The 62,096-nt window shown below is 54.7% G+C and overlaps 1 protein-coding gene across 3 annotated transcripts; it reads right to left on the reverse strand.

Annotated features, from left to right (window-relative positions):
- Positions 1 to 33,504: 33,504 nt before the first annotated feature.
- On the reverse strand, positions 33,505 to 56,795 carry KRT80 (keratin 80). 3 transcript variants are annotated; one of them, XM_002823253.6, is made up of 9 exons: positions 56,107 to 56,795; positions 49,885 to 50,093; positions 45,425 to 45,485; positions 45,035 to 45,130; positions 38,116 to 38,280; positions 37,554 to 37,679; positions 36,707 to 36,927; positions 36,169 to 36,224; positions 33,505 to 36,033 (listed from the first exon to the last, which is right to left on the reverse strand). In XM_002823253.6, exons 1-9 carry the CDS (start codon positions 56,404 to 56,406, stop codon positions 35,909 to 35,911), a joined length of 1,359 nt encoding a protein of 452 aa, XP_002823299.2. In that variant the 5' UTR covers positions 56,407 to 56,795; the 3' UTR covers positions 33,505 to 35,908. The 3 variants fall into 3 exon arrangements, with proteins under 3 accessions (XP_002823299.2, XP_002823300.2, XP_009246026.3); XM_002823254.6 differs by having other exon boundaries at positions 33,505 to 36,068; positions 56,107 to 56,784; XM_009247751.4 differs by lacking the exon at positions 56,107 to 56,795 and having other exon boundaries at positions 45,035 to 45,485; positions 49,885 to 50,204.
- Positions 56,796 to 62,096: the final 5,301 nt, after the last annotated feature.

Raw genomic sequence — 62,096 nt, forward strand, 5'->3', positions numbered from 1 at the left:
CAAGCTCCGCCTCCCAGGTTCACACCATACTCCTGCCTCAGCCTCCCAAGTAGCTGGGACTACAGGCGCCTGCCACCACGGCTGGCTAATTTTTTGTATTTTTAGTAGAGACGGGGTTTCACCATGTTGGCCAGGATGGTCTTGATCTCTTGACCGTGTGATCCACTCGCCTTGGCCTCCCAAAGAGCTAGGATTACAGGCATGAGCCACCTCGCCTGGCCCTTTTTTTTGTATTTTTTTTTAGTAGAGATGGGGTTTCACTGTGTTAGCCAGTATGGTCTCAATCTCCTGACCTCGTGATCTGCCCACCTTGGCCTCCCAAAGTGCTGGGATTACAGGCATGAGCCACCGCGCCCGGCCTGTTCTTTCTTTCTTATTTATTTCTACTTATCTCCTATGATCCATTGTACTTTGCTGAGTCAAGCTGGATGGTGTTCACTGTGCCACTCCTGAGACCCCAGGGCTGGAGTGAAGGTGGAAGAGAAAAGTCTCATCTATACTGCATAGGCGAAAACTGGGAAGTGTGTCTTTAGGAACCCCAAGGTCCCCATTCTCTGGCTCTTTGCTGCCTTTTATTGCCTAATGGCAAATATTCTTCCTCTCTAACAGAACCTGGGCACAGGGGAGGCTGGCAAGGCCCTGGGCTCTGCGTTGATTTCTACTTCTGACCTTGTGGGAAAAGGTTGTCCCCTTTTTTGGGCCTAAGTCTGTCAAGTGTCAGACTGGGGCCGCTGGATCTGACGTCCTCTATGACCCCTTCCAGCTCTGAAAGTTTTAAAGACCTGCAACCACGGAATTTTTCTCCCAGAGATGTTTTCATTTTAAGGACAGTATTAGTCTACTGTGGCTGCTGTACCAAATTCCTACCAACTTGCTGGCTTAAAACAACAGAAATGGAGTCTCTCACAGCTCTGGAGGCCAGGAGTCCCAAATTAAGACGTGTGTACGGCTGTGCTCCTTCTGAGGGCTCTTGGGGAGAACTTTCTGGCCTCCTCCAGCTTCTCATGGCTGCAGGCATTCCTTGGCTTGTGGCTGCATCATTCTGAACTCTGCCTCCATCTTTCTATCACCTTTTCCTTCTCTATGTGTCCATGTCTTCTCTTGTCTTTTAATGACATTTGTCACTGGAGTTAGGTCCTACCCAGAAAACCTAGGATGATCTCGCCTAGAGATCCTTAACTTGATTACATCTGCAAAGACATTTCTATCAGTTAAGGTCAAATTCACAGGTTCTAGGATTGGGTGTATATATATATATTATATTATATATTATAATATATTATATATAATATATAATATAATAATATAATATATAATATATATTATATATTATAATATATAATATATCTATTATGTATATTATATATCTATTATATCTATTATATATATTATATATCTATTATATCTATTATATATATTATATATCTATTATATATATAATAGATTTTTTTAATTTTAATTTTAATTAATTAATTTTTTTTTGAGATGGGGTCTTTCTCTGTCTCTCAGGCTGGAGTGCGGTGGTGTGATCTTGGCTCACTGCAACTTCTGCCTCCCAGGCTCAAACAATTCTCCTGACTCAGCCTCCTGAATAACTGGGATTACTGGTGCCTGACACCACGCCTGGCTAATATTTGTATTTTTAGTAGAGATGGGGTTTCATCATGTTGGCCAGGCTGGTCTCAACCTCCTGACCTCAGGTGATCTGCCCGCCTCAGCCTCCCAAAGTGCTGGGACTACAGGTGTGTGCCACCACATCCAGCCCTTTTTGGAGCCACCATTCAATCCATTATAAGGACCAAAGTTTTGGATCTAAGCAATGCATCTCTCATGGGTGGGGAGAACTTTTTTTGAGTGAGAGGAGAGGGCAAGTGGGCTCCTAAAAATTCCACCTTGTAGAGTGCAGCTTTCCCATCTAGCTGCCTCTGGTCCTTTCAGATCTAAACTTCTAAGGGCGAGGCCTAAGCTTCTCTCCCTGCTTCTCCCCCCAAGGCCCAGTGGATGCTGTGCACACAAAGGTACTCAACGCATGCTGAACTGTCTGCCTCTCTCCGAGGGTGCTCAGTGGGCTGGAGGTAGCGTGGGCTGAGGGACTCAGAAAGATGTTGAGAGAGGACTGTGGGCTGGTGGTGAACGGAGCCAGGCAGGAAAGGGACGGGCACACTTGGATTGGGGCTGGTTAACTCCCATCTGCTCTGGCTGGGGGAGGGCCTGCCGAGTAAAACCCCTTGGCCTGGAGAGACTCACTGGCAGGACAAACCCATGGTGGGACTCCTTTCCCCCACTGCTCACCTCCCCGCACAGGCCCATGGGTCTGCTCACTGGGCAGCTTCAGGGGTTCCCTGCCTCCGGTTGCTCCCTGCTCTGACCACACAGTACACAGCTGCAACACTGACTGGAGCACTCTCCTGCTCAAACACCACCCATGGCTCCCTGCTCTTGCTGGGTCAAGGCTAAACTCCTTCAAGGGCTGCTGTCATGGGGAACTCAGCTACTTCTCCAGCCTGAGAATACAGGATTCCTTTTCTAAAATCCTTCCCCTTCTGGCTGTTCCCCAAACCTCTCCCTGGATCCTCTCCCTCTGAGATTTTCCTGACACTGTTCCCTCCTTCCAGAGTGAGTCTCTTCCTTCCAGCAAATCAAACCCTAGCCATCTCTAAAGGCCCGGCTTTATGCCTTTCCCTCCGAGCAGCCTTTCTGGATGTCCTAAGGTGGAAGTGATCATTTCCCAAGATCTTCCCGAGGAGGAGGTGATCCCCCATGTCTCCCCTATGACGCCTCCCACTTTCTATCTTGTATGTTGCTGTCTATGGGCAGGACTCATTTCCAACACAGAGGTCATGCTCTGTTGGAAGGAGACACGTCCACCTCACTCTTGGATTCCCAGCAGCTCACACAGGGCTTAGCATGTAGTAGGTGTTTACTAATTATTTTTCAAATGAATAAACTACCCCATGCAGCTCTGTACACTGAACTCCAGCAGCTCCACGGGCAGAGTTCTAAGGCTGGAGTTGCATGCAACTTCCTGATCTGCTCTCTGGGCTGATTTGATTCGCTGGTGGGTGGTGCAGAGCCACAAACTGAGCTTTCCCTGTGGGATTCTCCTCCAGGGCTGTTTGTGGTTCCTTGTGGGTGCTCTGTTCAAATGCATGATACAGAGCTGGTCTGAAATGGAAAGTTTGTCTTAAAGAATTAATACACTTTAAACAATATTTCATATCTATAAATATATACAAAGTTTAATAAAATGAATATCTATGTATCCACCACCCAGCTTAAGGAAGAGTGTTGCCAGTATAGTGGGTGGATACCCTCTCCCTTTCAGGGGTCCTGATAAGGTCACTGTTTCAAGTTTGCCTGACACCAGAAACAGGTGCAACTTAGCTGCTCAGGGACTGTATGAGTCCTTCTGCTAAACTACTGGGTTTCAGAACTCTTTTTTTTTTTGGAGCGGAGCCCAGGCTGGAGTGCAGTGGGGCCTGGAGTGCAGTGGGGCGATCTTGGCTCACTGTAACCTCCGTCTCCTGGATTCAAGTGATTCTCCTGCCTTAGCCTCCCAAGTAGCTGGGATTACCAGCATGCACCACCACGCCCGGCGTATTTGTATTTGTAGTAGAGACGGGGGCGGGTCTCACTATGTTGTCCAGGCTGGTCTTGAACTCCTGACCTCAAGTGATCCGCCCGCCTCAGCCTCCCAGAGTGTTGGGATTAGAGGCCTGAGCCACTGCGCCCGGCCGGGTTTCAGAACTCTTAAAGTCACCTACGTTCATACCAAAAAGGAGATGGGATCCTTGAACAAACAACAGAGTTTTAGCGGCACCGCTCTGCAGCAGGCTGTCTTCTGACGAGTAACTTTAGGAAGCAGATCAAGTGTGCAGTTTTGAATGGCACCCCATAGTGGGGAGGTGGATGGCGCTGGGGATTCTGGGTCTCTGCCCCAGGGCCTGGTGCCACTGCACTGAAACTTCTGCAGTGTATGCTTCTGTCCCTAGATGGCACTGCTGTACTGTGCCCCTTCCCACCTGGTTGAGGTGTTCTGGGGAAAAGAGGCATTTTGTATTTTGGAGATGATGGAAGAGAGGAATGCTTTAAACTGAAAAGTGGAACTCTGGCCCAAACTTAAAACCGGCAGAGCTAGGTGCTAATTTCAGCTGGCTGCTCCTCTGAGCGTGGCTCCAGAGTTCACATTCTGATCCACTGTCAGGATCTGCATGACTGGGTTGGTTGCATATGTGAAGTAAACAGAATAACAGAACCCGACCTATCTAGGGCTTTGGGAATAATGAAATAATTTGCTTTATATAAAGTGCTTAGAACAGTGCATATTACATGGTCATTGCTCAATAAAGTTCAATATTATTTTCTGTATTCTTTTTTTTTCTTGAGATGGAGTCTCGCTCTGTAGCCCAGGCTGGAGTGCAGTAGTGTGGTCTTGGCCCACTGCAACCTCTGCCTCTTGGGTTCAAGCGATTCTCCCACCTCAGCCTCCCGACTAGCTGGGATTACAGACGTGTACCACCATGCCTGGCTAATTTTTGTATTTTTAGTAGAGATGGGGTTTCACCATGTTGGCCAGGCTGGTCTCAAACTCCTGACCTCAAGTGATCCACCCACCTAGGCCTCCCAAAGTGCTGGGATTACAGGCGTGAGCCACCGCAACTGGCCTCTTTTCTTTTTTCATTTGCATTGTAGTGATCTATCTGAGAGAGTACCCTCTCTCTCCTGAGGGCAGGGACCATAGCTGGCTGCTGATACCTGTGTCCCAGGGGCCCGGAACAGAGGAAGTGCTTCAGAAGCTAGTTCTCTCTCCACCCTGCCCCTATCACATGGAGGAGGGAGTCGCTGCATTCCGTGTGTCTTGCATGGAGACCAGGCAGGGTCTCCTGCCTGGAGAGAGCTTGATGGGTGGGCAGATTTGCAATCTGAGCTGTTCAAGAATGGAAGGGGCTTCCTGGTGAGGAAGTAAGTTACTGGGCACTGGCAGTGCACAAGCAGAGTGCACTTGCCACACAGGATGCTGCAGAGGAGACCCTGGTTTCAGGCTGGACTGAGCAGTGCTGTCCTATCTGGAGGTCCTCTCTGTGAGTGAAATGCTAATTCACTATTGCAGGAGCTGTCATGCTTCCTGAGGTTGTGAGAGAGATGGGAAGGGGTGGGAAGATCTGAGGGAATCAGGAGGAGAAAGTGCCCTGATTCCAGAGATCAGGAGAAGGTAAGAGGCAGCTCTAGGCCTTTATCCTCCCTGTCAACATGTAGGAGTGGTCGGGCTTCAATATTGGGTGGGGTGTAGGTGTCTGCGAGTGGGCCCTTGACTTTCGCAGGGCCTATGGTCAGCTTCTAGGTGAAAGCTGCCATCCATGGGCCCCTCATCTCCCCATCATTCACCCTGCTCACTCTGTCTTCTTCTGATGGTCTTTGGATTCGTTTGAGTGGCTCCTCTGCCCTCGTGGTTGCCCAGACCAGATGCTTGGGCATCCCCTCCAATGCCTCCACTCCTCCTCCCCACCCCAGTCCAACAGGCCTACTGGGAGACAGAAAAGTGATTTCAAGAAAGTGTTAAGGTGATCTCCTGGCCTCTGCCTTTGCCCCTGCAGCAGAGGTCCTGCTGAATCCTTAATCAGGTCATGTCACTTTGCTACGTGCCCCACTATGCTATGATGTGCATCTTCCGGTCTCAGCAAAGGAAAGCCAGGTCTTAATGTGAGCCTCTGAGGCTCTCAGCCCCCATCTCCCACCGTGCTCTCTCCATCCATCACCCCTCCCACCCTCAACCACGTGGCTGGCTCTCCCACCTCCTTTAGGTCTTCAGAGACATTACCTTCTAGTGAAGCCTTCCCTGACCACACTATTTAAATGTATGATCCCTCCTCCTGCCCCTCCATTCCCCTCTCCTGCGTTATTTCTCTCCATAGCCGCTGCCGCCTAACATACTGTCTTTAAAACTGGCTGCATAATTTGTAGTCTCAATGCAAAATGAAAATGTGGGACTTTCATTTAAAAATCATTAAGAACTCCCAGGCAGCAGAGCGGGACCCTGGGTGGCTGCCTGGGCTGCCTGCCCGCATAGCGGCCCTCTCAGTGTTCTGCTATTTTATGGTCCTTCTTCCTCCCCCAGGAGGTAAGCCCTACTAGAGGAGGGATCTGGGCCTTGTCCACAGTAGTATTTTAGGATCTGCACCATCTAGAATGAAGATTTCTTAAAGTGAGAAAGAAGAGTCACGTTAGAGGTCAGCACAGAGAAGGAGAACCTCACTCAGCCAGGGGGCATGGGAAAAGGCTTCAGTGAGGAAGCACGAGGCAGCCGGGTCTGGAAAGGTGGGTGCAGGGCTGGGGGAAGCCAGTCGGGGGGTCTAGGCAGCCTGTGGGCATGAGTGCAAGCACAGGGGTAAGAGAGTGCAGACCCCTGGGCTCTGCTGCTTCTCCATGGAGCGGTGCTGGGGATTCAGGCGTTACCCTGAAGGGTTGGGGTTGCATGTGCCTTGGTTCCAATCTACCTGTGTGACCTCGGCAGATGACTTAACCTCTCTGACCCTCAGTCTCCTCCTCAGTTGTCCTTATTATAGGGATAATATAGGGAATGGCATAGTCTAGAGCATACACTAAAGTGTTTGGGTACAGTAGTGATAATATCTGGTGTATTTGGTGCCTTTGGTGTCTGGACTGGTGGAAGAGGCTGGAGGTCTGTGTAGCAGGTGTTTGAGGAGTAAGGGGGCTGGGAGACAGTGGATAGGGTAGGCTCAGTGTCAGCCCTGCTTGCTTGAAGGGCTGCCAAGAGGGGACCCTTAGAGGTTAAGGAGATTGGGACCAGGGAATGAGGGAGACTTGTTTTTGAAGGCCTCTAAGATTCTGGCCTAAACGGTGTGGCCTCAGGGCCTGGGGCATGGTGTTTAGAGAGGGAAGAGTCGCTCTTCATCCCTCCTCCTCAGCATCCTGTCACAGACAACTGAGGCTTTGAGGGCTGAGGACTGAGCTGGCCATGGGTGGAGGATGGGTGCTCTCCAGAGCAGAGTTCTCATGCCACGGAGGCAGCGGTGTCTTTGCAGGGAAGCAGAGCACAGCCAGTGCGGGCTTGCTCCTGCTTATAGGGCAGTATTCCTGGGGTGCCGGAATTAACTGGAGGACTTTCTGAGGGACTACATGAGGCCCTGCAGCATGCAGCTGAGGGCCAGGAGCCTCTCTGACTTGGGCATTGATGTCAAAGTGACCTCATGTTCACCCACAGGCTGGTGACCTCCTTAGCACAGTGCCTAGCACATAGTAAGTGCTCAATTAATGGGAGCTGATAGAACTTGTGTCCTCAGTGTGTGTCCTCAGGAGGGCTCTGCAGGGCACTGAGGCCCGGTGGAGAGAGGGTGGGTGGGTAATGACAAGCACAAGGGCAGGAAGGGACCTTAGCAGAGGCTTATTGGCACCAAGCCCATTTTGAGAAGCGAAGACTTGCATGAGCATGGGGCAGAGGCCAGACAGGGGGACAGTGGGCCATAAGGAATCTCCCCGCTTCCCTGCCATGTCCCTTGACTAGCCAGAGCTTCAGACGTGAGTGTCCCCCTCCTGCTGGCCTCCACCAGGACGCTGCTCAGGTCCCTCAGACCCAACATGTCTGAGATGAGCTCTTTAGCCACCTTCCCAGCCCCTTTGTCTCCCCAGCCAGCCAGTCCCAGAAACCTGGGAGTCGCATGAGATACTTTCTTCATCTCTAGCCCCTGGCCCCTCCATCACTGAGCCCGAGGCAACATCTACACTTTGGCCACGCTGCCTGCCTCTGGCCACTGTGTTTTTGCTAGCGTGGTGCCAGGCCTGACCTCCCCTCTTCTCTTCTCCTGGGTCATGCCCTCTAATGTGGGCCTGGGTGCTCAGCAAGGTCTAGAAGCAGTGGGTGGCCAGGGGGCCTGGGGCACGGAGGACTCTTTTTTTCTGGTCTGGGGCTTGGATTGGGTCCTTGTCCCCTGTGTGTCCCACACCTGTCAGCTGGGGGCGCTCCTGCCCCACAGAACCCCAGCATCCCGGCTCCAAGTGGGGGTGGGGAGCCTCTGGAGCCTCTCCCGGCAGCTGGGCCTGCTCAGCCTGCCTGGCAGGTCTGGGTGTGGGTGGTGAAGGCCAGGAGAGGGGTTGGGGAGGAGCACGTCTGTGTGTGGGTGCAGGCCTCGGGGTGTGGGGGTACAGGAGCTGGGTGGGTGTGTGCATGCAGCTTAGCTGTGTGTGTGTGTGTGTGTGTGTGTGTGTGGTGTGGGCAGAGTTCACGGTATGGGTTCTGTGGAGCCTGGGGACCTCACGGTAGGATTCCTTGGACTTAGGTGAAAGGCTGGGCCTGGCCCTGTTTGCCCTCCAGCTCCTTCCCCAGGCCACCCCACCTCATCACCCACTCGAGGCAGATCTTCAGCAGGCTCCTTTGGAGGGCGAGCTTTGAGGTGTAATCCCCACTCTTCACCTTGGTCCATCCCTAAAATGGTTGTAGCCTCAGTGTCCTTGTAAGTACAATGGGGAGAAGGACACCAATGTTGCAGGACTGTTGAAAGGACAGTGGGAAGCACCTAGGGCCTGGCCTCCACACAGTAGCAGGAGGGATGGAGGTGTCACAGCTGTGCCAGGCAATGAGAGCTGCGCCCAGAGAGGCTGTGCCCTCAGGAAGCTGGAAGGCTGGAGGGTGGCAAGGGCCCACCACAAAGCTGTGGGGCAGGGGCGGGAAAGGGCCATCAGACCATGGAGCACAGTGGTCCAGGCTCAGAGAGGGGACGGACGCTCCCCTCGTAGGAAAGACAGGATTTCACCAGGGAGTGCACTGCAGGCTGTGGGCAGCCTAGCAAAACCAGGGAGGTGGAAGCTGTGGGGCCTCCGGACAGCAACAGCGGTCTGGTGTGGTGAGGCTCCGTGGCGGTCAGGCTGCTGGGTGGGATGGCTGAGTGTTGGGGCCTTGACCGTTAGTGAAGAGCCCGTAGTGGAGGGCAGGGCTCTAGGCAGGGAGACCAGCTGGGGTGGGGGTAGGGGCCCGAGTGGTCAGCAGGCAAGAGGGGCCGGGGCCTGGGCCTGGATGGCAGCTGGAAGGGAGAGGTTCACTGGGAGGAGAATCTCCTTTTCCTCTTGGACTGCATTGTAGGGAATCGAGGTTACATGACTAGAAGAACTTCCTGGTGCAGATCTGGGGACGCCCTGGCCCAGGGGCCTGGCCCTTACCCATCCCTGGATCCCCTGCCTCTCCCCAGCTCCCACTGTCCTCAGACACCCCTTGCCCCTGTCTGGGCTTCTGGGGGTGAGCCCCGGCCTGGCCGAGGCCTGCTGCAGGGTGAGAGTTATGTTCCAGCTCCATTGAGTGATAAGTGCCACACTACGACCTCTCTGGGTCTTCCCTGCCCACCACGGTGGGGGCGTGGGGCCCCTGCTCCATGGGCTGCGGCTTCTGACAGTTCAGTGGCAGGCCAAGGGAAGGACCTACCAAGCCCACCTTGGCTTGAAGGCTGAGGGGGTGAGAGAGGGCTGGGCAGGCCTGATGAGTCTGGGGCACCTGGGCCTGCCTGCGAGGGGTCCCTGAAGCCTTGCGACAGTGACTGCAGCAGAAGGACTTCAGGCTGAGGCTGAGGGAGGAGTCCCAGCAGCTTCCTGGGAAGTGGAGGAGGGTGCTGAGCTCAGCTTGTGTGTCCCTGAGTGGCAGGCCTGGGCTTTCTGGGAATGCAGCCTGGGCCTGAGGGCAGCCGAGGGAGGCCAGCCAAGGGCCCTGCACCACCGCCCCCACCCGCTGCCGGCCCCAGTCTGGCTAGGAGAGTGGAGGGTCTCCAATTCAGCCTGCTGGGCCTTTAGAGCAGGGCAGGGGCTGGGGTGCTCTGGGGGGCGGGGCAGGATTGAGGGGTGTGGGGTGAGGGGAGAGCTGAGTCCCCTGGGCGTATTGGAACCCATGCCAGGGGCCTGGGTTTGACTCCCTCCCCTGAGGTGCGCATTCCCAGGGCCTGGGGGAGAGGAGTGGGCTTGGGGCTGTGTGCAGTGGGGCCTTGAGCTGGGGAGGCACAGAAGTGCCTGCTCCGAGCCATCCCCCACCTCTGCAGGACAGGCAGACTGGGGCCTGAGTCTGAATGACCCCATTCAAGTCCTGTCATAAAGCCACTGGTGCTGGGAGGGCGTCTGCTGTTTTTAGTGGGGGACACGTCATGTCCCCAGCCCCTGTCCCTCTGTGTCAGCTCCCAGCCTGGGCGTGCACGGTTGAGTGCAGCAGAGGCTCCTGATGGCTGGACAGTGGGCCTGGGTGGGCGCAATGTGGGCAGTCTGAGCACAAGTGGGGTTTGTGGGCAGCGTGGATGCTGAGGGGCTTAGCGGAGGGTTACTGGAGAGGATAGAGGTATGCGGTGCTCCTGGGCTGTGGAATAGGGAGGATGATTAGAAAGGGCCTGGGAAGGCAAGGCTTGGAGGGCTAGTTAGGTTTTGGAGCAGTGGTAGGGCTGACAATGGAATTTGGGGCACACAGATGATCTGAGAGGGGTGAGGGTCAGAGCTGGGGTTTAGGATGGGATTGGTTTAGGGCTGGGTTGTGAGGATGGAGTAGGGCTTGAGCATAGAGAAGCAAGTAGAGTTTGGGGCACAGTTCAGATTTGGGGTTAGGGTTGGGATTAGTACCATGTCAGATGAAGGGATGGATTCAGGGCTGAGGGTGAGGGCCATTTGCAGTTAGCAATGGGCACAGCTCGGGGTTGGGTGAGGCTGGGTCAGGGCGAGGGCTTCTGGGGTAGGGTCGGGTACGCAGGGCCTGCTGAGAGTGTCTGAGGATCTGCTCGTTCTTTCCTGTGGTGTCCCTGATGGGCTTTTTCTCCCTTTTTACAGGGTTGCTCTCAGCTATGGCCTTGGTTGGAGACCTAGCTGGTGGCCAGACCCCGCCACCCTCTGGGTTTGGACCAGGGCTCCAGGAGGTGGCATCCTGCAGTGGGGCCCCAGACTCTCCAGGGCTGGAGTATCAGCTGAAGCAGGGGCCCCCATTTCACACTGGAAATGGCCTGGGGTTTGGGGCTCCCCCCTGCCGGGGAATCCAGGGTCCCCACCCCTGCCTGCTGCCTGCCCTCCTGCCTCGGTCTCACTCTGGGTCCTTGTCTGGGAACCTTAGCACCTTCTTTGAGCCGCTGGTGGTGTTGGGGCACTTAACAGAGCATGCCCTGGCCCCACTCCTAAATCTCACTCCCAGGTCTAGGCGGGGAGGCTGGGCTGCTCCTCATTGTCTTAAGCAGAGCGGTCACCTGAAGGCCTGGCTGTCTCACCTTGTCATGATTCCTCCACATTTGAGAGTGACCGAGGGGCAGGGAGTCAGGGCTGTGTCCACAGTGTGTCCTCAACCCAGACTGAGCCAGGCCCATGGCTCTCACTGAGGTCCTCTCCTTCTGCCTTGGTTTCCCTCTAAGTCCAGCCCCATGGGGAAGCTGGGCTCCTGGGCCTCAGGCCTGATGCTCCCCGTGCCAGGGCCTGTCCCCTGCTACTGCACTGAGCTGGAGTCGGGGGCTTGGTTGTGGGCTTCTGCTCCTGGTCTCAGCGAGACCTCCAGGCTTCCTTGGGCCCAGCTCCTCATCTCAGCCGGTCGCACCTGGGCAAGCCCAGTCAGTGTGAGGGGCTACTTCGGTTTCCTCACTGCGGCAGGGATTGGGGGTGCTCCTGAGCCCTGGGCTGGGGTGGGTCCGGAGGGGTGGGGGCACCTGGCTGGGCTGGGTGTGCCTGTGTGTGACTCAGGCTGGATGCCCAGGCCCTGAGCTGGTGGCTTTGTTCTCCCACTGGCCGGGTAGGGTGCGTGCTGCAGCCCTGAGTCACCCGGGTGTGGTCGAGCTGCTGGCGGGACACCAGAGACATACACGGCCACGCTCCCAGAGAACCACACACTGGAGCTCAGGACACGGTGCCCTGAGAGCGGAGGGCCCCCCTGGTGTGGGTGCTGTCATTGGTACCTTTCCCTCAGTGGTGCTGTGAGACATTCCCAAGAAGCTCCTTGGTGACTAAGGGCCCTGTGCCCCTGGAGCAAACTCAGCTGTTTGCTGAGAAGGCCTTCCTTCTCTTCGTGGTTACTCCCTGGTTAGGGCCTGGAGGGGGACCTGCAGGCACAGCTGGAGACCCTGAGGCGCACACAGAGCCTTCCCCAGCTGCCTGATAAAGGGCATATATGCAGGTGACCATGTGCCATCTGTCCAAACTGTGCACCCATTGGATCCTTGAAACAGCTCTGAGAGGAAGGGGCATTGTTCCCACTTTACAGATGAGGACACCGGAGTGGCTAATAGTTGTCCAGAGTCACCTGACTAGCATGTGTCCCACCGGAACGCTCCTCCTCAGGTGCTCTGTGTGGCCTGGTCCCAGCTCTTCCTCCACTTCAGTCCAGCTCATCACTAGGACCCCCTCGACACCATCCCTCGCTCAGTCAGGCAGGGGCCTACAGGGCCTGGGGCCAGATTTTCCCATGGGGAATGGTGTCACTGTCCTTCCCAGGCATGGGGCCTGGTGCCCAGGCCCTTCCACTGCCTCTGAGGATGAAGACACAGGGCTCTGCTGGACTCTCTGAAGGGGCCCTGACCTGCTTTCTCTGGGCTAACAGTGGGAGGTCCTGGGGCCCTGAGGGGCAGCTCCCTACTTGGGGGATCCAGGCCTCACTGCCCCCAGGGACAGCGCAGGAAGTGTGTGCATATCTGTGTGTGTGGGATGGGGCAGGAGAGGCAGCTTGGCTTATACTGGGTGTTGGGGGGAAGCAGTGCAGGTTCGGGGAACCTGGGCCCTGAACTGCGTGTGGACAGCCCCCTCCCACAAGGATGAGGATGGGCACATAGGGGCCCTGCGTCCTAGGCCAGGCTTGGGTTCTTGGAGGCCAGCTGGAGCTCGCCTGCTTTTCTCAGGTAGACCAGGGTCTGGTACGGACCCTGTTGCCCCCAGAAAGGCCTAGCCAGGTGCAGTGGGGTGAGCGGGCGGGGTGTGGCCCCAGGAGCTGGCCCCACCCCCTGCACCACCCTGCTTTGTCAGAAGCTGTTTGAGGCAGAGAAGAAAGCACCTTATTAGGTAAGAAATGCCTTCTGCCAGGTGGGGAGAGGGCAGGCCCGCCTCTGCCCTCAGGCCTGCCTGCCCCACCCTGGCAGAACACCAGCTTCTGTGGCATCTCAGTCCTGGGCCGAGCCCAGCAACCCCACACCCCCTTACCCCATGGAGCTCCGGCCGTCCTGCCCCAGACTCAGGTGGAGGCACCTGGCATGGGGAAGCCTGGCCCTCCCACCTGGGAGGCAGAAGGGGCAGCCTCATGAGGGTCACCTTGGGGGCTGTGTGACCTTGGCCAGGTGACCCCTCCTTCCTAAGCCTGAGCTTTCTCTTCTATACAATCAGCGGGTGTGCAAGGCGCCTTGAATTCTCCTGAGGCTTCTTAACCCCATAGGCTGTCCCTCCACTTACAAACACGGGCCCAGGGTGCACCCGTCTCCAAGGGCGTAGTCTCAGTCCCCTTGCTCCAAACCCAGAGCTTGCCTATGGGGCTCCCCCTCTCTGTTCCAGGGAAGCAGGGGCTCCATGGCAGGTCAGTCAGTTCTCCAGGCAGGGCAGCCTGCTTGGCTTGGCTAGTTACGGCAATGGGGCCTTGTAGAGACAGGACCTGAGGAAGCCGGCGCTGCCTCCTTAGACCTGTTTCTCTGCCAGAAATGCCTCCATTTCCAGCTGTCAACTAGAAGCCGACCGTCCCCAAAGCTCCCAGGCCAGGCCTTAGGTACAACGTGTTTTGCATCTTCTGGTGCCCGTTGGAACTTGGCTTTGGAGATAAAAGTCCTGACTCCACATTTCCAAAGTGTTTTTAAGCATTATCTGGTTTGACTCTTGTCTACAGGACACTTTGGCAAGTGAGGCTTCACAGCATGGCCAGTGCTCTCTGCCCTGGACCCCTGGTCAGCACAGTAAAGGAAGGGAGCCTGTCTTGTCTCTGTCGGTCCTGGAGAGATTGGAGCTGGGGGCGTCCTTGGATAATGTCTAGACCAGCCTCCCACTGTGAAGCCCAGATTGGCCTAGAGCCCAGGATCCTGCCCCCTCCTCCTGCCCCCTGTCCTGGCCAGAGGCTGCCTGCTCTCCCTATTCCCTGACTTTCTGGCCCAGCCAGGGGAGACAGGGTTGGGACAGGTTCCAAGCCTCCACCTCATGGAGGATCCCTGCCGTGGGCCTTCCTTCCCTCTGCCTCTGTCCTGTGGAGCCTTCTGGCTTGCCCATTCCTAGCATAGCAATTGCACAGAGGTTTTGCAGGAGGACTGACAAGGCAACTTCTGCTGTGTGAAGAAATCAAGGCAAGACACTTGACCATGGCCGCCGTGCACAGCTGCCCTCTCCCATTCCCAGCCTCCCCTGCATGGAGTAGCCCTCAGAGGCTTTTTGCGCTCCCCTGGCCAAGTGCACAAAGGACCCTTCAATTCCAAGTCCCTGTGGCTGCACCCCCTCCTGAAAGCCCTGGGGCTCAGGGAGTCCCCCAGTATCATGCTAGTTTGGAATCCAGGCAGTCCTAGCAGGAAGTTCTCCCTGTTGCCTGGCTCCAGTCTCTCCTGCTGTGTTTCAAGCCCCTTCTCTTCTTGCCCTGTCCTCTGGAGGGAGCAGACTGCCCAGTGCTCAGCCCACAGTAAGTTGGAGGTCAGAGCTACAGGGGCCCTAGCTCTCTCCTGTTTGTCCCTATCTGTGGGGTTTGGGCAAAGTGAGGCTCCATGCTGAGCTCCCACTGGGGATGCCCTCTGTTCTCCTTCTCCAGCCCACTGGCCTGTCCTGGCTTTCCACACCTCACGCATGCTCTCCTCTCCAGGAAGCACTGCCTGCTGCTCCCCGCCATCTAGTCTTGATTCTGCATCTTAGTCGGTCCCCGCATCCTCTCTGTGTCCCCTGCCAGCCCGTGTCCCCAGTGCCTTCGCCAGTGCCTGACACTAGTTGGTGCTCAATAAGTATTTAAGAGCTTGAACAGTTTCCACAATGGGGAACTCACTACCTCATTATGGCACCAACCATTGTGGGAAGCTCTAATTCTTTGAAAGGTCTTTCTGGCACAGAACTGACACCTACCTCCCATCAACCTCCATTCTGGGGAAGGACACACAGGGTCTCCACCCTCTTCCCAGGCCAGCAGCCCTTCAAACACATGCTGAGAACCATGGTCAGCTGACTCTTCCTGACTTTCCAAATGGAAATTATAGAGTAGACCCTGTAGGTCCAACCCGCTAGGGACTTTGGTTCACAATGCTTTACCTGGGGACATCTGAACACCACGTGTAAACTTAGACTATCTTTTTCTCCTGGGCTGTAGGCTGATACTAGGCCCTGGAGGGGGTTAGAGAGAAGAGGGGACTGCAGGGTCTCTTCAGATCACCACCCCCTCTGGGTCACTGGTGTGGCTTCTTTGGGCCTGGACCAGGATTCATGAGAAGGTTCTAGAAGCCAGGAGGGCCAGGGCATGGGAGGCAGAGGGTGTGGCTTCTCCCAGGGCCTGGGATCAGAGAAGGCCTGAGAACAGAGTTACAGTCTGTGAACAACTGTTAGTGAGCACTTACTGGATACAAAGCCCCATGACCCTGGGAGAGGAGAGCACATTTTAAAGTGAGTTAGCCCAGGCCCGCCCTGAACCCCAGATGCGCAGGTCTGATGTGGGTCTTAGAAATGGGCTCTTCCAACTAATTCAGGGACTGAGGGCCCAGAGAGGGACATGTACTGCCTTGGGCCACACAGCAGTATGTGGTGGCTGGGACTCGAGATGGTGTTCCTTCCCCAGCATCTACTCCCCAAGGAACTGCCTGAGCTCCCTGGGAACTCAGTAGCAGGGAAGGGGAGGCTCTGGCCCAGGGAGCAACAGACTGTGCCCAAGGTTCTGAAGCACAGCTGCCGGTGGCAAGGAGGCCCAGAAAGATCTGCAGAAGCCCGTTCCCAGGAACACGGAGTTACCGACAGGCACCAAGGAGTGTGTGTGTGTGTGCGCGTGCATATATGTGTACATGTGTGGGTAGCAGGGGCTGTGCAGGGTATGTTGTGGGCAGGTTGATGAAATGTGATAAAGCAGGAAGAACAGTGTTGCCCATAGTAAGTACTATGCTGTTATTTTGAGGGGACTTAGCCTAGGTAAGGCAAGGACTGGATGGGTTGCAGGTGGGGGACTCTGGCTGAGTTGTGGGCAGGAGAAGTGGGCGTCAGGGGTAGCAGGACACATGGGCTTGGAGGGGTGCTGGAGATGCTGAGTCAGAAAGAGAAGGAGGTTCCAGCTCTGCCCACCTCCTGGACAAGGGGAGTCCAGAAACTGGAGGCCGCTTCTCCAGCCTGGCTGCCAGCTGTGCAGAGGGCGTGGCTGGTGTGGTCTGTCGGGTGGGGTGGCTCAGAGCCTTGGCAGGTCAGAGAGGGTGGAGGGCGAGGCCTCTGCAAGGCTCTGGCTGTGTCTAGCTCCAAGAGCCCCCGCCATACCTCGGGCACAGGCAGGAAGTGTTTGATGAATGACTGACGGGGGTGGCGGGACGTGAGAGGCTCCCTAGGGTTGGCGGCTGGGTGGACGCCGCGCCGCCTTCACCCGTGGCCTGCTTGGGGCCTGCAGCAGCCCGTGGCAGCCGGCAGGCGGCGGTGCCCGACAGGCTTTGGGAGACTCCCCTTCCCTGCCCCAGGCGGGGCGTCCCGAAGGCGGCGGGGCTCAGATGTGGCGGCGCCTCCAGTGTCCTGTCCGGTCCCGTCCCGTTCCGTCCTGTCCTGTCCGGGCGGCCCCGAGCGGCCTTCCTGCCGGGGCACGTTGGCCTGCGGGCGGGCGGACACCAGGTGTCGGCGCTGCGGGAACAGAGGCTTCTGAGCCCCGCCCAGGGACCTGGCGCCCCACCCTGCCTACCCCACGGACGGGCGCGGCGCGGGCGTGTGGTACGGGAGGGAACCGCCGTGGGAGACAGGCCCCAAGTGCCTGGGTTTGGGGTTCGGGGACCCTCCGCGGGCAGGAACCCAGGGCAGCGTGAGACACACCTGCCCTGTAGGTGGGTGACTGGGGGGCCAGACCCCTAGTCTCAGCTTCATTGGCTTCCTGCCTGTCCTGGCCTGTGCTGGAGTCCTGGTTGGGCCTCAGTTTCCTTATCCGTTAAGAGAGTGATACCTGTAGTCCCAGCTACCTGGGGGGCTCAGACACGAGGATCCTTTGAGCCCAAGAGTTCCACTCCAGCTTGTGCATACTGAGACCCCGTCTCTGAAAAAACGCAAAATCCCAATAAAACAAAACAAAAAAGAAAGTGATGATCCCACTTCGAAGCACTGTAGTGTTGACTAGTAGGTAAGGCTTATGACGTCAGGCACCTCCCTTATCAGACTGGCAGCCCCCCAGGGCAAGGCTTCTCAGTAAGGGGCCTCTTGGGGCCCCAGCTCCATCCCATGGCTGCCCGTGGCTCCCAGGCTAGGCGAGTGGGTGGAAGGTGGGAGACTGAGAAGGAAACACACACTTTGGCCTGTTCTGGTACTGCCTGGCCTGGCCTCCCCTGCCTGGTGTCTCTGAGGGGAAGCTGGGGCCACGAGCAGCCTGGAAGGGGCTGGAGAGTGGCTCACCCCTCAGCCCCTGCTGACCCTGCCCTTGACCCGCAGGGACAGGACAGAGAGGGGAGCGGGAGGCTCATTCCTGGCGTTTGGAGGGAGAGACTGAGGCCGTGAAGGGCAGGCTCTGGCAGCATAGGAGGGTGGTGGGGGGAGGGGAGTACAAACTTCATTTCTGTCTGACAGATGGGTAAACTGAGGCTCAAGTTCCTCCAGCAAGTTAGCGGCAGAAGCAGGACGAAAACCAGGGCCCTTGACTCCCAGTGTAGTGCTCTTTCCCCCTTTCCCTATCTCTACATTTTTTGGATTGGTTTGAAATGGCAAAGAGAGGATGTGGGTCTCAGAATATGTTCAGGGTCCCCTTCCCAAGCCCAGGTCTGGCTGTGGCCATACCAGTGACACTCTCCTGGCCATGGTGTGGGCTTGGAAGTTCCAGAAGGGACCTTGTCTGGGCAATGTAAATCCCACCAACCCTAAGGCTCAGCCCTGGGGGAAGGTCCCCCTCAGCCTGCTCCTTGACAGAGGGCATCAGCTGTTTCCACTGGTATATCCCGTCTTTCCCTTTCTTCTCCACCAGTGGGGCAGTGCCAGGACATGGGCAACGCTCAGAGTGCGAGGGTCACCTGAGTCCTGACCGTCTCCAAAAAATGTGGGGAGGGGTCAGGAGGTCCAGCTCCTGGTTTAAAGTCCTGCTCTGTTGGTCGACAGGCTGTGCGGCTTACAGCAAGGTCCTTCCTCTCTCTGGGCCTCAGTTTCTCCATCTGTAAAATGAGGGGTAGGTGACATTCATGGTTTTAGTATGTCACCCCCTGGAGGATGCCTGTGCTACCCACTATAACCCCAAACCTGAGGTGTGACGTGGCCCTGACCTATTTTGGAGGGAAATAGGAGGGGATGGGCCTACCTGGGCTGTACCAGCTACTTTTTGGCCGGTTTAGTTTTTAGAGGACTAAAGGAAGGGGATCATTGTCTGCTAAGTATGACAGCAATTTCTGCTGTTCCTCCAGGCTCCAATGTGCCCCAACTTCCCCTCAGAGACATCAGGTAGGAGAGGCCAGGCCAGGCAGTACCATAACAGGCACAAGTTTGTGTTTCTCTTCTGCTTGGGGTAAGGTCAGGCAAGGGGAAGGGACCCATATTAGCCTTTTGAGGCTTGATAGGTTGAGTGTTTGGTGTCTGAAAGCTACACTTTCTTTTCTTTTTTGATCGGGTCTCACTCTGTCACCCAGGATGGAGTGCAGTGGCACGATCTCCACTCACTGCAACCTCTGCCTCCCAGGCTCAAGCCATCCTCCCACCTCAGCCTCCTGAGTAGCTGGGACTACAGGCACATGCCACCATGTCTGACTAATTTTTGTATTTTTTGTAGAGATGGCATTTCACCGTGTTGCCCAGGTTGGTCTTGAACTCCTGTGCTCAAAGCCATCCACCTGCCTTGGCCTCCCAAAGTGCTGGGATCACACACAGGCATGAGCTGCTCCCAGCTGAAAGCTACACTGTTTTTTTTTTTGGAGATGGAATCTCACTTTGTCACCCAGGCTGGAGTGCAGTGGTGCGATCGTGGCTCACTGCAGCCCCCACTTCCTGGGTTCAAATGATTCTCCTCCTTCAGCCTCCCAAGTAACCAGGATTACAGGTGTGGGCCAACACACCTGGCCAATTTTTTATATTTTTAGTAGAGATGGAGTTTCACCATGTTGGCCAGGCTGGTCTCGAACTCCTGACCTCAGGTGATCCACCTGCCTCGGCCTCCCAAGGTGCTAGGATTACGGGCGTGAACCACTGCACCCGGCCGGAAAGCTACACTTTTGAAGGTTGACCTCGAAACTACGTGGGGCCATGTGGCTATCCCTGATCCCCTGGAAGGTCTTCAGAGTTAGCTTGTCAGCTTAAGTTGTTCTCCACTCTGAGTACAGGACAGGGAACTCCTCTCCCTCAATGCTCAGGCACTGGGGTGGCCATGGGGGTGGGGGCGGCAGTGGCCTGTCAGGGCAGGGTTTTGCAAGGGGACTTAGCATCCTCGGGAGAGGAGGACACTGGCCGTCTTCCTTTTTCCAGGAGGTCATGGGGAGACTATGTGGTGGGACACCGTGGGCCTCCCTCCACCAGAAACATAGTCTTAGCAGCCACGGGCTTGTAGGGGGATGGAGCTGAGGAGAGGACTGTCAGGCAGGCTGGAGAGCCTCCAGGGGGACCCCAGCGTCCCCCAATCTCAGGGAGCTCCTTAAAGCAGCCACAATCCACTGCAGCAGGGCAAAGCCTGTGGGAGGGCCTGGGGGAAGTAGGACTCCAAGGCCTCCATTTTGTACCCCCAAAGTCTGTAGTCAAGAGGAGGAGGAATGCAGGATTCCCCGCTAGGCCCTGTTCTGACAGGCTGGGGAGGAAGGGTGGGGCTCCCAGGTGAGCCCACGTGCTCCTGATCTCAGGTCGTAGCTAGGCAGCTTTGTAAACAGCAGAAACACAGAGCAGCCTCTGTGTGTGTGTGTGTGTGTGTGTGTGTATGCGTGTGTATGTGTGTGCCCGTGCTGGGGTACTCATGCCCCAGAGGGGACCCTTCTCATTACTTTATAGCCACAGTTATATACAGGTCTGAGGCTGGAGTTCTGCCAGCTAACGCTTGCTGAGCACTTTCTGTGTCGCAGGTCTTCTCCATGTATTGTCTCCTTTAATCTTCCCAACCCTATAGGCAGGCACCCTTATTACCCAGTTTTATAGGTGGGGAAACTGAGGCTCTGAAAGTTGCAGATGCCAAGGGTCACAGAGCAACTGAGTGATAAAGCCAGGCCAGGGTTCAAACTGAGGTCTGTCTGACTTCAGTCCAGTTATACTCCTGGCACCTGTGGATGTGTGTGCATGTGAGCACTGATCAAGGGCTATGTGTACGCACGTGTGCGGATGTGTGCTTTGATGGTGGGCCTGAGTCTGCCTGCGCCTGTTGAGGACACCTGCATGTAGGTGTGGATGTCTCTGCCCAGGGATGGAGGTGTGCGCACAGACGTCCACGTGCACTTACGTTTGCACAATGCACATATGTTGGGTACACATGTATGTGTTGTATGTGTGCACATGTGAACATAAGCATAAGAACATATGCTTGTGCACAGTGTGCCTGCATTTATGAGCAGGTGTGTGCATAGGCTGTGCATACATGTGTTCATATCTGCAGATAGCCATGTCCCCAGGTATATGTGGTCATCTCCAAAGGCTGACCTCACTCCAGTTCACTCAGCCTCTGTCCCCTTCTCAGGCTCCTGACTCAGCACATGTGTGGAATCTATTTGCATGTCAGTCCCACTGAGTTAGTGTCACAGCAGGATGTGTGATGGCCTTGCTAGTGGTACAGGGACTTTGAAGGAGGGGCACTTGGGGAGAGGTAGGATTGGCAGGGATGAGTGTTGAATAGGAAGGTGGTAGATGGGATGAAAGGGATTAAGGCCAGGTGTGGAGGCAGGCCTAGGTGTTTTTCAGCCCCCAGTCAGGGGTAGAGGCCTCACAGGAGCCTGATCCTGCCCCCTGTACTTACCTCTTTCTTATTTTTTATTTTTATTTTTAGATAGAGATGGGGTCTCACTATATTGCCCAGGCTTGTCTCGAACTCCTGAACTCAAGTGATCCTCTCACCTCAGTCTGGAAAAGTGCTGGGATTACAGGTGTGAGCCACCATGCTCAGCCTACCCACCTCTTTCAAGACTCAGCCCCACTACCTAGGGAAACCCAGGCAGGGAGGACATGTTTGTGCCCTGTCCCCATATCTGTGTACCAGGCAATCCTCTGAGGGAATGGAAGGGGGGGTGGGGGACAAGATGGGAATGCTAAACCTCCTCTGAGGTTCACAGGTGTTGGAGAGAAGGGCTAAGGGCAAATTCCAGCCCCAGGAACAGCTCTTTGCACTGTCCCAGACCCCAGGCCATAGGTATCTGGCTCCCCACTGGGCGTGGAGGTGCAGATGAGGCAGTGGTCAGCAGGGGGCGCTCAGAGCCTGCAGATGGTGGGGAGCCATGGAACAAGTAGTTGGGGATGGGAGTGGGGAGGGTAGGGCTGAACCACGGGCACAGACCCACCTGCGGGGAAAGGGTGGAGGAACATGAACCTTGCAACATGAGGGGCAGACTCCCAGAGGGCCAGATATACACATCCTCCCCAGAGGAACAGGCCCTCTCCAACAGACTCACAGACCCTCAGAAGGACAGACACAGGGACAATCCCTCACCCTCTGAGAACATTCTGGGCCCAATGAGCCGGAGGGAGGTGAAAGTGACCACACTGGCCCGCATGTCCCTCTGGAGGCAGGGGGTGCTGGCCCTTGGTGACAGTGAGGAGGGGGAAGGAAGGCAAGGGCTCTAGAGTCAGGCATGCTCAAAGTTTGACTCCAGCGCTGCCTCTTGGGTAACCTGAGCTCTCCTGAATGGGGCAATGTCTGCCAGGTGTCCAGCTCAGGCCTGGACACGCAACATCACCCTAGAGGTTACGAGAGGTTGCTGGAGCCTCCGTCATTGGTATGTCTTCACATTTCTCCAAGCATCTACTAAGTGCCAGGTCCACTGCAAGGCACTGGGGATACGGTGATGATCAAGTCACACTCAGTGGCTCCTGCCACTGCTAGGGAGCTAACATTCTAACGGGGGGAGTATCTTAGGATACTTGGGATACAAAATGATCACTATTCCCCCCATTTGATTATTTGAAGTGGAAATTATGGGACAAAAGGCAGAGACTGGCAGGGAAGGCCCTTTCCTCTTTTATTGCTTATCAAATGCAGGCTGAGAAAAGTCCAGATATTACGGTACTGCTATGGTCCCCTGCCTCTTACTGCAGAGGTCAGATCCAAACCCCCCATCTCGTTCAGTCAAAGCTGAGGTTCAACAGTGGCCCCTGATGCCTAGTGTAGGCTGACCCCCCCACCTCTGCCCTCATCCCTCCTTGCAAGTCCTCAAACATGATAGGCAGGTTCTGCCTCTGGGCCCTTGCCCTTGCGGTTCTGCCTCTGGGCATCTGGCCTTGCTGTTCTCTCTTCCTGGAATGCTCTTCCCCAGGCTTCTGCATGGCTTGTTTCTTCATCTCCTGTTTTTTTTTTTTTTTTGAGATGGAGTCTCACTCTGTCACCCAGGCTGGAGTGTAGTGGTTCAATCTCAGCTCACTGTAACCTCTGTCTCCTGGGTTCAAGTGATTCTCCTGCCTCAGCCTCCCCAGTAGCTGGAACTACAGGCATCTGCCACCACACTCAGCTAATTTTTTTGTACTTTTAGTAGAGACAGGGTTTCACCATGTTGGCCAGGCTGGTCTCGAACTCCTGACCTCAGGTGTTCCACCCGCCTTGGCCTGCCAAAGTGCTGGGATTACAGGCGTGAGACACTGCGCTTGGCCAAAATGTTCCTTTCTTAGTGAGGCTTTTCCTGACCTCCCTATTAATCACCCTACTCTCAACATTCCCTATGCTCTTTCTGCTTAGTTTTCTCCATAGCACTTTTTATAAACATCTAGTCAACTACACCTTTTACATGGATATATTTCTTCCTTGTTTTTTTCTTCCCATGAGAACATAAACTCCATGTGGGCAGGGATTTGGGCAGATTTGTTCACAGCTGTATCCCCAGGGCCTAGAATGTGCCTGGCACATTGTAAGTATCAATAAATATTTGTCAATGCATGTTTGTCAAGTGAATGTTGAGTGCTGGCCTTGCAGTGGCACACCCCTCTTCCTGACGGGGGCTAATGATGGATCGGGGGTTGGGGGAGGCACGATTTAAAGGCTGCAGTTGAGTTGATGCTGGCATAACCTTTTGGGGGCTAGGGGCCTGGGGATGTCATAGTCCCTTTTGTGCTGCTATAACTGAAGACTATAGACTGGGTACTTTATAAACAATAGAAATTTATTTGGCACATGGTTCTGGAGGCTGGGAAGTCCAAGATCACGGGGCTGCATTTTGTGATGGCCTGATGGCTTCTTGCTGCATCATGACATGGCAGAAGGCATCACATGGGATGCAGTGCATGACAGAGAACAAGAGAAGGCCAAACTCATTTTTTTTTTTTTTTTTTTGAGACGGAGTCTTGCTTTGTCGCCCAGGCTGGAGTGCAGTGGCGCAATCTCGGCTCACTGCAAGCTCCACCTCCCAGGTTCACGCCATTCTCCTGCCTCAGCCTCCCAAGTAGCTGGGACTACAGGCGCCCGCCCCCACGCCCGGCTAATTTTTTTGTATTTTTAGTAGAGACAGGGTTTCACTGTGTTAGCCAGGATGGTCTCGATCTCCTGACCTCATGATCCACCCACCTTGGCCTCCCAAAGTGCTGGGATTACAGGTGTGAGCCATCGCACCCAGCCCAAACTCATTTTTATAACAAACCCATTCCTGCAGTAACATAAATTTATTCATGAGGGTAGAGCCCCCATGACCTAATCATCTCTTAAAGTTCCTGCCTCTCAACATGCTGCACTGGGAATTAAGCTCTAATACATGAATTTGTGGGACACACTCAAACCATAGCATTCTACCCCTGGCCCCTAAATTTCATGTCCTTCTCCTATGCAAAATATGTTCTTTCCATCCCAGTGGCCCTGAAAGTCTTAACTTGTTTCAGCATCAACTCAAAAGTCCAAAGTCTAGAGTCTAAATCTAAATCATACATAGACAGACTGAAGTTATCATTCACCCTGGAGCACACTCCCCTCCATCTGTGAGCCTGTGACATAAAAACAAATGATCTACTTCCAAAATACAATGGTGGGACAGGCATAGGACAGACGTTCACATCCCAAAAGGAGAAATAGGCAAGAAGAAAGGGGTAATAGGCCCCAAGCAATTCCAAACCCAGTATGGCAGACAACATTACATCTTTTTTTTTTTTTTTTTTTTTTTGAGACGGAGTCTAGCTCTGTTCCCTATGCTGGAATGCAGTGGTACAATCTCAGCTCACTGCAACCTCCGCCTTCTGGGTTCAAGCGATTCTCCTAGCTCAGCTTCCCAAATAGCTGGGATTACAGGTGTGCACCACCACGCCCAGCTAATTTTTGTATTTTTAGTAGAGACAGGGTATTGCCATGCTGGCCGGGCTGGTCTTGAACTCCTGACCTCAGGTGATCTGCCCACCTTGGCTTCCTAAAGTGCTGGGACTACAGGCATGAGCCACCATGCCCGGCCAGCATTACAACTTAAGACTCCAGGATAATCTTTCACTCCATGTGCTTCCTACACTGAGGGGTTTGGGCCCCCAAAGAGTTGGGCAGCCCAGTTCCCATGGCTTTGCTGAACTCAGCCCATGCAGCAGCTCTCCCAGGCTGGATTGGCACATTGGTAGTCTACAGTTCTGGGGTCTCTGAGGTGGCCTGGCTCCCGTGGCTCCACTAGGCATTCCTGGCAGGAACTCGCTGCGGTGGCTCTGCCCCTGTGAAAAGTCTCTGTCTGGGCCCTCAGGCTGTCAATGACATCATTTGAAATCCAGGTGGAGGCCACCAAGGCCCCACAGTTTTTGCATTCTGCCCACCTGCAGAATTAGCATCACAGGGGTGCCACCAAGGTTTACAGCTTGTATCTTCTGGAGCGGTGGGTCAAACTGCACCTGGGCCTGCTTGAGCCATGGCTGGGGCAGCCAAGGGGCACTGCACTTTAAATCGGGGAGCAGAGTCTTGAGGTGGATAGGGCAGTGAATGCTGATTTCCCTTGGGCAGCTCTCTGGAAACCTTGCCCTCAAGCTCCTTGTTTGCCTTGAAGATCTCTTAAATGCCTTCAGGTTCATTCCCGCATTATCTTGATGAATAGAACCTGGCTTCTTTTTATCCCTATTAATCACTTTAGCAAATGGTCACTTGGCTATATGCTTAGTGCTCTCAACCAAACATGCTTTTTTTATTCTTTTTTTTCTTTTGAGACAGAGTCTCACATTGTCGCCCAGGTTGGAGTACAATGGTGTAATCTCGGCTCACTGCAACCTCCGCCTCCCAGGTTCAAGCGATTCTCCTGCCTCAGCCTCCTGGGTAGCTGGGATTACAGGTGTGTGCCACCACGTCTGGCTAATTTTTTGTATTTTTTTTAAGTAGGGACGAGGTTTCATGGTGTTAGCCAGGATGGTCTCGATCTCCTGACCTCGTGATCTGCCCGCCTCAGCCTCCCAAAGTGTTGGGATTACAGGCATAAGCCACTGCACACGGCTGCTTTTTTATTCTTTAAATGGCCAGGCTGAGAGTTTTCCAAATCTTTATGTTCTGCTTTCTTTGAAATTATAAATTCCATCCTTGAGTCATTCTCTCTTCTCTCACTTTATTGTAAGTGGACAAAAGAAGCCATGCGGCACCGTCGGCACTCTGCTGCTTTGCTGTTGCTCCTGCCGGATATCCTAGGTCATTACTCTAAAGTTCTGCCTTCCATATAGTCCTCGGGCATGGACATAATTTTGCCAGGTTCTTTACAACTGTAGAGAAAGGAAGGACTTTATTTTTCGGTAGGATGGCCTTTACTCTATTTTCCAGTAAGATAGTCTGCTTTTCCCCCAAGACCTCATCAGATTGGCCTTTTCTGTCCAGATTTCTACCAACATTTTGATCATGACCACATAAGCAATCCCTAAGAAGATTTAGGTTCCCTCTACAGCTGTTGTCTTCTTCTGAGCCCTCACTGGAATTGCCCTTAATGCTCCTTTTAGAGCAATTAGGGTTTTTCTTTGCCTGCTCCCCCAAATTCTTCCAGCCTCTATTTGTTACCTGGATCAAAAGCCACTTCCAGATTTCCAGGTATTGATTACGGCAAGAGACCCACTTCCTGGTACCAGTTTCCTGTCTTAGTTTGTTTTGTGGTGTTATAACACAATACTACAGACTGGGTAATTTATCAGCAATTAGAAGTTTATTTGTCTCACAGTCCTGGAGGCTGGGGAGTCCAAGATCAACGGCCTGTGTCTGGGGAAGGCATCACATGGCGAGAGTGTGTGAGACAGCAGGAGAGGGCCAGAACTGCTTTTCTTTTCTTTTCTTTTGTGTGTGTGTGTGTGTGTGTGTGTGACAGAGTCTTACTCTGTCACCAGGCTGGAGTGCAGTGGCATAATCTCAGCTCACTGCAACCTCTGCCTCCCGGTTTCAAGTGATTCTCCTGCCTCAGCCCCCTGAGTAGCTGGGACTACAGGTGCGCACCACCACGCCCAGTTGATCTTTGTATTTTTAGTAAAGACACGGTTTCGCCTTGTTGGTGAGGATGGTCTCGATCTCTTGACCTCACGATCCACCCACCTCAGCCTCCCAAAGTGCTGGGATTACAGGCGTGAGCCACTGTGCTTGGCCCAGACCTGCTTTTCTAACAAACCCACTCCCACATCACATCAATCCATGCATGAGGGCAGAGCCCTAATGACTGAATCACCTCTTAAAGGTCCCACCTCTCAACACGGTTGCACTGGGGATTGTTGTGGGACATAGTCAAACCACAGCGGGGGGCAGGGGTATTCTGGTTCTTTTTTGCTCTTGTTAGGACAGAAGTTGAGTGTTTGGGGGACATCTACCAAACTTACATACCTGAGTTGAGACATGGAGGGGTAGGTTTCTCCCCGTGAAGAAAATTAAATGCCAGGTGCGGTGGCTCATGCCTGTAATTCTAGCACTTTGGGAGGCCGAGGCAGGCGGATCACTTGAGGTCAGGAGTTCGAGATCAGCCTGGCCAACATGGTGAAACCCCATCTCTACTAAAAACACAAAAATTAGCTAGGCCTGGTGGCACGTGCCTGTAATTCCAGCTACTCAGGAGGCTGATACAGAGAATCGCCTGAACCGGCGAGGTGGAGGTTGCAGTGAGCCAAGATCGCACCAATGCACTCCAGCCTTGGTGACAGAGCCAGACTCTATCCCCCAAAAAGAAAGAGAATTAAAACTACAAAAAGGTTGGAAATAACGGAAGGGTGTTTATTGTTTGTGAATAGAGGGGTTCTGGCAGGTGACCTGTGGGTGTTACACATTACCCATCTGGAGCACACATGCAGGCCACCTTCTAAAAGCCCACACTGACTTTGGCTGGCTTGTCAGGACAATTACCCAGTTCGTTAAGTCCCAGCTGTTCCTAATAGAAGGAAAATGTTGTACTCCCTCCAATCTCTGCCTCTCGGCCCAAGAACCAGGCCCCTTGCCTGTGCTCCTGAGTTTGGGTAAGGCCACTTCTTTTAGCTCTAGGGGAGGTATTGTCTGCCGCTGACTAACTTCTACAACACTGCAGCTTTCCTGCTTTGTCCTTGAAGCTTTCAATAGCCACTCTATCATTTCCTCGCATTGAATCCCCTGTGTTTGAAATAGCTAGCTTGGCTTCTCTTTTCCCGACTGGACCCCAACTGATTCACTAGAGAAGAAAGCATCAACTAAAGAGAAAGTAGATTGTGCTGTGTGAAGAGCACAGCACAATAATAATAAGTAAAAATGAAGAGTAGGCTGGGCGCGGTGGCTCATGCCTGTAATCCCAGCACTTTGGGAGGCCGAGGCGGGCGGATCACGAGGTCAGGAGATGGAGACCATCCTGGCTAACACCGTGAAACCCCGTCTCTACTAAAAAATAGAAAAAAATTAGCCGGGCGTAGTGGCGGGCGCCTGTAGTCCCAGCTACTCGGGAGGCTGAGGCAGGAGAATGGCGTGAACCCGGGGGGCGGAGCTTGCAGTGAGCCGAGATCGCGCCACTGCACTCCAGCCTGGGCAAAAGGGCGAGACTCCGTCTCAAAAAAAAAAAAAAAAAAAAAAAAAAAGAAGAGTATTGTGGAGGAAGGAGGGGGCTATCTGAGATGGGCAACAGGGAAGGTCTCTGTGAGGAGGAGACATTTGAGCTGAGACTTGGAAGATGAGGAAGAGCCAGATCTAGGGGTTGGGGGTGAGGATTTCACGTGGGATCAAGGTCCCTGAGGCCTGTGGGCTGTGGCAGCCCTCTCTGTGGAAGGCACTGAGCCTGTACCTGCTGGGGAGGGGAGGCCAGGGCAGGTACAGCTCAGCCCTGGGGGATTCTGAGTTTAAGTCTGAAATTTGAGCCTGAGTGTGTGGGGATCTGAGTTCTGGGTTGAGCTCCTGCCTCAGCTGTCTTCTCTCCTCCCCTCCCTAGGAGAGAGCCAGCAGGGCTCACTCGGGCTCCGAAGGAGCATGGTCTCGTCACGGCCAGCAGAGGGCAGTGGTTGCTGTGGTGCAGGCTGGCAGGGCAGGAGCTGACCTTTCCGGAATGGAATGCTGCCTGAGCAGTCAGCTCCAGAAGGGAAGGGGGCGTTGGGCCACTTTCCTCGCCCTCTTCAGTCCTCAGGTCCCCTGAGACAGGTCTCGGAGCCCTGGCCTCTCTTCTGGGGAAGGGGGCAGGTGAGGCTGGCTGACTGTGTGGACACTTGCCCGATCACTTCAAGTCAAGCCCCCTGGGCCAGGCTGATTCCAACCCGACTAAGGATAAGGGGAAAAGGGGAAAGGCTCTCAAAGTTTAGCGTGCTTACTATTTTGTTATTATTAAGCACTTACCATGTGCCAGGCACTGTATTAAATTCTTTTTCTTTTTTGAGACAGAGTCTCGCTCTGTCAACCAGGCTGGGGTGCAATGGTGCAGTCTTGGTTCACTGCAAACTCCGCCTCCCGGATTCAAGTGAATCTCCTGCCTCAGCCTCCTGAGTAGCTGGGACTACAGGCGCGTGCCACCATGCTTGGCTAATTTTTGTACTTTTAGTAGAGATGGGGTTTCACCATGTTGGCCAGGTTGGTCTTGAACGCCTGACCTCAAGTAATCCGCCCGCCCTCGGCCTCCTAAAGTGCTGGGATTACAGATGTGAGCCACCGCACAGGCCGCTAAATTCTTTTATCATGTATCATCGCTTTAAAGCTTCACAACAAATCTACGAAGCAGACAGACACTGTTTACCTCCTGGAGGCTATCCAAGACCACACAGCTGGAACCAGGGTTTGCTCTACAGACCATGGTCTCAGTGACGATCACTGCTGCCTCCTGGGCAGGGACCACCCGAGGAACTGAGGCGGGTAGGCAGGCTAAACAGAATTTCATGGTATTGGCGTAGAAGGGATCTGTGGGGTCACTCAGTCTAACATCTGTATTTACAGATGAAGGAAACTCCAGAGAGGGATGTGACTTGCCCCGGGTCCCACACAGCACAGGGCTGACCAGAACTGGGGGGACTTGGGCACAACAGGGAGCCCTGGACCAGATCCTGGCTACCCCACATCAGTTCAGAGGCGCTTGAGGGCAAGGACCCCTTTTCACCCTTTATTCCCTCCTTCTGCCCCACTGTGCTGACCACAGGGTGGAGCACAGAGTAGGTGCTCAAAACATCTTCGGCAATGGACCTACCTCTCATCCCTCTGCAGCTGCAGCCCCCGGCCACTTAGGCCTCTGTTCATGTAGCCAGCATTTAGTAAATGCCGACTGCATGCTTGGCGCACTACCGGACTCTGGGGGGCACAGCTGAGTAAGATGCAGTCCCTGCACCAGTTGGCTTACACCTTGTGGGGGCTTCAGGGGTCACTCCACATTACAACGTGTGCTCCCAAGTTTTCCTCATTCTCAACTCAGGTTTCCCCTGCTCCTGTCTGGTAACTCACAGCCCCAGGCTGAAGGCTGAGCAAATCCCTTCCACTTCCCTCCCTTAGGCCGTTTCCACTCCCTTCTTTGCTAGCCCTGTCACCCCTCCTTCCCAGCAGCCTCCTCTCCTCCTCGAGGAAGCCCTCTTTGACTAACTTCCCCAGCTGTTCTGCAGGCCCCAGTGCTGAGCTCTGCCCAGGCGGCTCTGGTTGTGTCTGTCTCTCTGCTTCTGTGTGGGTCTCCCTCATCAGCTCTGGAAGACAAGGACAACGTTCCCCGCCCCTGTCCCAGCCCCCAGCTATTTTCCCTCAGGCCTGAACAGATGGGGAGAAGGGGCAGGAGGGGAGCGTGCAGCCAGCCTGCAGCACACAGGGCCTGCCTTGGGTTCTGGTCCTGGGTCTTTCTTGGAGGTTTCTTTAGATCCACCAGGGCACTGACTTGCCAGTCCTGGCACAAAGCCTCTGAGCTCTCATCTAGGCTGAGCCTGGGGAGTTGGGCTGGGCACCACCTCTTGGGTGCCTGCTTGAACCCACCTACATTTCGTGTTTCAGTCTCTGCCTCACTAACTCTTAGGTTTGATCATTTTTTCTGCCCCTATGGCAGGCAGTCTGCAGGTAAGAAATCGTTCCAGGCAACCACAATGCTTCCTTTCACCTGCCTGGTGACCAAAGTTACAGTGCTTGGCCACTCTGAGTCTCAGCTGATGACAGGAGAAAGAGCCAAACCTGTACAGGGGCTTATTGTTGTAGCCAGAGGAAGGCTGGCACAGTTAGCCAGCGGTTCACTGAACAACTCAGGAGGGCAGGAGTGGGGAGGAGGAGAGAGGAAGCAGTTCTGTATGAGAAGGGGGATCAGACTCTGCACCTTTCGGAAACGGTTTAGGATTTGCTAGCCTGATAGGGGCAGGAGCACTTCCTTGTTTGGGTAGGGAAGCCCTTGTTTCCTCCCATCTGTTCATTCATCCTGCACACACTCACTCTGTTCCTTCAATGTCCAGGCATTGCACCAGCACCTGGGACCCAAAGGTCAAGAAGACATGTCCTCACCTTCGTAGGACTTTTAGGCTAGAGATCTTGGCTGGGGAGGGACATTGCTCATTCATCTTTTCATTCATTTTGCATTTATTGAACACCTATTATGTGGCAGGCACTGTGTAAGGCCTTGGGAAGGCAGTAGGACATGATCTCTGCCCTCAAGGAGTTTAGAGTCTTCTGGGGATAAAGGTCACAAAAGCAGGTGACTGAAGCACTGCTTAAGTACAGGAGTGGGGAGTCAAGGATACAGAGAGAAATGTTGGATGAATTTAATGTCCCCCTAAGTATCCAGAGCAGGGCCAGTCACAGGCTAAGTATGTGTTCAATAAATGTTTGTGAAATGAAGGACCCATGTGTGGATCATAAGTTTCTAAAAACTTATGAATCAAAGAATCAAGTCGTTTTAACTCTACAATAAAAATTCTACAAATGAAAATGACTGGAAGCAGTCAAATGATACTTAGAGCAAAATTTATGGTCTTCAAAGCATCTTATATTAAAAAAGATGATAGAAAATTAAAGCATTTAACTCAAGAAGCTGAAAAACAATAAAAATAATAAACTCAAAGAAAATAGGAAGGAAATAACAAATATGTCATCTAATTCTTTTATTTCTTTCTTTTTAAAAATTTTTTTTGAGATGGGATCTTACTCTGTTGCCCAGGCTGGAGTGCAGCGGGTGCGATTATAGCTCACTGCAGCCTCGAACCCCTGGGCTCAAGCGATCCTTTTACCTCAGCCTCCCAAGTAGCTAGGACTACAGGTGCTTGCCACCACACCTGGCTAATTTTTTTTTTTTTTTTTCCATAGAGACAGGATCTCGTTATGTTGACCAGGCGGTCTCGAACTCCTGGGCTTAAGCAATCTTTCTACCTCGGCCTCCCAAAGTGCTGGGGTTTCAGGTGTAGCCATCACCTCCTGGCCTCATGAAATTCTTGACTATGAAATTCATATTCAAATTCAGAAATTCAAACTCTGATTCAGAAATTAATAAAATGGAAAACAAAGATAAAATGAGAGAGCTGATCTCAGCTCTAGGCCTCTCTTGGACAGGTATGTGGCTTGTCAGTCTCTTCTGAGTTTTGAGAGTGGAGCCTGTCCTTCAGGGTCTTCAGGAGAATGGATAAACTCAAGCCTCTGAACTTTAGCCCAGGGGCCTGACTGTGCTGTGCCCTTAGCCAGCACAAGGTCTATTTGCTTGCATTTGAGTCTCCTGATTAGTTGGTCACCTTTAATCCTTAATGTCTGCTGTAATAATCACACCATCACTAATAATCCTTTACAGTTGTTGAGCTATTATAGTTCAGAGTGCCGGAAGCAATAGATGTGGCTTTCCTGAAATGAATAAACATAGCCACCTCATCAAATGCCCAAGCACCCTGTGAGTTAAGTAGGGAAGGGGTGTGCCCCATTTTACAGATGAGGACAGTGATGCTCTATTTGCCTGAAGTCTCCTTGCTGGTGAGTGGGTGGGCCAGGACACAAATGCTGCCACGTCCCTTCCCGCTATTCCTTTCCTTTGAGACACCTGTTCCTCCTTTGGTCTGTCTCCTGAGTTCCTTTGTGTTCACTTAAAGTCCCCCTTCTTCTAAGCAGCCTGTTCTGATTCCCTCCACAAGCCCTTCTCTTCCCTGACCTTTGATAGCACCCACTTCTGCACGTGGTGACGAAGTCCAGGGTGGCTACCTTGGGTGGATATCTCATCTCTCAGCCTGACTGTAAACTACTTGCAATGGAGGGGTGGACCCCTGTCTTGGAGGAGTCTTAGCACAAGGCTGGGCTTGGAGAAGGTCCTCAATCCTTATGCGTTGACTTGGGATTTGATTTGGCAGGATTGGGCCCGTACCCATCGGAATACATTCTGGGCTGTGTCAATTCCCAGTAGGGCAGAAGTGCTTAAGAAGAAACCCTACCACCACTGGGGAATCCCCAGCATGTGTGCTGGCTAAAGCAGCCTGTGTGGTGCCTGGATATGTCAGGAGGCGCTGGGAACGTAGGTCAACGTTGGTGCAGTCTCAGTGCAGGACAGTGTTTTAGTCAGCCGAGGGGCCTGGCTGTGCTTATAGTGTGTTCTTAAACACACTATAAAGAAATCCCTGGCTGGGTGCGGTGGCTCACACCTGTAATCCCAGTATTTCGGGAGGCCGAGGCGGGCGGATCACTTGAGGTCAGGAGTTCGAGACCAGCCTGACCAACATGGTGAAACCCCATCTCTACTAAAAATACAAAAAATTAGCCGGGGATGGTGGCGGGTGCCTGTAATCCCAGCTACTTGGAAGGCTGAGGCAGGAAAATTGCTTGAACCCAGGAGGCGGAGGTTGCAGTGAGCCGAGATCCAGCCACTGCACTCCAGCCTGGATGACAGAGCAAGATTCTGTCTCACACATACACACACAGATACACACACACACACAGACACACACATACACACACAAAAGAAAGAAATCCCTGAGACTTGGTAATTTATAAAGAAAAGACATTTATTTTGGCTCACAGTTCTGCAGGCTGTACTGGCATGGCACCAACATTTGTTCAGCTTCTGGTGAGGGCCTCAGGAAGCTTACAGTAAAGGCAGAAGGCGAAGGGGGAGCAGGCATATCACATGGCAAGAAAGAGGGGAGACGTCTCAGACTCTTTTAAACAACCACATCTATGTGAATTGAGTGAGAACTCACTCATCACAAAGGAGATGGTGCTGAGCCATTCATGAAGGATCCTTTCTCATGATCCAAATACTTCCCACCAGGCCCTACTTCCAACCCTGGTAATTACATTTCAACATGAGATTTGGAGGGGACGAGCATCAAAACCATATCAGATGGTGAGACAGGAGAACTTTGTGTGTCCCAGCTGCACTGGTCTGAAGATATAACTAAGTCCCTGGACTTTTTCTCCCTTAATTGGAGAATTCCTAATATTCCATGGTCAGCCTGATTGACCAGTGGCTGACCGGTCCTGAGAGGGGAGATAAAAACAGACACACAGCTTTCTCCGTAGACAAATCTCAACACTTTATTCATCCTGTGGCAGCAAGAAGGGGACATGGCCCCAAGATAGCCAATCAGGTGAGGTGGCTGGAGCATGTGTTATCTATCCAGATAGTACATACAGACTGATCATGCAGAAACAGGAAGGGAAGCAATAAGTTAAAAGCCACATAAGTTATGAAAAAATAATATATACTTTATATATCTTGTATCCCCACTGAGGATTTGCTCCCTTGGAAACCAATGAAGAGCCTGAAGAAAAGCACCAATCAGCACCCTCTTTTGGGACTTCGGGGATGAGAATGTCTGAGTTCCCATGGCCAGAGAGTCAGTAACCCTCCAGTGCTCCCCACAGGCCTGGAGGGCCTTGAGGCCTGGGATGGGCCCAGACCTCTGGACAGCATGTCCTGGAAAATGAGATGAATGAATCTAATGCAGTCTAGAAGAGGAGGTGAGGCAAGGGGCAGGGAGGGGAGAGGAGAGAGAAGGAGGGAAGGAAGCTGTGCAGTGGGAGGCTGGTGCCGCTGCGATGCCTCTCAAGCCTCAGCATTGAGAGCCAAGAGGAGGAGATAGCAGTATGCCTGCCAACACTCCTGTCTTCTGGTGGGATGTGGAATTTTCCTCTCTGGTAGAGCCCTTGTAAGGCTGTCATTTGGGCCCCACAGCTGGACCTCAAGGGCTTGGAAGCTCCCAGACTTGCCTGGACTGTGCCTTCTTCTTGGCCTGCTGGAGGCAGGGGGAGTGGGTATGGAGGGAGGAAGGGGAAGGAGTGAGAAGAAAGGAGGAGCTCTAACCCCGTAGGTGTGGGGAGTTCCTGGGCTCCTCCATGAATGCCAAGGAGGGGAGGGCCAGGCTATTTGGCCCAATGGAGAGGAGAACAGAGGCCCTGAGAAGTGAGATTCTTGAGAAGTGGGCCTGGGGCTTCATGGCAGGGGTGGGACCAGGGGTCTCCAGGGCCTGGTGCACCAAAGCCCGGTGTTCAGGCTGGGAACAACCTGGGCTCGGGGCAGAGAGCTCAGATCCAGGCTGGGTAGGACCCCAGCATGGCAGGGAGGTGAAAGGAAGATCTAATGCTCCTGCCCAATCTCAAGCTGCCATCTGGCTTCCACTCCCAGGGAGTTGATTATGGCAAGAACAGCTTCCAGAGAAGCTGCTGGGAGCTGGCTGGGAGCAGCCCGTCCAGTTCTGACTATGGCTTACTGGGAGGGACCCACGGGAGGAGGAAGGGATGCAGGTGTTCGGGCTGATCTCTGGGGCCTAGGCTTAGGTCCCAAACAGCCAGGGCCCCTCCTCCCTTCACTCCCTAATACTGTCAGGTCTCTGGGGAGCCCAAGGAGCACGGGAAAGCCAAGAGGGTCTTCAGCAGCCAGCCTTCCCAGGAATTCCAGATACAGGACAGGGCCCACACCGTCCTCCTCGGCTCCCGCCCATAGGTGGATGAGCCAGTCCCAGTCTCAGTTCTGAGGCAGAGGCAAGGCAAGGCTTGAGATAGGAGTCAAGGTCAAGGATTGGGCAAGAGTCAGAGGGGCCTTGGCAGAGCCCGATGCTGGAGGAGGAGCCTCAGAGGAGCGAGGAGGTGGAGACAAAACTGACCCCTAATTCCGGCTCACCCATCAGGAAAACCTCTGGCCAGAATGTTGGAACAATGGGACTGTGAGATACTGATATGGAGCAGGAGTGGCTCTGAGCAGCTGGTGATGCTCCTCTCCCATCCTGGCAGCCCACAAAACAGCAGTCAGTTTTGAACCCCCCTCTCAGTTCAGTATCAGGTTTTGCCTCTCTTCTCAACCTAGAGGCTCCAAGCTGCTTTCTTGAGTCTAGCTTAAGTCCCTCCTGCTGCAGCGGAGTGCCTTGGGGTTCCTGGGGTCCAGCCGCCTTACTCTGAGACCTCCGACTCCTGCGAGAAGTACTTCTCTGACATTTCGGTAATTTTGATCACGGGGCCTTTGCTGCCCTTCTTCTTTCGGGAGGGGGCCTTGGAGAGGCCTGACCTGGAGGCAGCTACAGGGAACATGAGGGGTAGGGGAGGGAAGGGGCTGGAGGTGTGGGAGCCACTTAAAATGATGCCTTTAGGATCATGATCCCCTACACCCTCACCCTCACCCTACCGTGGGTTCTCGGGGCAAGAGGACTCACCGGTTTTGCACCTGGACTGCACAGCGCTGACCACAGTGGCTGAGGGCGAGTCCATCCTGGGGGTGGGGGCGAGGGGTGGGAGAGGGATATGATGGGATGTGAAGAGAGCCTGTGGCTTAAACTCCCCTGGGGGCTGGCAAGTGGAGGGCAGTTCTTGGTGGTCACTCCCAGCCCTGGGGTTGCCCTGTTGTGTGGCCCGGCTAGCCAACTTGTCCTTCCTGGGCCTCTGTCCCATCTCAGTGGCATAAATGGCTAATAGCACTGAGCACTGAGTTTCGACAGGCATTTGCACGCGTAATCACATGAATCATCCCTGCCACAGGTGAACCATGTTTATGATCAGCCCACTTTCCAGATGGGGAAACAGGATGAAATGAACTGGGCCAAGGTCCCAGTTTGTAAGTGACTGAGCCAAGACTTAAACCCAGGCCTGGCAGGCTCACTGTATCATGTTGGAAAGGAGAACTGACTTTGTGTAGGCCTGGGCCTCCAGCCCTCCTTCCCCTGCAGCGCCTTCCTCACCAGCCCTGGCGCTCACCTGCCCTCCTCGCCCTCCACCAGCTTCCTGTAGGTGGCGATCTCGATGTCCAGGGCCAGCTTGACATTCATCAGCTCCTGGTACTTGCGCAGTTGCTGCGCCATGTCCTGCTTGGCCTGCTGCAGGGCGGCCTCGAGCTGGGCCAGCTTGGTCTTGGCATCCTGGAAGGCCAGCTCACCCTGCTCCTCAGCTGTCTGGATGTTCTCCTCCAGTTTCAGGCACTGCAGCCAGGAGGACAGAGGGAAAGGGCCTGTGAGCAGGGGAAGGAGGAGCGGGCCAGGGCCAGGAGTCATCTCTGTCCTTGGTGAGGGTGGGTGTGGGTGTGGGGAGGGAGGGCTGAGCAATGGCATTTCTGGGTGTGGTAACTGGTTGCCATGCAGCAAGAGGGAGTTCAGTTAGACCTGAAGAGGCACCTTCTCAAGGCCAGAGGAGAGCACCACAAGCCACTAAAGGAGCCTGTCCCGGCTGTCCTTATGGGGCAGCACCTGCCCTGAAGGTTTGTCCTGGCTGGAAGCTGTGACTTAGGCCTCTACTCCCTCCTCTCTGTGTCGTTGGTGGGGGGCTCCCAGGAGGGAGGCAGTGGGCTCTGGGTGTGTGTAGTGTGGGGGCTTTCTAACGTTCCAGTAGCCTTGACCAGATTACAGAGTATTTTTGTATGCAGAGCTCCTCATAACTACTTTAGGAGGCTGTGCTATTATCCCATCTGGCAGATTAGGAAAATGAGGCACAGAGGTGCTAAGCGACCCACCCAGGATCACTCAGTCATGTCTTGCCTGTATTCAGCACACATGACGGTGTGTCTCCCTGCTCTCCTCCCCGCCCCCAGGCGCGCCCCCCAGATACTCACATGGCTCTTGACAGACAGGATCTGGGACCGCAGCTTCTGGATGCGCACATTGAGGTCCGCGATCTCGCTGCGGCTGCTCTGGAGGCTGCTCCCATACTCGGCCGAGCGGGCGGCCTGCTCCTCCAGCTGGAGGTACGTGGAGGTCTCAGTGAGGGGCAGCTCAGTGCCGCTCCCAGCACCTGTTACCTGCCTCTGCTTTTTCTTGCATCCCCCATCCCATCTCCAGCTCTGCAGCCCACCACGCCACGCCAGGCTCCCTCTGCTTCCCCTACCACCTCCCTTTCTGGGTGGTCTCCTCCTGGCTGCCCTAGCTGAGCCCCACGGGCCATGCCCACATCTGGCCTAGCATTGCTGATAACAGCACCACCTTGAACTCCTGGAGGGCACAGACCAGCTTCTGTGGTCTCCCCCCACCCGCCCCGTCCCTGTGCTTCTCCATTCCTCTTTCATAGACTTTCAGGACAGAGAGCTGCAGGCAACCTCAGCCATCACCAGTCCAGCCCTTCCTGCCACCCAGAGAACTGTTCAGGCTGCTTCTCCTGCCCTGTGTGGTCAGCCCCACCTGGCTCCGAGAGTATGCCTCGGCCTCCTCCAGGCTGCGAGCCGCAACGGCGTCATACTGGGCCTTCACCTCCTCCACGATGCCGCTCAGGTCAATGTGGCAGCGGCTGTCCATGCCAACGGTCACCGACACATCCTTCACCTGTGCTGCAAGGTCCTTCAGCTCCTGGCCGGGCACAGATGTGGGGCTCAGGGCTGGTGGGGAGGGCACAAGGACCCTCAGCCCCACACAGTCCCTTTGTCCGTGGGGTGAGTGGAGAGTGGAGCTGTTCCCTTCCTGTCCCTCTGGAGAGATGATGGAAGGCTGAATGCCTCCCTGCCATTTCTCCCCAGCCAGGGGAAGACAGCTCACTGCCCACTGCTCACCCACCCACGGTCCCCCTATCTGAGTGGAGGGCAGGCTGGGACTGTTGGTTCTAAAGGCTACCCCGCAAGCTTCCCCACTGCCTGCCCTCCTGCCCTCTCCTGGGAGGGATAGCCTCCTTCTGGCTGATGGGAAAGGGCCTGAGAAGTCAGGCTCTGGGGCTGTGAGTTGGGCCTCTCTGTTCACCGTTTCATTATTCCTGTGCTGTGGGGTACAGCTCTGCCTCTCCCACTGGCCGAGGAACTCCCTGTGGGCCTGGCAGAGCCGTGTTCATCTCAGGATCTCTGAGCCCCCACGTCAGGGAAAGGAGTGCCTCAGTTCATTTGGTAAATATTGGGAGGGAAGCCAGGGAGTGACAAGGGTGGGGTGGGCTGGAGGCTGACAAACCTGTACTCCCCTCTCCCGGCCCCGCTGAAAGCCAACAGCCTGTGAGGGGCCTGGGCGCAGCCTCCGGCACTCTGACTTCAGGGTCCCCCTGGAGACTCACTGCCCGCTCCCTCTCTAGCCAAGGGACATTGCCTGGATGACCACCATGTTTTCACCGTCTCCTCCTATCCCTGGAGACTTCTGGAAATGGTAAAACCCACCATTCCCTGAGGAATTCCCTACAGGCTGGACTGTGCGCTGAGCGTTTTCCACACATCCTCACCAGGCTGGCACTGCTGCAGCCCCAGAGGAGGAAACTGAGGCACAAAGATGTTGTGGAGACAGCGATGAGTGGCAGGGTGGGTCCCAGAGCCCCTGCTGCTGCTGCTGTGATGCTCCCTTAGCGGATGGAGACAAGGGGCTGACACCTTCTTCATTGTCTTTCTGGCCCCAGACCAGCTTTCTTTCCTGCCCACAGCCTCGCAGCTTTCTAGCCAGAATGCTCAGGGGTGTGTAGGGAGGCAGGTGGGACCAGGGATCTCTAGAGGTTGCAAAGGGCCCTGGGCTGCTTACCCTGGAGATGCTGAAAAGGGTAGGGCCTCCTGTGGGAAGGAGGAGCAAGGGGAGTTGACCGAGCATTGTACTGAGTGAGTCGGTGGCGGGGAGGGAGCCAGGCAGGAGGTGGGTGTTGGGCGCAGACACATCGTGCTCCTTCTGGCATTCACAGTCCACCCTGACCCCTATTTCAATTATCAAATTTCAATCCGCGTTCCCATTTTGCTGACCGCCTTATCATTTTTTAAACGTGTTTGTTTGAATCAGGATCCAAACAAGGCCAGTATACTGCAGTTGGTCCATATGTCTGTAGGTCTCTTGTAATCTCCATTTCTCTCTTTTTTGTTCTTTGCCATTGTTCCTATTGAACACACTGGCTGTCTGCCTTGCAGAGTCCACACAGCTGGGTTTGATTGTTGTACCCTGTGCCAATGTTCAACGTGCTTCTTCCAGCCTCAATATTTCCTGAAAACTGGCCGGTGCACCCAGATGCCTGCTGGGATCCAGGCTCAGCTTTTTAGTTTCTGACTGTGTTCTGACCCTGGTTCCTGACTCTGGGCCCCCTCCTGATCCTCTGTCTCTCTTTCTGCTTGGAGAGTTTGTGCTGAGTCCTCTGGTTTCTGTCTCAGGCGGAGGCTGGACTTCTGAGCTGTAGATGACAGGGATGAGGGGCAGCTAGGGCTGTGTGGGCAGCCGCAAAGGCCTGTCCGGGAACTGACTCTGCCCACCAGCACCTCCTGGTGACAAGGATGGTGGGGTAGTGGCGGGCATTCGGAAGCCCCTCTGGGGGACAGCCTGTCTCTGCCCTGGAGCTGGCAGGACCCTGAGCTCAGTGGCCAGCTGCCCTTGGGTGTCTCCTGCTGGGGGTTTTGGTTGATCTTCAAATGAAAATAGAATCTCTGGGCAAAAGCAGGCTGATGGCCCAACCCGTGCCAGAATAAGACTGATTGTTACCACAGCCCCACCTCTGCTGTCCCAGTCACTAGCCAACATTTCCCATGTGGCACCAGCACTCTGGCTGGGGCTTGGCTGGGGACAGTTTCAGAGCTGCAGCTTTGAGGCTGTTTTGGTTGACACATTGTGCGCATCAGTGGGTGTGGGGGGCCTCAGAGCCCTCCAGTGTGCTTCTACACGAGGGCCTAACTTGGCATTTGTTGTGGCCCCAGGAAAGGCCAGCGCACTGTGAGGACGCACTATAGCAGGACTTCCCAGTCAGGGTGAAAAGACTGGCCAGACATTTTCTGGAAAGAGGCAGGCTAAGCAGGAGCTTGGTAAACAAAAGCAGGAAATGGAGCGTTCAGAACATCCGCAGACCTGTTCAGACATGCAGGCCCCTGCTGGGCTGCAGAGAGTATGACAATTCGGGCTTGTGTGGTGTGGAGGTGCCCCATGGGATGGGCCCCCTGGAGAGCACGTGAGCCTCCAAATGGTTAAGAATTAAGCCGAAGTACAGTTTAGGGTTTCCCTTAGGAGGCTGCTGTGCATGTGAGCACCCTCACTGTGTTCCCCACGTCAGGGTAGATAGTGACTCTTATGGGGTAACAGTGTTGGAGAGTAAAATATAGCGCTAATGGCTCTGGACACTGAATACTATCACTTCTTCTTCTTCTTTTTTTTTTTTTTCTGGGGACGGAGTTTCACTCTTGTTGCCCAGGCTGGAGTGCAATTGTGCAGTCTTGGCTCACTGCAACCTCTGCCTCCTGGGTTCAAGCAATTCTCCTGCCTCAGCCTCCCAAGTAGCTGGGATTATAGGCATGCGCCACCTCGCCCAGCTAATTTTGTATTTTTAGTAGAGATGGGGTTTTACCATGTTGGTCAGGCTGGTCTCGAACTCCTGACCTCAGGTGATCCGCCCGCTTCGGCCTCCCAAAGTGTTGGGATTACAGGCGTGAGCCACTGTGCCCGGCCAATCACTTCTTATTAGTTGAGTAACCCTGGTCAAGTTTTTAAATGTGTCTAAGCCTTGGTTTTCTCATCTGTAAAATGGATCTAATTATAGAGCTGAAAACAGATAATGTTTATTGAATGCTTACCATGTGTCAGTTACTGTTGTAAGTATTTTAGGATATGTTAACAAAACAAATCCTCACAACAGCCCAGTGAGGTAGATGCTATTATTGTCCCCATTTTATAGATGGGGAAATTGAGGCATATAGAGATAAAATAGCCTGCTCCAGTTCCCACAGTTACTGAACCAGGATTCAAATCCAAGCTGTTCAAAATCTGTGCTCTCTTAATCATTATCCCTACTTCATAGAGTTGTCCTGAGGATTAACTGAGATTAAGTCTGGAAAACACTTAGCACAGAGTCTGGAATATATTAGGTGCTCACTAAACAGTAGTTAAGGATTCTGTATTATGGTAATTGGTAACAGTGATAAAGCTGGGACAAAGTGTTCAGGGGCAGAGCAGCCTATTCTTGGGGCAGCCTCCATGCAAAAGTTTAGGCAGCACTGGCTTTTCTCTGCAGGGATGGGCCTCCCTCCAGGTGTGCCTGGCTGCAGGGGGTTGTCAGCAGATTCCACAGCTAATTTCCCTGGAGCCAGAGTGTAGGGGTGGGGTAGGTGGCATTCCAACTGGATGCAGCCAGGCCCCAAACACACTTGGGAGCTGGACTGTGTCTCAGAAACTGCGGGGGACCCTTCCAGCCTGTGCCCCCAGAGGAGAGAGGCAGAGGGTTTGCAGTAGATGAGGCCTGAGCAGATCATGGCCATGAGCTCCTGCTCAGTTGGCTTGGAAGGGCTTTTCAGAATGTATCTTGGCCATGTGTGTGTGTGTGTGTGTGTGTGTGCGCGCGTGTGTGTATGTGCACACATACATGTGTTTTGGAGAGACGAGAGGGCTGTTTTCTGGGACACAGGGGTGAGCCTATATTTCTGATCTGGTGTCTGCTCCAAAGCTGAAACTAGAGTATCGGGGCCTCCTGGGCCACTCGTTTTCTGCCAGGTTTTTCTTCCACCTGAGGCAGGTGTGGCTGGCACAGTCTTTACTCAGAGCTTCTCTGTCCAATGAGGTAGATGTTGAAATAATTATATTTTGGATATATTTGGCTAAATAAAATATATTATTAAAATTATTTTTTTCTGTTATTTTAAAATGTGGCAACTAGAAAACTTAAAATTACATATGCAGTTCACATTGTATTTCTATCAGACAGCACTGACTTAAGACACCCTCTGGTGTGGGGAATATTTTTGGCAAAGAGTCAGCATTGCCCTCTTAGCCTGCAGCAGTGTATGGAGAGAAAGGCAAACCTCCAATATCAACCCCATCTTGTTCTTTCCCAAAGTAATAATAACGGCTGTGGTGCCCTGGCCCCTACTGCCTTCACTGCAGGCCCTTCTCCATGGCAGGCTCAGGATAGTACAACCACACCTGAAACCCACTGTGTGCTGCCCCGCCCCAGTGCGCACCGGAGGCTGCCTGTCACACTCAGAATGAGGTCCAAGTTGTGAGCCAACCCTGTGAGGAGCTCTCTGACCCAAAGCTCCCACCCTGCCCCGTGTGCTCTGACCAGAGGCTTCTTTCTTTTTCTTTAATCGCCAGGCTCCCTCCTGCCTTAGGGGCTTTGCATAGCAATTCTGTGCCATCTGCAGTCTCCACTGGGCTGGATCTCTGCCACTCTTAGGGAGGGTACCGCCCCTGAGAGGCCCTGCCCATGGGCTCTGAGGCTTTCCCCTCCCTCCAGCTCCAGCGCAGCACCCGGTTTCTTTGCATCCCAGAATCTGTCACCCTGTGAAGCCATCTTGTCCAGATATTTGCTGACTTGCTTATGACTTCTCTCAGCTAAGTCATGCCGTCCTTGAGAGAAGGGACCTTGCCCAGGCTGTGGTATCAGTGCCTGGCACTTAGTAGGCATGCAATAAACATTTGTTAAATGAATGAGTGGGCTGAGTCCTCCTCACAGCCCTATGAGGCTGGTCCTGTTACTCTCTCCATGCTACAGATAAGGACACTAAGGCACAGAGACGAGAAAAAACTTGCCTAAAGTTACAGAAATAGTGAAAAAAAAGGCCAAGTTGGGATTGGGGCCCAAGGACTGCAAAATCCAAAGGGAACCCACAGGCCTGGCTACTGGGGCAGGGGCCAAGAAGTGTTGTGGGGTGCGACTGGGCAATGCTCAGGAATATCACTTGTTATGCCCAGCCTTCTTCCAGTTATGTCTCTACAGCTGCAGAGTCTGCATCCTGGCTTAAAGATTGAGCTCTGAGCTTGCCGAGACATCACTGAGCAGGTGGAGAAAACCCTGGGCTTGGGTTTCAGAATCTGCACTCCACCTAGGCTTGGCAGAATCTGCACTCACCCATGGGCTCAGCCTCTTAGAGGCGGTACGAGTGGGTGGAGGCCCAAGGGTGGCAGAGATCCAGCCCAGTGGAGATGGGAGATGGCCCTGCTGATGCCTGCCTGGGCTGCACTAGCCCACAATGAGTTTGGGCAGAGGAGCCCTTAGCCCAGTTCCCACCCAGCCAGTGGGCATGGTGCCGTGGTCAGCCCCACAGCACTTGGCCTGGCTGTGGGGGGATTTGCTAGGGCCAGGAAGCTTTTCAGGGCCGTGGGGAGAGCGGACTGCCTGGGAGGGCTGCCTTCCTGCTGCTCCCAAGGGTTTGCTGTTTTCTCTGCTATGCTACATCTCATGGCCACAAACAAGACTCAGTTCCACGGAGGCCCCAGCTGGCAGCTGGGACTGCTGGAAGGGAGTATGGGCCATGAGGCCCGGTCTTCCTTTCCACAGGATGCAGCCATGAAGCTGCGGTCAGCAGATCATAGGGCCATTTTAGCAGAATCTGTAAGTTGTGGTGGTGACTTTGATCTTGGCCTTGACCTTGGCTGCACTGCCATAGCTTGGCGCCAGCAGTGTGCAGCACTTAGGCAGGCAAGCCCTGTTATCCCCAACCTCTGTGGGATAACCTCTGTGGAAGGGACTTCAGCTCAGGAGTGTCACCCCTGAACCTCCCCACCCCTGAAAGAAGCAGTGTGGAGAGGAGGACACATACCCTGAAGGGTGCCTAGGAGTCAGCAGCTGTCATGGAGGAGTGGTGTCCAGAAGCCAGTGGCCATGCCCATCTAATGGCTGCGCTGATGCATGCTATGCTGTTATGGGCCCTTGTACACTAGGCCCCACTGAGGACTTGGGAAACAAATGCGAATGTTTCCTCTGTCTCCATTTACTAGGTCATTAGCCAAAAATGGGGAAGAGGGAAAGGCAGGCCTATCAGAACTATCACTGTGGGTGCTGTGGTTTAGGCTGCAGGAATTAGGGAGAGATCAGTTCAATCAGAATGCTCGTTCCAGACCCCTGGGTTCCATGCCACTGAGGTCAGCCTCCTGACCCTTGTCCGAGGTACCTGGTGCCCCGCATGCCCTCAGTACTCTAGCACATAAAGATACAGTTCTTCCAGAAACAGTGGCCTTTGGGGAACCAGCCCATGCTCCATGAGATGAATGGCCAGGGGTCGTGCAGGGTTATTGACACCATCACAGGAAGGGGTTTAGGAAATTATTATGCTGGAGCTGGAAATCGTAAGTGACTGTTGGAGGTTCCATGCCGCACTGGATGGCTGTGCTTCCCCTGTGTCCTTTACCCATGGACCAGCCAGCTCTGGGCTTGGCAGGACACTGGCCCCATCTCACTCACCTGCTCATAGATGGTTTTCATCAACTCCACGAAGCTCTGCAGGCTTTTTAACTTGGTTTCCAGTTCAGTCCGACGAAGACACTCTGCATCCAGGTCCTGGGGTTGGGAGCAGTGGTGAGCGGTGGGAGAGGGAATGGAGGGTCCCAGGGCAGGAGTGGGCTGGGGGGCTGCCTCCTGGGTGAGAGTGGGGGTGATTCCAGAGGAGATCTGGCTCAGAGCCTCGAAAAAGGAGCTGGATGGGGATGCGGGTATCTCCCTGTCTGTCTGTTGGTCCTGGGACTTAAACCTCTGAGGGCTTTGATTGGGCATAAAGGAGAGTAGGATATCTGGAGGGAAAGAGGGCCCAGGGCCCATGAGGAAGGAGCCCCTGGGGCAGGCTGGGCAGGCTACCTTCTTCAGCTGGACAAAGGTGAACTCCATGTCTGTGCGCTTGGAGATCTCATCCTCATACCTGGGAGGGAGAGAGGGGTTGCTCAGCTGGATGTGGTGGGGGCTTGTGCCTGGTGAACTCCCCTTGGTTGGGGCTCAGGGCCTGTGCTATCCCACTTGGGGTCTCTTTGCCAATTAAAGAAAAGCAGCCCATTCTTCTCCCTCTTGCATCTTCTATGACACATCCTCTCTCTCTCCCCCCGACCTCCTGGCATTGGCTCCGCATTCCTCTCTCCCTCCTGATGACACAGTCCTCTCCCAGCGGCTTCTGCCCTTTCCTGGATCTGCTCCACACCCACTCCCCTCCAGGAGGCCTCCCTGCTTGTGCAGCCCCTCACCCTGGCAGTTTGTCCCCTCATCTTTACCTGACCTCCTTCCCTGACAATCTCAGGTTCACTCAAGTCCGCTGGGAGCATCTTGCTCACACCTCACCTCTCCCACCTCCATGCCTTCCCTGCAGCCCCAGCCACCACCCCTCTGCTTTGCGAGCCAGTAGGACACCATCCCATTGCATTCCCTCCAAAGGGAGGCTGGAAAGAGTGTGAACTTTGCTGTCAGATGGACCCTCAGTGTGTTTTTGGGCAAGTTGCATCACCCGTCCTCCCTTGGCTTCCTGCCTGTAAGGGGTAGGCGTGTGCCCACGTGAACAGGGGACTGACAAACCCACCCCTGACGCAGTGACAGCCAGCTACGGGCCGCATAGCCATACTCAACAAAGCGCAATAACGCTCTTCTCAGTTTGGACTTCTTACTCGCTCCCACCTTGGGTTTGGAACAAGGACACCGTTGGGTGGGGAGGACAGGACCCCCAGATCCCTGGCCCGACCCTCTTCCTCCAGTCAAGACATTTGTCTTAGCCCCGGGGTGGGTGTCTGCTGGCTCCAGACTTCTCGCTGGCCCCAGCGGTTGTGGGGATTCAGCAGCTTCTGTTTTTTTCCCTCCTATTCGGGGAATGCCTGAATCACTGGCAGCTCTAATTACAGCCGCTTGCCTACCTCAGGTCCTGGCCTCCCAGCAGGGCCGCGTCACTCATCACCCATTGAGCTGGCTGTATCTGGCGCCCCTCATGCCTTCTTCTTTCCCACCAGCCCACCCGAGGAGCTGAGGGGCGTGGAGCCAATGGCAGGGCACGTGGGTTTCTGGTCTCAGTGTACCAGGGGCCCACACCCTCCCTGGCCACTGCCTTGGCTGCCAAGAGTCTGTTAGGGGCTTTGATGGTCCAGGTCCTGGGGGCGGGGCAGAGGAGCGGGCCGGGGAGAATGTTCTGCTGTCTAGGCGTCCCCAGAGAGAACTAAAGTGGACTTCAGTGGGGAATAGCAGGTGCTGAGTGCTTCACCTGCACTCTCTCCTGTGGCCCTCAGAGCACCCAGCTAGGGAAGTCCCATTGGTCTCATTTTACAGATGACGAAATGGAGGCTCAAGGAAGGACTGGGGGCTCCTGGAGTGTGCTGCTGAAGCAAGGGGACCAGAGCCAGGCTACTTGGGCTGAAATCCTGGCTTCCTTGCTAACCAGCTGTGTCCTGGGGTGAGTTCCTGTGTGCCTCAGCCACGATTATAGTGATGCTGTGATGATTAAATGGGGGCAATTCACAGAGTGCTTGCAGCGGGGGGCAGCACCTGCTGGGGCTCAGCCCCTCTGCTTCGGCCTCAGGAAGCCTCGCGACACAGCACAGGTGCCTCTCCGCCACCCACCCTGCCTGGGGGGACATAAGTAGGGTGAGTTGAGGGAGACAGCTGGCCTGGCAGTTGCCCTGGGAAACCCCCTCTGGCAGAGAAGGACACCTGGAGTCAGGGGACTGGAGGGGGCATCCTCACGGTATCCTGGCTAGGCCGGCCAGGTCTGCCTTGACCCTGGACCTCTAGGTGTGCTTTGTGGGTGGGGTGGGAGCAAGCCCTGAGCCCCAGGGGAGAGGACAGAGGAGAACGTTGGGCTGCGGCTGGACGCTGGGTTCCAGTCTGGAGCCAGTCCCCTTAAGACCAATACTCTTTCATCTCCAGCCTTTGTGCCAATTAGAAAAAAGCCCCCTTCCTCACGGGCTGTTTGACCTGGTACCAGCCTGCATGGCCTGATGCTTGGTTGGATTTCAGTCCCTATCCACCGCCTGAATCACGCACGCTTGTGCAGCGCACAGTTTGCACAGCTGTATGTGGCATCCCTGAGTCACTTGCTGTGTGGCCTTGGGCAAGTTGCTTCCCCTCGCTGGACCTCTGCTTTGTTCTTAGTAAATAGGAAGGCTAAACTGCTGATCCTTGGGGTTTCTGCTACCTCAAAGCCTTCGGAAGTCTCCATCCCCATAGAGGCTTAGGTCCCCTATTCCACTCCCAATCCTCTGCCAGTCTGTCAGCCACCAGCTCCCAAACCCGTTCTCAGGCCTTTTTTAGCTCGTCACACCAGCACCACCCCCCCAACTTGTTTATTTCTGGGAGTGAGGCTGATCTCATCGGCTCCGTAGAGACAGGGCACAGCCCTTCCCTATCGGGGCTTGGCCTGGCGTCTCCTGGCTCCTGGGGGCCCTAGGCTCTGCACAGCCAGGCTGTAGCTCCCCTGGCTCTGGCCTGAAGATCGAGAAGCCCTCCAGCCAGGCTGTTTGCCCAGTCTCTCCTTCCCAACTCGGGTGGGTTCCCTACCCAGAGAGAGGAAGAGAGGCTCAGCCTAAGCAGTAGAGTCAGGTAGCAGGCGGATAGAAACCAGGCGACAGGCCAAATGAGGGGGCTGAGCCAGATTAAAACAACAGGTAGTGTGTGTATAGAACTTCCAGTTACAAAGTGCTTCCATGGACGTGATCTGGCGGAGCTCGTGGGAGCAGCCTTAGCCAGTGGCTGGCTGGGGTTAGGGATGGGACTTAGCATGCAAGGCTGTGTAACTGAGGACAAGCCCTGCCCTTTCTGGGCCTGTTTCCTTCCCTGTAAAAGGAGGATCCAGGGCTCCCTCTGGCTCTGGCATTCTCTGATCCTTTGAGGGCCAAAGATCTACTAGGGATCAGGAAAGTGGGTCACAGATTCTGGTGAGCTGCCCTGACTGCCCGGTCATGGTCAGGTGCTAGGAAGCTGGGCCTCTCGGGAGGGGCGGTCAGATGCCCTGTGTGTTTCCCTAGGCCTGGGAGGGCAGGGCTGGGGGGAGGCAATGGGTAAACTCAGCCACAGCCCAGGTCTCTGGACTACCGGACAGGACAGGTGCTCTCCACCCTCCAGCCTGCCTGGATGGCTGTGGGTCTCACCTCAGATTGGCAGGGTTTGGGGCTGGGCCGCAGCACTACAGAAGGGGAGACCAGGGGTTCAGCCTGCCCTGTCCTCCCCTCACGCTGGCTGGAGGTCTCCTTGCAAGGAGACCAGACCCAAGGAGGTGGGTGCAGGGGCACAGCCGCTCTCCTCTGCCTCAGGCTCCTTGTTCCTGAAGCCCAGCCCACCACCTGACCAGAGAGGGTCACCTCTCCTCTAAGCAGCCTGAGTGACCAGCCTTCCCTTTTAGACTGGCCAATTCAGGTCAGCAAACCTGTGTCAAAGACCAGCTGTGTGCCGGGAACTTCAGCCTTCTAGGGATAGAAAAGCTGCCATTTATAACTGCCAGTCACCATGCCACACTCTCAACTTCCTCCTCAGGTTAGATACCTACTTTAGATTGGCATCAACCATAATCATTCCCATTTCACACAGGAAGAAACTGAGGTTCAGATATTAAGCCACTTACTGGAGGTCACAAAGCTAGTGATGGGTGAGGGTGAAGATTAAACTTCATCCTGGTCTAATGCCCAAGCCTGGGCCCATAAATGCTGGGATATACTGCCCAGTAACTGTTTGTCTGTCTGTATGTCTGTCTGCCCCACTAAGTTGTAAAGGCACCTTGCATACTGGGGCTGTTTTCCTTATCTGTCTCGTTCCAAGTCTACCTTGATGTCTGGCATGCATTGCTTCTTTATTCAAATAAAACCCATTCTTTCCATCCCCTGCCTGCTTCCTGGTGGCTTTCCTCTCCTTTCCAACCCAATCGAGATCAAAATCTAAAGCCACATCTAAAACAGAAACCCATCTGTTCTAGCTAGTGACGTAATTTCCCATTGCCAGAGCAACATGTGGACAAGAGCAAGTGTGTCCATAGGTACAAGAGGACGGCTGCTCGAGGCAGGGGCTGTGGGTTATGATGATGCCCAAGGGCCAGCAGGCACAGGGTTTAGCTGGGAGCCAGCACAAGATTGACTTTGTTGTAAGGGTCGCTATTAGGGAGGGGGCGGCTGTAGGTTCACAGCCATATCCTCAGTATTTAGAATACTGCCTGGCACATACCAGTCCCTCAATAAATGTCTCAGGTAAAGAAATGTTCCAGAACATCTTTCCTCTTTCTCTGGCTTAAGTGCCTCCCATCTGAGCACAGCTTGGTCCCAGCCCTCAGGCCTTGCTCATGGCTCCTATGGGGCTCTACGTACCTGATTCGAAACTCCTCGACCTTCTCCAGCACCTGCAGCAGGTTGGCCTCCAGCTGCCCCCGCTCCTGGCTCACTTTGCGCAGTTCCTCCTGCAGCCGGCCCTGATATTCCTCATAGAGATGCCCGAGGTCGAAGATGGCTGAGTCCTGGCCCTGCAGGAAGCTCCAGCGTGTCTCCAGCAGCTGGTTGCGCTGTTCCAGGGCTTGCACCTGGGAGAGCAGGAAGGCGGCGAATGGGTCAGGTGTGGACCAGTCGGGGGCTGAGGCCCCGGGCTGACCAGCAAGAGCCCGCGGAGGGCTCCCTGGGAAGTGGCAGCTCATTTATGCACGCCACCCAGGGCCCTCACTCAGCAGAACGCACCTCCAATGACTGATTGTTAAAACTGATGATGGTAAGATAAGGACAGGATCAGAGCAAGGTGGAGCCAATTAGCAAAGGTTTCCAGGTGAGGGCAGGGCAGGGCTGGCAGAGGAAGGGGGGATGAGGGTGTGAGAGTGCCAAGCATGCGACAGGCTCTCCGTGCCTGCCTGGGGCTGGGGCGGGAGACCCCAGGGAACATGCGGTGTCAGAGGCCCATCTGCCCCCTTCCCACCATGACAAGCGTGGTCCCATCTTGTCTTGGAAACTCGGCAGGGTAGGGCCTGGTTAGTACTGTCCTTAAGTGCTCATCCTCTCGACGACAGAGCCTCTCTGAACCTCAGTTTCCCCAGCTAGAAGTTAGGAATGATAACACCTGCCTGCGCGGTCCTCTCCTTCCCTCCACCCTGTCCAGCCGAGCTCAGCCTGGGGCTCTGCCTGCCTCCTCCCCACCCTGCCTGTCCTCTCTATTCTCCTTCCCATCACCAGGCCCTCTGCTCTCCCCATTTGTTCCTCCAGCTCCCTCCTGCAGGAAGCCCTCTGTGACTCATGTTGAAAGACTCCCCTCTTCCCTCCAGCACGGAGGCCCTCAGTTTAGCTGCTCCTCCTTTGTCCTCACCCATCACTCTCCCCATGAGACTGTGGGGACACCTGGGGATGTGCTTTGGGATAGGAACAATAGCAGGTGCTCATGTGGCCCCTGCTGTGTGCCAGGCCTTGCTCTACATGCTTGACCCATGAAATCCCTGCAGCACCCCCATGGGTGGGTACTATTATAAGCTGTATTTTACAGACGAGGAAACCAGAGGTGATGGAACTTGCCCAAGGTCACAAAATTAGCAAGTGGCAGAGCCAGGCCTGGAATCCAGGCACTTTGGGTTTAGAACCTTTTAATCACTATGACACATGCGTCCTGTGTGTTGCTGGTCACTGTGGGCCCTGGGATCCCAGCTACCCTTCATGGGCTGGCTTCTGCCTCCAGTTAGGGACAGTTTTGCCTCGAGGTGAAACCCTGGGAGGGCTCTGAGCCCTGCTGCGCCTCTCAGACTCTGCCTACCATATGCCTCTTGCTGGCAGGGTCCTGCGCAGTCCTCTCCTTCCTTCTACCCAGTCCAGCCCAGCTCAGCTTGGGGCTCCTCCTGCCTCCCTCCTCCCCACCCTGCCTGTCCTCTCTACTCTCCTTCCCATCACCAGGTCCTCCTTTCCTCCCCATTTGTTCTTCCAGCTCCCTCCTGCAGGAAGCCCTCCATGACTCATATCTTGAAAGGCCCCCAGTTTACCTGTTTCTCACTTGTCCTGACCCACCACTTTCCCCATCACACTGGGAGCCATCTGCTCCCCCTTGGGGCCTTTACTCCCTTGGTGCCAGGGATAGGCCATGAGGGCAGGCCATGAGGTTGGAGGCCTGGCTGGGGCCTGGCTCCCGTCAGTGTGGGTTGTTTGTCATGAGGGTGTTTTGATAACCAGCCCAGTGATGCTCCCTATGGTCACAGGTGAGTAGCTGGGCCTTCTCCCACCACTGCCGGTGCTGCTGTCCCAGGCTCCCAGAATCGTAGCCTGCGAGAGCTGCCAGCAGCCTTTTGGATCAGCTGAGCTGGGCCCTTCATTTGCAGAGGAGGCAATGGAGGCCAGGGGTGTCAAGTGACTTCTCCAGGGTCACAAAGCAACTTGGTGGCCCGGCTTCCCAGACAGCCCCATCTGATGGCCACTGCCCACTCTGCACCTTCATGGGCTCCCGAAGGGTCAGGTGGGACCAGCCCCTCTCTCTCTGCTCTGCTTCTTCAGGGTGTCCTTGTTTTTCCTGAAGTGCTCTGACGACCCTTCGACATTCATAGCAGGAATACTGGATGATGGCGTTTGACGGTATTTGCGGGCTGCCATTCCCCTGTGTATCTGTACTGGTAGGTTCTGCTTGAAGCCAACCTTAATCCTGCTCTCTGCTGTACTCACAGCCAAACAGGTTCAGTAGGGATGGAGGTCAAGAGGGTTTCTGCCCTGCCTTGTGAGTATGAGAGGGAGCGATGGGGGGGCAGTTATCTGCTCACTCCACCTTGCCTCCGTTTTGACAAGCAGGAGCCCCATGTTTACACTGAGGGTGGAGTGAGAGGAGAGATGTGAGGCTCCTTCCTCCACCCATGAGTAGCAGAGAAATCTTCACACCAGGAAGTTCTTCCTACAGTCTAACCTCAATTCCCTATGCTTCAGCACTAACTCACTGGGACATGGTATGCGTTTGGCCAGCCAGTCCAGCTAGAAGGCATTTGTGGTCTTAGGGGATTAGGGACAGCCCCCTGTTTTCTGCTGCCCTTGGGGGAGTCTCTGGTTGTCTCAGTGGGTGGGGATGGAAACTCATCCCCCACCTGGGAACTTCCTTGCAGAAAGGCTCCTCCCTCTCAGAACAAGGACCTAGGGAGGGCTGATAATCCTGGTGCCCTGAGAGGTGCCAGGTGAATTGCCTCCAACCCAGGAAGACTGCCGAGCCTTCACCTCTGATTCCTCCTCTCTGTTCTGCCTGGCCCTCTGCCCTTAGATCATACAGTAGCAGCTGTAGTAGGGACCTCTCCATTTTACAGGTGAAGAAACTGAAGCCCAGTTGAAAAGTAGGGCCAGCTTGGGGCTGAGGTTAGGGGAGAGGCATGTTGTTTTGTAGGGGAAACCGAGCAGCCTACACTGGAACTCCTGGAGGGAGACAGGCTGGACATCCCAGAGGCTGCAGGTCTTACAGGGGAGTGCCTCTGGGCCACACAGGTAGTGTTCCTTAGCGGGGGCTGTTGAATCCCCGGCCTTCAGCCAGACATTGGCTTTGGCCAGGGAGCCTCAAAGACTCATGAGCAGTGGCTGGTTTGTGCTTTTCTGCATACAGGCAGGGGGATGGCTGACTTCAGCTCTTCCAGAGGTCACACAGGCCTCGGTGAAGACATTGTCTCCATCCCTCTGTCTCCAGGCGTTTTACCACTGCTCATGGGTTCCCTCTTTACAGCCTCCCCAGGATGAGCTCAGGCAGTCCTGCCTCTTGCCTCTCTCTCCATCCCCTCTGTTGTCCGTGTGTGCATGAAGGCAAGAAGCCCAGCTAGCAGCCTCTGCTGGAGGTTGGCTTTGCCCCCTCCCTGCCCCCCCTGGCCTCTTCTGCTGCTACTGCTTCTCCTCATCCCCCTTCAACTCATGACTGTTGCCTTACCAGTCCTTCCACTGGGACGAGCTCAGGGCCACTGGCAGAGCAGAGCAGAGCAGAGCAGTGGAATCTGGGGCACAGAGAGGGTAAATGACTTGCCCAAGAAAACGCATCCAGCAAGTGGAAGAAACCACAGTGTTCCAGAGCCTCTGCCACCTCCTGAGAGTCTCTGCTCCTCCTGAGTGCTCCCTGGTTCCTCTCAGTTCCTCAGAGGGCCCCCACCCCTCTCCTCTCTTTACCCAGAGCCCCCACCCACTGGTCATGGCGTCTCACCCCTGGGCCTTCCTCTGGGTCCATAATTGCTCAACGGCCCTGTGCCATATCCCCTGCCCACTGAGTCCCTTCACTCCTCTATCCGGCAGGTAGCCTCTCCCCACCTGCTCTCCAGGCTCCTGCTTGGAAGGGGCTTACTGGGTTCTAGCTGCTCCCTGGGCCAGGCCCATTTATTTAATTTTTTATTTAACGGTTATAATATACTTAATATGTACCAGGTATGTTCTAAATGCTTTTCAAAAATTCTCCCATTTGATTCTAATGAGACTGCTAACCTAATGTGTGCTGAGGCACAGAGAGGTTAAATAACCTGCCTGAGATAACACAGCTGGTCAGTGGTGGACCGGGATTTAAACCCCGCAATGCTGCTCCAGATTTCACATCTTAACCACTGCCTGCTTCCATCTGGGCCCTCACAGCCTCCACAAGGAGGCAAGGAGGGTGGGGCTAACAGATCTTTGTAGAGTTGAAGGGTCAGCTGGGGCCCCTTGGGGCCCTGCAACAAGGGCCCCCAAACGGCCGGTACCCACAGCTCCCTGTGTCCCACCCTGAAGGGCACCCCATCTCAAGGTCAAGGCTAAGGGTTGGGAGGCTCCAAATCTGCTAAAGAACTTCAAGGGCATTGTCCTGGTCTCTGGGCACAGGACCCCAACCCTGAGGGCCTCTTCTCTGTGCTTATATGCCCCCATCCCCATGGCAGTGGCACAGGGTGATATCAGTGCTGGCGTTCGAGGGAGAAAACCACCCATCTGAGCCAAATTCCATAGCTCAGTGAAGCATTCCTTCTAAGGGATTAAACTGGGTTTGGTGAGGAGGTGGCTTTTTAGGGACCTGCCTCCCCAGGGCAGCTGGGCTGCTCTTAGAGGGAGAACCAGCTCAGCAATGCAGGGCTCTGTGCAGCTAGGGCTGGGGGAAGGGATGCTCTGCCTCAGTGGACAGTGGTCCTTCCCCTCTGGGTACCCAGGGGTACCCCAGGTGCACCCCAGGTGTGGATGATGAAACTCTGGTCTAGGCACATGAGTGGAAGAAGGAAAGAAAAGATTCTCACCACAGAGACCACTGACTTCGTGTCTCAACAGACCTGAGTTCAAATCCAGACTACCATTTGCTGGTTGTGTGATCCTGGGCAAGGCACTTAGCCTTGCTGGTCCTCAGTTTCCTCATCTGCACAGTTGGGAAAATAACAGCCACTGCAGGGTAGCTGTGTGGCTTGAATTTCATTGCATTTGCAACATTCCTCCAGAGGGCGAGGCACAAGTAGATGCTCAATGCATGTTACCTCCTTCCCTCTGCCCCTCTCTGTGAGCGCCCACCTCACGGGGGAGACCAGCAACATGCAGAGGAACACAGATTCAGAGGCCAAGAGCAGACAAGGACTGAGCCAGGGGCTGAAGGCTGGACCTCTGGTTTACTGGCAGGGTCAGAAATGTACAGTTTTCCTTATCTGTGAAATGGACATAAAATTGTCTTCTCTCATAAGGTTGTTGAGAGAAATACAGATAAACATGAAAAGCATCAGCACAGTGCCTGGCACATCTTAAGCAATTAACCAATGGCAGCTGGCACTATCATGATTATTCTTGAGGGTGCAGGAGGGTGCAGAGTCAGGAGGAGTTTCTTGGAGAAGATGAGTAAAGAACAGATTTGGGAAGTGGATAGGACTTCCTTGGGAGCTCCCTTGCCCTGGGAGCAGAGATGGACACGAGTGCCCCAGACCTGTTGCAGGCCATGGGCAGTGGAGTCTAGGAAGTGTGGTTGTGATGCCGAGGATGCACCTCCCGCAGTCAGGCGGGGCGCAGGGTGCAGGAAGGCCCAGCTGGCTTCCCTGTTCTGACTCGAGGCATCGTCCCCTACATTCCTATCTCCTGACACCTGAGCTGCACCCTCACTTGCAGCAGTCTGGGCAGCAGCCTCCTTCTAGCAGCCCCACACGCACCCTCCACCCTGCTGGCTTTTCTGACTGGGGCAGCTGAGAGGGATGCTGCGGGACCAGAGGCTTGAGGGATAAACAGGAGCGTGGAGCCTGGGAGGCCATCTCCCCTGTCCACCTGCCTCAGAGTAGGACCGCAGAGCGTGCCTCCATCAGCCATTCCTGCGAGAGGGCACCCCTGGCCACACTAGGTGGTCCTCCCCAGTCCCTGCCTGGGTGGTGGGTTACCCCAGGTCATGCAGCATGTTATTATCAACACATCCCTCAAAGGCCATCCTGGGGTCCGTTTCTCCCCACATGCCAGGATGGATCAGGGACTTCCCTCCCCCAGCCTCTGCTCAGAGCTAGGCTGCCAGGTTAGCAGTGCCGTCTCGCCATTGGCTGGGTGCAGGGGTGGGGCGCGGTGATCGATGCTCAGGGAAACACAGAGCTCGTCTACCTGCCCGGGCCTGGCAGCCCTTCATGTTTGGGACCCCCTACTTGTGCTCACCTTGCCAATTAGGGAGGCAAATTTATCATTGAGGGCCTTCATCTCCTCCTTCTCCTGGTTCTTCAGCTGCTGAACAGCGGGGTCCAACTTGACATCCAGGGGCACCAGCAGGCCGGGGTTCACAGTCACCTTGGAGATGGTGCCAGCCGACCAGCAGCCTGTGAGGCTGCGGGAGCTGAAGCCCGGCCCGGGGGCCCTGCAGCTGTCCCATCCCGAGGTTCCAGGCCGGGGGCTGCCCACCGGGGTCACCTCACAGCTGCTGAGGCTGCTGAAGCCAACCACGCAGGAGCGGCAGGCCATGGCGCCCCCGGCCGGAAGCAGGAGGGCCCGGGGGGTGGGTGAGCGAGTGAGCCTGGGGTTGCGTCGGGTGGCGGGCTCTGGTTGCTCTGGTCACAGCTGGGGCAGGCTGGGGACTGAGGAGCAGACACCTGTTGCACAGTGCTCATTAGCTGCAGGAGGGCGGGCCGCCTCCCAGCCTGACCAACCTGTCGGATGATGTGGGTGCTCCCGCCCCTCCCCCAGCAGCATGTAGGTCTCCCTCCTAACAGGTATCTGCGTTGCTTAGGGGGCTGGTCCACAGCCCCCTGCCCCAAAGAAAGCAGGCCTAGCTCTGGGGAGGGGGCCAAGGCTGGACTGGCCAGGTGGGTTGGGGGTGGGGAGTTGGCAAAAGGAAGGCCATTCAAGGAGGCAGGAGAGAAGAGAGAGCGCCTAACCGCAGACCTCACTGCATACTTGAAGGCTGACGTATCTGGGCTCACATACTTCTGGAAAAGATGAGGCAAGCGTAGGCCTTGAGCTCCCGAGTGTAGGGCAGCTATTCTGGGCACCGTGCCAGCCTGGCACTGGAAAACAGCACTTATTATTTATTTTCTGGCTGCCAAAGAGTCTCCCTGGCTTATCTTCCCCCTTCCTTCTACCCCCTCTCCCTTCCTTCCTTCACTTTAACTAGCATTGATTGAGGACCTACTATGTACACCCCACTGTCTCAGAGGCTGGGAGGACATAGATGGTCAAGGCCAAGGAGCTCTCAGCATTGGAAATGTGAGACCTGGTTCAAGACTCAGCTGGGCTGCTCACCACTCATGTGACCTCAGGCACGTTACTTGACTTTTGTCTTCATTTGTAAAGTGGGGATGAAAACACCCACCTCACAGGAGGTAGCATGTGCAAAGCACTTGGTAGAGGACAGGGGACAAAGCTGGCCTCAATCAGTGGTGCTGCCTTCCGGGCGCTGAGTCTAGCAGGGGCGATGGGTATGGCTGAATGCAGCTCTGCTCTGGGGCAATGAGAATCCCTGCCTTCCTCACACTCTTTCCTCCCCACTCTTCTTTCTCTTCTCTGCCTCCTTTGACCTCTTTTACACCATCTGTGAAGTAGAAATAGAAAAGACCCCATTTTGCCCCCACAGAGCCTCTGACGGGGCAGCAGAGGCCCACCCAGACCAGGGCAACGCCTACCTTCCCACAGTTCCTGAGACCCCACTCTTCCACCCCAGGGGGTTACCAGCTCTCCCAGCCCTGCGTCTCCTTTCCTGGCCTGGTGGTCCTGATGTTCTGGCCCTGGTGGCTGGATCTGCATGTCTTTCCTGGACCTGGCTCATCCCTGCTCTGGGTGGCAGGGGCCAGAGCAGAGAGAGGAGCGTGTCTGGGAGAATCACAGATGGTCAGAGATAGAAGGGGTAGCAGCCCCCTCTGGGCCCAGAGGAAGAGAGAGCCCCTGAGGGGGGGAGAACCATTTGCCAGTCACATCGCGGACCCTGGGCCTCCGCCTCCAGGGCAGACATCTTTCTCACACACTAGGCACTTCTGGCTCACAAGGGCACAGGACGCTGTCCAGAGGCCACGGGTCCATCCTGAGGCTGATCCCAGGATCTGGTGCTGGGTAGGGTAGCGAGGCACTGGTGGGTGACTGACGTGCGCCGCGCTCCCCACTCAACACCCACGTGCGGGGCCACCTTGGCCTCCCACCGTCCTCACTCTGGCCTGGTATCCGAATGGCATGTGGTCAAGCACAGCACCTTACCCCCCACCCTGTCACCCCTGTGTGCTCTGTGGGGAAGGGAGGGGGCAGCAGTGGCGTCTGGGCTCTGCCGAGGCCAGAATAACAGCTGATACATCAGATATGTCCCAGATGCTTTGCAGGAATTAGCTCCTCAATCCTGACAACCACCACTTGAGGTGGATGCTTTAATTCTCATCACTCCAGTTGACAGAGGAGGAGGCTCAGGGGGCTGGAGTGTCTAGTCTAAGGCCACACGATTATGATGGATGGGAACCTGGACAGTTGGGGTGAGGAGCTCTTTAATCTGAGCCTCTAAGCTTTGGGACCCCTAGAAAGGGTAGCGGGTTAGAGAAGGAAGCTGCCTTCTTACTGTCTGGGGCGCAGTTTAGGGCAGCCCCGTCACCTAATTCTCTTGGAGCCGAACGCCTTTTTCTTGCAAGTGCCTGTGCATGGCTTAAATCTATTTCTTGCTTCCTTCCTCTGGCCTCAGTCAGCTCCTGAGAGTTGACAGGTCTTGGTTAATTGCCAAGTCCCTGGCTCCTAGGCTGGCTTTGCAGGGCTTGCCTCTTGGGCCCCACACCAGGGGGCTTTGCTTTCAGATGTCTTCACCTCCCTGGAGGAATGGAAGGCATGCTAGCCTGGGGCTCTGGGCTAGGGGAGGTATGTGGGGCTTGCCTGTTGCTTCCTTTCTGGCCAGACAGTCTTCCTTGGGTGCAGTCAGTAGAGATGTCTTTGACTGTCACTGCTCTGGTTGCCAAACAGGAACAGCCACAAAAAAGCCCCAAATAAACAAAACTCCACAAACAGCCCAGCCCTACCTCCTCCCTCTCCCCTCCTCACCCCTTGTCTCCTTTCCTCCCCCAGCTCATCTTCAATCCTCCTGACAACCACCACTTGAGGTGGATGCTTTAATTCTCATCACTCCAATTGACAGAGGAGGAAGCTCAGAGGGCTTGAGTGCCTAGTCTAAGGTCACCCAATTATGATGGATGGGAACCTGGACAGTTGGAGTGAGGAGCTCTACTCCCTTTACTCGAACTGGCATCCCTGGGGGTCCTGATCCAGGCTGCACTCTCTGAGCAGGGCTCTCTGTCCCAGCCAGTGCCAACCTCCACTCTCACTGAGGGCCTGACATCTCCCTCTCCTGGCCTTAGTACAGAGCCTGAACCACCTGGGGGCTTGGACCCGCACCCAGGGAAGCAGGAGGCCTGGCAGGGGTTGGGAGGTGGGAGATGGAAAGTGGGGGAAGGTTTCAGTCTCTCGAGGATGTTTAGGTACCCAAGCAGTCTCCAACTCCCTCCTGGATGTACAAATAAACAAACCTGCTTGGGGCTTCAGGTGAGGACAGGCTTGGACAACCCCAGCTAGAAATGACACCTGGGCATCCTGTACCCTCTGGGATTCTGGAACCCTGCTCTTCTAGTCCTTACATGGTCCAGGGACAGGAATCTACCCCTCCCTTTCCTGCCTCTTGAGTCTATCCCCTTTACCCCAGTCCCCTGTCGTTGATAACAGGACACAATCCTGATGATCCAGGAGGCAGAGAAAGAGCAGAGGAGGGGCAGGGCTGGCTAGAGGCGAGGAATGGGGAAGAGGCTTAGGCTGAGCTGCCAGAGCCTCCTGGAACTGGTCTTGAAGTGAGGGGGAGTTTTCCTGTTTTTTCTCTCTCCTCCTCCCATTTCCTTCTCCACGTCACTCCCACCCAGCCTGTGGTCTGTCTCCCTCACATTCTCATCCGCCTCCTCTGTGTTTTCGATTGTCGTGCTCTCTCTCACTTATCTTACTGTCTGCCTGTCCCTCTTGGAGTCACCTGCCCACTCAGAGTCCTGGCCTGGAGCTCCTCCTTTTGGCCCTGGGTGGGGGCAGAGGGAACAGGGTTTGTGCCCCTGCAGCCCAGCTGGATGTCCTTATGAGAATGACATCCCTGTGTCATAGTTTCAGTGCCTCCTCATTGCCCTGCTCCCCATTTGGCCTGAGGCCTCCTGGCCTGTGGAGCATCAGGTCTCTGGAAATGCTGGATGGCAAGACATAGTTGTTGGGTGAATGTTCCAATGGGCATATCCTAGCCTGGGTCAGGCTCTGGGGCAGGATGTGACTCTTGGGGAGACAGACAGGGACTCTCTGGGCAGGGGAGCCAGCAAAGGGTTTGGAATCTATAGGGGAAAATCTTTGTATCACTGCAGGACACGATGGGAAGGAGGGCCACTCCTCCAAGAAGCCTCCCAACATGAGCCTGCTCAAGTTTCTGTCAATCTTTCATCTTCTCTCCTAAATGCATGTTCCCACCTATGGTCGTGATCTGGGTCAGTGCCATCTCCCTTATGAAGTTAGCAATTCCTGGCCTTTTTCTTCTGGATCTTCCCTTTGAGCAGGGCTGGTCCAGGGGCCAAGTCCTGGGAGTGGGAGGACCTAGGCTGGGGGCTGAGAGTCTTTGGCAGACTGTGGCTATGTGGTTAGAAGTCCTGTCTCAGCCTCCCGAGTAGCTGGGACTACAGGCGCATGCCACCATGCCCAGTTAATTTTTTTTTGTTTTGTTTTTAGTAGAGATGGAGTTTCACCAGGTTGACCAGATGGTCTTGATCTCTTGACCTCATGATCCGCCTGCCTTGGCCTCCCAAAGTGCTGGGATTACAGGCGTGAGCCACCGCACCTGGCCCCCCTTTTTTTTGGTAACAGTATTTTACTCTGTCACCCAGGCTTGAGTGCAGTGGTGCGATCTCGGCTCACTGCAACCTCTGCCTCCCAGGTTCAAGCGATTCTCCCGCTTCAGCCTCCCGAGTACCTGGGATTACTGGTGCATGCCACCATGCCTGGCTAACTTTTGTATTTTTTGGTAGAGACAGGGTTTCACCATGTTGACCAGGCTGGTCTTGAACTCCTGACCTCAAGCAATCTGCCCGCCTCGGCCTCCCAAAGTGCTGGGATTACAGGTGTGAGCCACTGAGCCTGGCCTGTGGTCAGAATTTCTGAGGGTCCCGGAGCTGGGGTTTGGGGATGTAAGTGTAGGTGTGGGAAGGGTCAAGAAAGGAGAACTAACAGCAAATATAGAGAAATTAAGCCTCCTCCACATGCCAGGCAGGCTATGGAGACATGGAAGAGGCACTGACCCAGGTGACGGTATCTATGATGCCTTCCCAGACAGGGACAGTGAGCTCAGGCCTGAAGGAAGAGCAAGAGCTGTCCAGGCAGGGGAGGGGAAGGGTATTTCAGGCTGGGCCAGCATTTTGAGCTGTGGATGTGAGAAATTGTTTGTGTGGGGTTTTGACAGAGAATGACAACCGAATGAATGAATGACCATTCCAGCTGGTGTTACTGGAGTGTTGGAGGTACCGTAGAGCTCAGAGGAGCAGTGACGCCCTTGGGGTCCCACAGAGGCTTTCGTCAAGGCATGTCCTTACTGTGCATACTATCCTTCAGGGGCTCCCCGTGGCTTTGGGGATGGAAGATTCCTTGGAATGCCAAACCCAATCCTTTTTCCTTGCTGGGTCTCACCTCCACTATGCCTTTTTTCTCTCCACAGCCCTGCCCATTCTCCCACCCGCAGACCCCACCACACTGGCCACCTTTCCCTGCAGCTGCTGAGCGGTGTCAGGTGGTTGGGTTGAACAGCACAGCTATAGAACAATTCCATCATCACATACGGTCCTATTGGGCGGTGCTGACCTGCAAAGCAGGCATCTGAGATGGGCCAGGAGGCTGCAGATTCCTGGAGGCTGTGAAAGGGTTCGAGACTGTCCAGCCGGCAGCCTGGGATGTGGCAGGAGCACTGAACCTGGACTTAGGAGACCTGGTTTCTGGTCTGGCGCTCTGCCACTCACCAGCTGTGTGGTTTGGGGCCAAATGCTTGGCCTCTCTAGGCCTCGACGGCCTGTAAAATTAGGTTGTACAACAAATCTTTTTTTTTTTTCCAGTTTAGTTCAACAAATGTTCCTCAAACTGTAGTGAAGCCTCTTGCTCTGCCGGGTACTTGGCTTCCAGTGCAATCCACG

This window comes from Pongo abelii, chromosome 10, assembly GCF_028885655.2.
Source record: "Pongo abelii isolate AG06213 chromosome 10, NHGRI_mPonAbe1-v2.0_pri, whole genome shotgun sequence".
NCBI classification, from domain to species: Eukaryota; Metazoa; Chordata; class Mammalia; order Primates; family Hominidae; genus Pongo; species Pongo abelii.

What these genes read in the sequence shown, in the direction of transcription:
- KRT80 (XM_009247751.4), bottom strand. Translation starts at nt 50,204, where the DNA reads ATGAGCTGCCACTTCCCAGGGAGCCCTCCGCGGGCTCTTGCTGGTCAG. An exon ending in AGGCATACTCTCGGAGCCAG is followed by an intron (nt 37,680 to 38,115) that starts GTGGGGCTGACC and finishes ACGTACCTCCAG; the next exon opens with CTGGAGGAGCAGGCCGCCCG. An exon ending in GTGGAGGGCGAGGAGGGCAG is followed by an intron (nt 36,225 to 36,706) that starts GTGAGCGCCAGG and finishes CCCCACCCCCAG; the next exon opens with GATGGACTCGCCCTCAGCCA.